Source organism: Diadema antillarum, unplaced genomic scaffold (assembly GCF_040938485.1).
Source record: "Diadema antillarum isolate AM-2024a unplaced genomic scaffold, OU_Dant_1.0 scf00000120, whole genome shotgun sequence".
NCBI classification, from domain to species: Eukaryota; Metazoa; Echinodermata; class Echinoidea; order Diadematoida; family Diadematidae; genus Diadema; species Diadema antillarum.
In genome coordinates this window covers 536720-608808 of record NW_027271009.1, presented here as the reverse complement: position 1 = coordinate 608808, position 72089 = coordinate 536720, and the positions used below count along the sequence as shown (strand labels likewise).

The following is a 72089-nucleotide window of genomic DNA, read 5'->3' as shown; positions in this document are numbered from 1 at the left end:
TGATCCATGTGGACATTTTTAAACATGTGCACGTTGTGAATCCTCTAAAGTGGCACTCCGGACTTTTGGATGATCGAAGCGTCATATTGGAAATACGCGTCTCCCACTTGACAACCAGTCGTGGTGTTTAAAGCGACATGAAGTACTAGAGTACTTGAAGAAACCCTGCGCTTATGCATCTGTTTCCGTTGAATATATTTCCCGTTGGTAAAATATCATATCTATATATTATTTTCTGACTCTCATTCGGACTTTCCACGAAGAAGAGCCTGTCAAGATAGAAAGTGACTGTTGTTGTAGATTGTCCTTTTTTTTTGTGTGTGTGAAAAAGTGTGATCGCGATTTACACTTCATCGCATCGCTCAGACCACCAACATGGGGGGACACTGGAGGTGTGGTAGCCTCCCGAGGTTCTGGCAGAAAGCTGCCCACGAGGTAGCAGCGGCGATCTGTATAGTGGCTGTGGTAAGTGTACTCCTTAGGAACTATGATTCAAGGTGTTTATTGACAGACAGACAGACAGACAGACAGATAGACAGTAAGACAGAAATGTGTCTGTTACTGCCATGAAAGTATTGCAGGTTAATTATAACACATTATAATCAAAGCATGAATCTTTACAACTTCTGCTTACAGTTTTATATTTCATTTTAGACTAGCTTCGTCATCGCTGGTCATAGTATTACAAGAACTGTTCAAGAGTAACCACTTTTTTACAACCAAAAAGAAGAAAAAAAAGGAAAATATCCTTCAATTTTGATATATGTATGTATGTGTGTGTGTGTGTATGTGTGTGTGATCATGCTGCAGCCATTGTTTCATTCGTGCTTGCTGCTTTGATTTGTTAAAAAAAAATCATTTAGCCAACTTTTCAATTGTCACTTTCTCTGTTATTAGTGTGGTATACTGTTACAAGCGCGTAGCAAATGCAGCTGAATTAAAACTGCTGCTCACGTAATTTTTAAAAAGTCAGGACAATGTATTATATCAATAACAGTATAAAAAAAGAAAAAAGCACTACAGAAATAATGTATGGGTGAGAGTTTAGTTCTATACTTCAATGTGTTGAGAGGTAAGGAAAACACGGGTTTTCACGAAGTTTGCTTTATTCAATTTTATTCAAGTTTATTCAATTGAACCGGAACAGTTTCAATTGATACACACTCCACACTGCACATATACATTTTGACATCAAAATTATGTTGAATTCAGTTTGTTGAGTTCAATTAGTTTGTTTCGTAAAACAAAACAACATATTGCGCTGTAAAGATTGATACATTTGATATTCTTTATCTGATTTTATCGATGAATTTCATCCGTTCAGTCTCGGTGAATTTGAAAAAGGGTTTGTAGTTGCACCCAAAACAACATCAGACATCCTTTCCTTTATGTTTATAGCAGTCAATTCTTTTTGGTTACAGCTTGTTTGTTCAATGCCTGCAGCATTTAGATATCGAGAAGGCTTTTACTGCTAACAAATGGCTAGATCGTAAACGTGACATTGCTTTATGTGCACTGCAAGAGCGCCTCAAACACACCAAACAGCCAAAACCATGCAAGCAACCACGTCATTGCCAGACTCATGCCTATCATGTTGCCTTATGTCTTTGTCACTTCGGTCAACACGCAAGTATCATCGCTACCTAGGTGTTTGGCACCGGCATGCATATATCAACTTTGGTATCATTCACGATTGTGTTACCTAAACTCATTTTTATGTGCAATTCATTCGTTTGCGCTCGGCTCAGTAAAAAAAAAAAACACATATGAAAGAAAACAAAAACAATGGGCGAATTTTTTTAAAAACAGAATTGCATTCATCGTTCACTGCAGAAACGAATGATATCAAAGTTTCAAATTCCGGATTATAAAGGAATTATATAACACCATCATAAAAGAATTTCTGTTTTCAGCATTCGTATTTCTATCCTCGAGCCAAGTTTATTGGCATGTCATTTTCAATGTTTGATTGTTATCAAGTTGATTTCATAGTTCACCATACCAACCCCCTCTTGACTCTATGACTGTATGCATGCTCTTAAAACTCATTAATCCACTAATCCATCGATCCATTAATCGTAAGATAAGAAATAATGAGAAACTTTGATGTTGTCCGGTAACGTGGAAACCGGGGGGATCTGTTGTATGTTTAGGTGGTCGGCGGAGACCGCTTTAGCTCGGTATTGTGGTCGTCGTTTTCGCGATGGTATTTTTCCATTTTTAGTTGTCTTTAGATAAGCAGAGAATTAAATTTAAAAAAAGGTAGAGCTTTTGATAACTGGCATGTTCATATGGCTTTAGGCGGGGCATGAAATTTAACAGTCAATTTCTCACCATATGCTTGGATAACCATTCGTGTAATTTTATGAACGACTCTAAAGAAGATTGCACAGGCTATAAGTGGGCAAGTTTGAACTTGCGCTTTTCTTCTTTCATTTTCTAGAATAAAGTGAACAAAACACTTTGAAATCTTTGAATAGTTTGTGGTAATTTCAGGAATTGTTGTTAGTAACTATCGCTGAAAGAGGTGTTACAAGTGTAGCGTTGTCACAACTTCATGATATTAAATGGGTTAGTCAAGTACCGGTTAGTGATTGGCTTAGCACAGTCACGTGATGGAGGCACATTGGTTATGTTCGCCCATGGGAGAACATTTTTGTAATGTTCTCCCAAGGGAAAACATTTTCATGTAACAAATGGACCCGCGCACTTCGTCTCGGGACTTATAACCTCCCTCAATAGCATTCAAAACCATTCGGATGGAACATTCGGTATGTTCCCTCCCCTGCCAGTCATCATCTATATAATGATGTTTCCAGTGAAGACTATAATACTCTTCAGGGTATTGACAAAATGTTTGAAGTCACATTGTCTGAACAGACCGGTGGAGGGGAGCAAAATAAAAAAGAAGGAAAAAAAGATGATTTCTGTTTTCTTTTTTTCAGTCATTTGATTTATCCATATCTGTGAAATGTTCATCTACCTAAGATCAATGACTACAAAACAAAGGCAACAACAACTTCTTTCCACATTTTCAGTCATTATATTTATCTACCCCTGCTATAGAATTTTCATCTACCTAAAATCAATGGCTGCAAAAACAAAAGCAACAACGACTTCTTTCCACCTTTTCAGTCATTCTATTTATCCACGCCTGTGAAATGTTCATCTACCTAAGATCGATGACTGCAAAAAGACAAATCAACAACCACTTCCTTCCACCACGCAATAGCTAACTCCATATACTCTTTTATACGTTCAGAGTGTGCGATGAAGGTCTAGTATGATTGATATATGCCTTTATCATGCTTCAGGTGTCTAATTCGATGTGTCACATTCGTAGTCAGGTGGCAAATTGTTCACTCGGTGTAATCATGATGTCAAGGGCAGTTGCAAATAGCTTATTCCGGTGGAATATTGTCCACGTTACAGAGTTTTACCGCCGAAATAATACCACCACCATCACTACCTCACTAATGATTCAAAGCCATTGAGCATCATACACACAGAAACATAATATTCCATATCAATTAACAAATCAATGAATATATAACGGGATATAACATGCTTACGCACATAAGAATATATCATGCAAACATACATAAGTTACATTTTTGACATAATATTATACCAGTACCGTACACATGCAACGCCACAGGATGCTTCTTGAGGAGCAAGAAATAATTGGGTTCCTCTTCCTTTTTAGATTAACTTCACATTAACTTAAATAATATATGAGAGGTATTTCTACTGCATTATCATCTAAGATCATGAATGAATGGATTTGTGTGTATGTGTGTGTGCGTGTGTGTGTATGTGTGTAAATTTGGTCATAGTTCAATCGCTTGTTAGATGTCATCGTATCAATTTGTCATTAAAACTCAAACAGGTCTCTCATCGATTAGTTTGATTTGTCAGTCGATATCTTTGTTCCTTCATTGGGAGGGGGGAGGGAGCGGGAATGCTTGATCGCATTCAAAACACCGGTTGGTTGGCAACAAAGTACGCACATAAAATCATGAATTAGACCACCTGACCGAGTTTGATCTGGCATACAAGGGATACTAGAGTTCTATTGATCTCAACATCCATAACCTCCTTAAGAGTGGACATGGTGTGCACATGGTCCGCGTGTAATGATTATTCCTTACGAATGGTGAGAGTGCGCACTACTACTGTAACTACTTTAAGTAATTGTTGTGATGATAATGATAACTGTATTTCATGGAGTTGAAAGAGAGAGAGAGAGTAACATTGGTAGCATTCACAATGTTTTTTATTAGAATTTCTTTTCTTATATACGTGTATAGTAATACTCTTGACCATTAAACAAAGATATTCATGTTATCTATGTTATTCTACTATTATCAATTATCATTACCGTTATTGTTACTGTTATCATCATTATAGTGGTATAGCAGCAGTAGTAGCAGTTGTATATAGTAGTAGTAGTAGTAGTAGTAGTAGTAGTAGAAGTAGTAGTAGTAGTAGTAGTAGTAGGAGGAGGAGGAGGAGGAGGAGGAGTAGCATAGAAGTACTACTACTACTACTAATACTACTACTTCTTTTTGATTTAGGGCATCTACGCCTCATGTTGAATATTCTGTGTCTCAATTTCCTCAAATCACTAGGACTACACTTTCCATCATCCTTTTTCTTTCCTTCGCTTTAACCATTGGCCCTCCTCTTCAGAATATCACTTTGGATCTAAAACAGAAATCGGCACATGGTTATCATTTTTCTATTACGGCTGTCAAGACTAAGTAAAAATATGTATAAATAACAATTATTTCACTCTTGATAACTCCGACAGCTTTTACCCATGAGTGAATGGACTCAGATTTGTCAGGTGCTTGTTGATGAAGAAACGTCACGTGAAAAATCACTAGGAAAAAAAAAGGAAAACAAATCACCTAATGTATACCATCATGCTTGATATCATTGTCAGTACGGGCTAGAAAATGGATCTACTGTATACTGAGGTAAAGATGAGTTCGGTGGACTCGTTTTACATTGCCACTGCCAACCAATAAAATGAAGACCTAAACAATGAGGATAATGCCTTGACTATCCGGGCACAAAGGCTGCTGGACTCGAGCCAGTGTTAAAAGTCAGACTTCTCTACGCCAGATACTACCCTTAAAGCGTTAAAAGCTTCTGTCCATATACTCTTTGAAATTGATGGATTATCATTTTCACATCCAAGCATTTTTTTTTTTACTGTGTATGTTTCTGTGTGTGTGTGTGTGTATGTGTGTTGTTTTAAATTGCAGCGACTCAAAACATCACAGTCACTGAAATTTTAATGACCAATACGCCTAGAATTATGGTTCGTCCTCTATCTAACAATGCCACATAATTTCATGACAGCAAATCGAGTTCACACAGTAGAACATCTGCCATTGAAAAGGGGAAACGAGTGAAAAAACAAACAAAACAAAATTCACTTGAATACTACTTCCCAGCGACGAGTTTTCTGTCAGGAGAACAATCCGAGTGATTTAGGCATCTAGAGTGATGCTCCCTGATTGACAAGAACTGAGCAGTTCGGCATCGGTTCTAATAGCTTCTAGCCTTGATCTGCATTTTAGAGGGCAACAAGGCACACTTTTCGCTCACCCGATGTGTAATTTTAACGAGTTTAATGTAAATTCACCTGTGTAAAAAATTCATCGTCCTCCCAGTACCCAATTTGCTGATTTTACAATGGATACCGGTGAGTAGGCGGCTGCTGAGAAAAGCTCACTTATTTTGATGGGCTGTTTGTTTGTCTGTCCCTCCGTCTCCCTCCGTTTCCCTTCTCTCTCTCTCTCTCTCTCTCTCTCTCTCTCTCTCTCTCTCTCTCTCTCTCTCTATATATATATATATATATATATACATATATATATATATATATAAAGTAACTATGTTACTACTATTTTTTTCTTTGGATCATATCTTATATATTGTTTGATGTATCGGAGATCTGTTAATATTATTTAAAGGGGAAATCCGGTCCAAACATAAGTTTGTCTGATAAGAAAGAATAAAATATTGCGATTTCAACAGTAAAATTTCGATCGAAACCTGATGAGAAATAAGGAAGTTATGACATTTAGAAATTTTGCTAATTTTTTAGGAAACAGTTCTTGAACTATCAATATGAATATGCAAATAGCAAAGTGAGCATGTCACCCCCTCACAACTTGCCATATAGTTTGTACATAAAATTTTGAAATTTCCCGTTTCTCATTCAAACGCATTTTTGCCCGAGGCTTAAATCCTATAGCACTATATAGTATATTATTCAACCAGGAATAACATCATGTTTCAGACTTCTATGACAGAAACATCGAATTTTCGTCATTTTTTGTACACGATCAATGGAAAATTGTGAAGTTATGACATGGTTACTCACTCATTTGCATATTCATATCCAGTGTACAAGAACTGATGTTTTGCAGAAATTACCCAAACTTCAAAATGCCATAACTTCCTAATTTTTCATCCGATTTCAGTCAAATTTTTACCGTTGAACTCGTGAGATTTTACTTTTTCATCAGATTGACTAATATTTGGATTGGATTTCCTCTTTAAAAATGTGTTGCTAACATCTTTACATTTTGTTTGCTGATATCGCATTAAGAATGTGAGCACAATGCTATTTGCGATTCTATATGCAAATACCATCAAAATAAAAACTGCGGCTCTACCTATAAGCAAATTCAACATAAGCTCATGTGTACATAGGTATCTATGCAAATGACCTTCTATTTTTCTCAGTTCGTCAGGCGCTTCGATCGTTTTCAAAACGGCACAATGCACGAGCTTGCCGACTTAGGCCTAACAATTCATAGAATTCATGTCCCAAACAAAGAACGAACTTACTCGTAGTCAGGTGACCAGAATGGTTCGTCAATTGACACTTCGGCAAGCATCCATTTTGTTGTTTTGTACTGAATGAATTAAAACACGTTTTCTATAAATATTTCAAAACCCCAGGCTTACTGTAACTGCATAAGGTGGATGAGCAAGCAAGCACCATTTTTGAGGATTTCATTAATACGTATTCTTTGTTTGAATTCCATAACGGCAAGCTTACAAAATGCATTATGCCGCTTTGAAAACGAGTGAAGTGCTTAACCAACTGAGAAAAAAACAGGAAGGTCATTTTGCACCAAAGTGCATATGAGCTAATTGTGAACTGGCTTACAGAAATTACTGCAACTTTTATGTGCCCCCATTTTTCAGTCGATTTCAACAAAAGAAGTGTCAAAATGTTTGGAGTTAAATTTTCTTTCACTTTCTTCTAAAAGTTGTCGGATATCACAACGCACCATATCTGAGCTAGGATCCAAAGACAAAGTGATTTGTTAATTTTTGTGAGGTGGGCGTATTATATACATAAGAAAAGATGACGAAGTAGAGTGGTAATGCATTTTGACAGTCCGACAGTGAATAGAGTCACCTTGTTTACTTTCAGAATGGTTATTGTCGACCCTGAGGAAGACGAATGTATTCGTCGAAAATTTGGTCTCAATAAATAGCACTGTTGGACTGTCAAAATACATTACCACTTTTCTTCGTCATCTTTTCTTTACTGATACCAACACCTGGACTACAAGTATCATATATATATATATATATATATATATATATATATATATATATACATATATATACATAATATATATACGTATAGTATTCATTTATCTATTAATTTCTTCATTCACTTACATAACTATCAATATGAATAGATAATCTGGTGAGAGATTTTTCATAAATCGACAGAGACTTAGAGAGAGAGAGAGAGAGAGAGAGAGAAGAGGAGAGAGAGATGGAAAAAGAGGAAGAGACAGCTGAAAGACCAACAGTAACACAGAGTGAAATGTTCAGAGTCATTAATTTTCAAGAGTAGGTGGGGATAAATTGATTGGCTTATTCTGTAAACATGAAAACCGCTGGCAAAATGACCTTGCACTCGTTGAGCGCTCGTCCTACCCAGTAAGTTGCAAAATCGATGGCAGAATTTAGCGGCAGCTCCTTTTGATTATATTCATTCCGACTAAAATGGGCCAAATATTATTACACGGATTCCAGACCACTTTCCGTCGAGGCTCTGCCACATTACAACTGGAGGCAATAATGTCATGGACGATGCTTCGGTATAAAATGCATTGAGCTTCCTAGTCATTATAGCCTCCAAGGGTAATTGTTTATCCGTCCATCTTTATCATCCATCCGTCTATCCGCCGCTTTCTAGCTAGATTTCCAACTGTCAACAAGTGGAGCTATTAAAACCGGATATTGTTCACAATTTACACAGCTTATGAGTCAATTTTATTTAGATGTAGGACAGTAGGAACAAACTTTATGCAGAGAAGCTCGTGCACATGTCGGTCGAACAAATATTAGATTGAAATCATGATTTGTTACTATCAACATGTTATTGCTGCATCCACCATACGTCAAAAAGGCACTGATTCTTATATTCAGGTCATTCATATATAGGTGAGAATAAACCCTGAAAATAAGGTTTATTTTGTTTGATTTGGTTTGAATTCTTACCAAAATAATGATATCATTAGTTGTAGCTCACTATAATGATGAAAAGTCAATCTTGTGGCTGTGTAATGATGTGCCAATTGAAAAGAAGACTCAGTAGCCATGCTGACACTAGTGTTATGGGGGGGGGGGAACTTTCATGCACAGATTTTGAGCTCTTGAAGCATTTCATCATTACTACTAATTACAGATTTTCAATGTTATCTTACATCAACTCAGTGGCGCAGTGTATGGTAACGTGTAACCAAGACTTTGCGGCCCAGTTTATTGAGACTTGAGACGTGCTACAGAAAATGCTCTTAGAGCACTGTGTCGATAGACGCAATCTGCAGTATGTCGTCTACTAGTTTATTCAGTAGGTTACTAATGAATCAATTATGCCTCTATTTCCAAACGATGGGATCGAGCTATTTCGTAATCTCCATCACCAAATCCTATCTATAAAGTTACCTGCTCCTGAACACCTGATCTTGCTGATACGCACTTAATGTTAATTGCCGAGATTGCGGTAGCGCGTCTCGTCTCCATGGTTACGTGTGTCAACTGAAGGCATGTTGAGAGCAGTTTCATACGCTCGCATGATGGACCGTGCGAGGAAATGATTCGAATGTCACATGAAATTTGGATTAGCTCTAAAAGTTCTGTCGGCATGCTGCCTCCGGGATTTAAGAGGTGACTTTCAGCTTTATGCCTCTCCTTTTTTAATGTTGCTTCAAGCGACAATGTTACTCTGGACAGAGTGAAAGTTTGTTCAATGCACTCCCTGTAAATGTTCAAACATGTTCATCCGTTTATGGATTAAAAAAAAAAAGCCGATGAAAAGCCATATAGTGAATCAATGGATTTGTAACAATGCTATAATGTACATGTATATCCATGATAAATAAGAGTATAAACAATCATATGTTTCTCTCTATATGTGTGTGATTTTTTTATATGTATGAAATGAAGTAATGTCAATCGAAAGAGGATAGAGAAAAAAATATATATATACATGTATGTCCATATTACATATCTACGTATACTTATGTATCATTAATCCACTCTCGATGTTTTGTATTTTACAATGTTAAACTAACCGTATTGCGTATCTTCATGTAGAATGATGTTTGCTATTTTTAATACTGCAAGGCGCCTTTGGAAAGCAGTTTTACAAAACTGAACAGGCCAACTCTGCAGGATAAGATGAATAAAACTAATTGAATAATATAAATGATAATGAAAATATTAACAACAATAACAATGATAATGTTAACAACAATAATAACAATGATGATGATGATAATAATAATAATGATAATAATTATAATAATAATAATAATAATAAATCAAATATTGTGTAGATAACTGGTGGCGGGAGAGGGAGCATGAATAAAATCTTCCACCCTTGTAACTTCATTTAAAATAGTATTTCAAACCCTGTGATCCAGAGTGTTATGTACTTTCCATATTACAGTTTTGGTATACTATGTAAGTTTAGGCAAATTTATTTGAATACTCGCACCTTCGACCTGAATTTTTCGCGGTAGTCATTTTTGCAGCATCACCAACCAACAAAGCAGGTGTAGATTTTGTGAATCATACACGCACTACCAAACTGCGCATTGATCCTCGACTCACAATAAATCGTTCTGTTTGCGTAGCAAATCATCGGCCTCGCAGAGTGAAGTGTTGTCAAGAATACAAACCTCTTCATCGATTGTACCAAAACTGTTTGTCATTTGTTTACAAGATTGTGTTCTCCGATATTATAAAACTGACAGCGTTTTCTGTCCATTGGTGAACACAATATTGTGGATGCAGAGATCGTGTTTATCCAATCTCTATTAGTCCATGTATTGCAATTAATTATAGTAAGACAATTCTTGACAAAAACAAACTAAAGAAACACTCTTAAATTCCCCTACACCAGTATTCTTCTTTCTACAGTAAAGAATCTTGGGCGCGTTTACAGCGGGCTTTGTTGTACTTACTTCATTGCTACTGGCTGGTAAATCATGTTTAAACTGGTGTACATAATACTATTATTATTTCCCTTAATAAGACCTCCTCGTCTCTTTTGAGAACCCGAATGTCGAGTTTTTCTAAATTGTTCAAATCATAATTACATCTATTGTTAACATGGCTAAAGCAACTGTTCATACGTCTGCAGCATTGGTTTGTTTGTTTTACTTATCTGTATTTGAGAAGAATATCCCTGGGTATTCTTGTCCTTTATTTTTGTTTTCTATATTTTGGTCCTATATCGCATACGTGATCCTTATCTCTATCATTACAATCTGTTCAAGACTGACCTACGTGTAACAAGCTTGCTTTTATGTAGGTTCCATCATATTTCTTTATCATTTAGAGCCAAACTTACAAAGATCGACCACCATGTTCTATATTATGTTTGTATCATGATTCATTGGCATCCAAGCCGGATATTGCGTCTCACTTTACTTTGTGAAATATGAAAGTATCTTTAAATTGAAATTGAATTGAAATGAACAGCAAACAACATTCCATCCAATCAACAAAAGGCAACAACATTTATCGTCGAAATGAATCCTACAGCTAAGAGTTTCACATATAATGGAAGCATATCTATCAGCTGTTCCCTGGAAATGGATCTGATTTGGGGTCAAAGAAGAGGTCTTTCATCTTGTGTAGTATATTCGAGGTCCGTGTACCAAGCACGTTTCAGAAATACGTGATAGCTCCCCCCCCCCCTTTTCCTTTTTTTTCTGTCTTTAAAAAAAAAAGATGAATGCATCGACACTTTTCTGCGTAAAATTAGTGTAAGCGCAAATGGCGGGTTGCCTGAAAGAGCAGCAATGGAGTTTACTTTATTGCTAACCCTTCGTATTTATTTCATATTTAATTTCAATTCACTACTGAACAGAATACATAAACAATGTAGCCTGTAACAAGTTGACGCGTGTTGTTGCTTTCATCTAAAGTAATGTATACACTGATATTACCATGAACAACAATTATACAAAAGCTGCCAAAAAGAAAACAACAAAAACTCAACAGTCATTAGCAATCACACAGTAACTGTGGAGTGAAGGCACTGTGAAATAGCTTTGCCGGTTTGATGTCAGTGATTAGACAGGGATGACTCTAACCATGGTGCTCCGTGCTCTAACGTACGCCGAACAGATTTGTGTTGACTAAAACGTGACGGGAACAACATCGTCGTTTAGTATTATCAACACTGCCTTTATTATTACATGTATAATAGTACATGTGGTAGTAGTAGTAGTAGTAGTAGTAGTAATAATAGTAGTAGTGGTAGTAGTAGCAGTAGTAGCAGTAGTAGTAGTGGTAGTAGCATTAATAGTAGTATAGTAGTTGTAGTAATAGTAGTAGTAGTAGTAGTAGTAGTAGTAGTAGTAGTAGTAGTAGTAGTAGTAGTAGTAGCAATAGTAGTAGTTGTTGTTTATAGCAGCAGCAGCAATACCAGTACAATGTAATATCACCATCATCAGTATCATTATCATTTATTTTTCCACCTTAACAGGTGCTGTCAACAGCTACGGATGCAAATCACAATTGTTCAGGTATGTGTTCACGTCATCTTTCCTCTAAAGTTTAGTTTGGATTAATGCTCGGAAATGCATACTGCATGTTGGTAGAAGAAACAATGATTGTGATTAATAATGATATATACTAATATATAAAAATGATATATACCGATAATGAAGATAATGAGATATAGAAAGATACTAATATAATAATAGTGATATATACTGATGATGAACGCAATGAGAATAATGCGACATTTGCAAAATGAATCAAAAATACTGATGACTATGGCATCATCAATTGACGCAAATTTTAGTAATGAGGGGAGAGATTGCGATCACTCCTTATAACGAATTTGATGACAACGGTCTTGCTTGACACCAAAGAGACGCGGGGGAAAAAAATCGGAACACTTTGGTTGTTAGCCTTATGACTTAATCGATTTTTAGTTAAAGAAGCCAGCTACATATCAACTATATAGGCAAAATTGTGTATGCATTGGGACGATTACAAGTTCCCGAACCCCCCTCTCCCATCTTTTTTTTAAACATTATTAATAGAGCAATTAACGTGGAGGACTTGGAGAATACATTCTGTCTCTCGCAAACTCAGACAATTGTCATACAGACGTAAGAGAAGTTTACGATTATCTGATTGATTGCGTTTGTTGCGACACGGATTGTCGCCCCTACACGGATTGTCGCCCCCGGCTCGGGGGCGACAATCCTTGACGGATTTGGCGGCACGGATTGTCGCCCGCCCTCGAAGCACATTTTGCTGGGTAATATCGTTCTGGACATAGTCATTAAAATACTAACACATAATTTACATAGCTACATGCCATGTAAAAAGTCGTGGTGAGGTTTCAAGGAAGTGTGTATGTGCGCGCGCACATGATAATTTAGTGTCCGTTTGTGCGTGAGTGTGTGTGTGTGTGTGTGTGTGATGGAAGAATGTTATTATTATGTCAGCTTTTTGCGTATGTGTTTTTTAGCTGCGCGTGGGTATAGGGATACCTAGTAAGCTGTTGCTGGCATAAACGTTGATATTGATTTTATCAGCAGCTTTGACTTTGATGAGTTTGTTTGGTGGATTTGTTTATGAATTCGGAGTGGTGCTTGCGTGCGGGCGGATGCTGCTTTTCTGCATACGGTCCGTTATGTCTTATTTATCAACATTGGGAAGTCGTTTCATCAGGAAGGAATGTGGTATCGGTTCGGGTGTGTGTATGTGGGGAGGGGGGTTACATTTCGTTATTGCAAAAGTTCGTTATTCTGAAGGCTCTTTAGTCCGAGGTTCTTTATTCGACGGTTCGTTATTCCGAATTTCATTTTTGGATCAACGAACCTCTAGGTACAGGGAATTGTACAGGGGATGCTGTAGACGATTACGTCCTTCGACGTTTTCTGTTTTCCACTCGCATGGGAACACAGAGACGCGTGGGAAGCCACACATCTCGTGTTGCCAAGCTGCAGCGCATTTACCTGAAGGAATGCTACAACACACTCGGAGCGGTGGAGAGGCAGAACCGCAAAGTCAAGTTACGAAATTTCTCCCACAAATGGTCATTTTAGGTGGCACCCATATACGCATGACATCGCTTGACCATTGGTGCTGAACATTTTTTCCTTGTACTATTTGAATGTATATTTTTCGAAACTCGGAAGGCAATTTATGGGTTGGGGATGAGGTGACAGCATTTTTTTTTCACTTTTTTGGCCGGGAAGGTGTGGGACAGCGATAAACTATTATATAAAATGAGAACGAGTTTGTATGTTCCTATAGTCTTACCCACTTTACGCTCCATGGATATTACATTTTTTTTTAAATTGTATTTGGGTGTGGTAGGGGTGTCCGAATGTCTTAATGTGGTTTTTTCTTTCTGGAAATGTAATAGGCATTGCTTTATTATAACAATCTCCTTAACATAACCCAGAAAGTCATGAATATCGCTGCACAATGACAGCGTAACCACAGTTTGTCTATTCCATGACTGTAAGTAATATTTTCTTACTCTGTTTAACTTATCGATCTAGATCGTATTCTATCTGTGGTATAATTATGTTATGTAGTCTTTACATTTATGATGTTTATCCATATTTGAGCTGCACAAATAAAATTCAAACTTCAAGTTCAAAATTTCATATATCTTTTATTACTGTAAAGCAAATTAAAGAAATGCGAAAACTTTTAACAATTTGTACGTAAGTTCAATTTCAGTTTTCGCCAGTGTACAATGTAAGACAGTCCAATATGGGATAAATTTGCTGTCATAATACATTGACTTGGCAGGGATCGTCATATTGTACATAATTATTTATAACAATCTATAACTATCCAAAAATATCCGCAACTCTCCGTAAATAGTCGCAACTCTCCGCAAGTGTTCCGAACTATTCGGCAGTTTATGCAAGTTGAAAGAACAAAATTACGTGCCAATTCGTAAGAATATCCGCAAGTGGACGCAAGTATTCGCATTCGGTCGTATCTCTCCGTATCGCCCGCATATTTTTTTCCGTATGTTTTGTAAAAATGCTCTGGTGACAGCAAGGGATCCGCGGGTGTCCGCAGAAAAAAATGACTTATTTCCGCGTCCGGCGCGCCGGACGCGGAGCATTATGTGACTGGGGCCTTGCGTAGACACACTAACGCTCACACACAACACACATACGTAGGGCCTACGTAGCCCACGAACACCAAACCCCTCAAATGCTCATGCAGGCACAAAACTGCGCCCACAAACACGCACCATCACATACCCTTTTATAAACACATACGCCACTATACACATACACACGTACGCATACAGGCACACGTATACACACAGACAAACAAACCACTACCACTATACAACCACCACACATGCACAGTTTCTACATATTGTATTATTATACTCCAAACACACACACACACACACACACACACACACACACAGACACACACACAAAACAATACGGAAACTCATACACAAGTCACTTATTGTACGCACCTACAAATCATACACAGCACATACCATGCAGCTCACAACAAATACACACACACACACACACACACACACACACACACGCATAACTTACCAGTCATACCCATCCCACCAAAGCTTAACACCGGAGCAACCACCCCGAAGCCCGGGGCGACAATCCTTGACGGGGCGACAATCCGTGTCGCAACAAATTTTTTGCCATCATGGATTGTCGCCATCGAGGTCAAAAACTGGGAACTGCACAAGCGTCACGGATTGTCGCCAGACGACAATCCGTGACGGGGACGACAATCCGTGACGCCAACTCCGTCACGGATTGTCGCCCCGAGCCGGGGGCGACAATCCGTGTAGGGCGACAATCCGTGTCGCAACAGCGATCCTTGGCGATGGTGAACTGCAGACAGACCCAAATGTAATCTCTTGACCAATCGCAGTGTTTATATACTCAACATATCACGTCATCATGGTCTACCCTGTTAACGTCATACAACGTCATAATGTAGGAATACTGCACAGAATCAAATGCCTTGAATTGATGACAACAGCTCCTTTAAAGACGTCGAAAAGCTCGTGAACGATTTTCGCGAAGTTTCCCTCCGTTATTCAGTAAATTATGTAGACTTTCTTATGTTTCCACGCGTCCATGGATGACGAAGCATTGTGTATTTAATCCAGCACTTGCAATGTATTTGTGTAATCCTGCCGTTGTTTCAATTTCATTGACATGATTTACGGGGAGCAGATTCGAGGAAGCGATTGTTCTGCCGGCCAGTTCGAATTCAATTAGTATGAAATATGTACAAGTTTCACACACACACACACACACACACACACACACACACACTATGGACCCCTTACCCCCCCCCCCATCAGACCTTATTATAAGATGTATTATGTATGCTGCCTTCCTGCTCTACGGATGTATAATGCTGCAGGGTCATTAAAAAAGATGATTCAATCAATGAAAGCTTGAAGTAAGATATGACCTAGTTATGCAGTGCATTCACCAGTGCATCATTTAATCATTAACGACATGGCCAGGAGACCATTTTTTTTAATACTGGTCGAGTCGTGCTGGACAAGGCCATTAACTTTAAAGAAAGGAATGCATTAGATGCAATGTGCATGCTTTGCAATGAAATCAATTTATCCTTAAGTGGATATCGGTGTCACTTATCATTTCTGACTAAGGTATAACCACATGCTGGCCGTTAAAAGATGTCAATTATGAGCTGATGACCGTCAACAGAATATACTTCCGTTGCTACAAGGATTAAGTTTGAAATACTTCACTGGAAACTGAAGAGACTATAGTTTTTTCATTAATTTTGAGGCAAGATTCCCGATCAATTAGGCAGGGTGAAAATTAATTTAAAAAAACACACACACACACACACACAAACCTGCACGGTATACAAAAATAGTGGAAGGGTAATGGCGCATTCTTTTCACCTGAGTAGATACAACCAATAGCTAAGTACCTTTCGATGATAATTGAAGACAGTTATTATGTACCCTAGGGAAAGACATCTATATTAAAATGAAAACATGACTGCTAAAACTTGGATCGTATACCCTTACCGAGGTTTGTTTTACTAGTACATGCGAGATCTTAGGTCTCTTTAAAAGAGAAATGTTAAAGGGGCATTCCGGACGATTTTCATAATTTCACATCATTTAATACATAAATCGACAGCCCCATGTATAGATTTGTTGAATTTATTGTGGTCCTTGAGCAGAGAAACCATTAAATTAAAAATCTTAAACAAATTACACTGAACAGTGTTGATGACATCACAGCCTCATATATTTCAGAAATGTAGCAGTGTAATTCCATTACAATACCGCTTGCTCAACGGTTCACCTGTGAAAAATTTATGCATGCCTTCTTCTTTTGTTCTGCTTCCTTGAGCCCCAGCTCATGCATTCCTTTGGTGAGGCTGCTATGTCATCATCCTCGTTCATTGCAATTTGTTATAGATTTTAAAAACATTCTCATTCCTCATCCCAATCACTAACAATTCTGAAACTCTGTACTCAGTTTAAGTAATTTATAGTTAGTCAAATGTAAAAGTCTGAAAATCATCCGGAGGTCCCCTTTAATGCGATTGCCCCAGTCAGGCGGATCTCGTGTATACTGTACTGGCTCATTACCGTATATGGGCACGATTCTGTAACTAATTTGGATCAAGCTGAAGTCTGACTTATTTGATAGTCACAAAGGAAACAATTAACTTCTGAGAAACAAACAACTGCTGGAACAGTCGGCTGTGAAGGACTACGCATGCAGTAGTGATGTTACAGAGCTGTCCAAACATTGGTGTAAAGGAGCACTACAGCTGCTGTTATAGTGGACTTGTATTGGGGATTTGAAGATTGAGAGCCAACGATAATGCACTAACCATCACAGCTCTTTTCGGTATTATTTTTTTTATGATAATAATAGTAGACATTTATAGAGCGCCTTCTCCACTGGATACAAAGCGCTATGAGATGTCATCCCTGGTCGCCATAGGAGATAAAATATATACAAAATACCAGGCACCGACAGTACAAGTCCAGTGCACACATAAGGACATCAAAATAGATAAGTCTTCAAGATTTGTTTGAAATGAGCAAGTGTTGGTGATGATTTGAGAAGAGGAGGGAGCTTATTCCTCAGCTTAGGAGCAGACGAAGAGAAAGCTGCATCGCCAGCTAGTTTTTTCGTGTGTGGTTGAGTAAAGGTAACGGATGATGAGTGCGCCTAGAGTGAGAGCGTATATAGCATCATAGTCATAAGAATTGCTTGTTTGTTTGTTTGTTTGTTTGTTTTTACTCCTTTTGCCTGTTCGTACGTTTTGAAGATCCATTCATTCATTCATTCATTTTCCATTTTCCTGTATATCCATCAACAACAGCAACAACCACAACCACAACAACAACAACTACTACTTCTACTACTACTACTACTACCACCACTACTACTACTACTACTACTACCACTACTACTACTACTACTACTGCCACTACTACTACTACTACTACTACTACTACACCACCACTACTACTACTACTACTACTACTACAATAACTACTACTACTGCCACTACTACTACTACTACTACCACTACTACTACTACTACTACTACTACTTCTACTACTACTACTACCACTACTACTACTACTATTACTACTACTACTACTACCACTACTACTACAATAACTGCTACTACTACCACTACTACTACTTCCATTACTACTACTACCACTACTACTACTACCACCACTACTACTACTACTACTACTACTACTACTACTACTACTACTACTACTACTACTACTACTTCTACTACTACTACTACTACTATTACTACTGCTATATACTAGGTGTTTCAAAAAACATTTCCCACTTTTGATCATTAATAGTTCACAAACTATTCATCCGATAAAACTGTCATTGATGTGAGTAATAGCTGGATAGTGTACAATTTGGTTGAAGGTAATTTGCACGTGAAAGCATCAATCAGTTTCATTAAATCTAAGATTGATTTTGAAGTAAGGTTTCAGATTTTGGTCAAATTTTAACCCTCTGCACAAAAATTGAACTTCGCACAGGAACCAATGATGTGTACGTGAGTGTGTGCTGACAATGGCCCTGAACAATGGACATGCCTGAACCACCTGTTGACTAGGCGTCAGTCTGGCGCTCCCTGGCACATGAATGCTTAATCAATAATTCATGTGGATTGCCCTGGGCACTGCTAGTCTGAATTCATGCACGGTAAAGTGCTTGCAAACACCACATTTCATTCCAGCTGGCAATCATTTTCAAATTTTGCTTCACATATCACTAAATTTGGGATATAAATAAGCATAAATGATCTAACGTTCCTCATTTTAATACAACTGTTTACTAATAATATTAAATACAGTAGTCTGACAAATTTTTCGCTTTTTCGATAAAAAGAGATCATTTTTGTTAAAGAGTTCAGCAGCATTTATCACTGGGGCGATTTGTTTCACAGTAGATTTATTTGAGGCTCCATATACACAACATTAGTGTATACTCTTGACTAATTGATTTTCTTTACTTCCTGTCACCACGTTTACGATAGAACAGAAGGTATTCATTGCAATTTTGTTTTTCAGAAGTAGGGAGAGCACTGTCGCGACTCAACGACAGTATCGACAGGCGTTTGACTTTACACAGATACTGCCAGAGGCTGAATAAAGACTAGTTGTGATGGTGGAATTTCTCATGAATAAATAATGAAGCATTCAAACCCTGGCCATTGTTCAGGACCATTGTCAGGGTGTTAACCACACACTCCCATACACACCCATTGACCCCTGTGCAAAGTGAAATTTTGTACAGAGGGTTGAAAATAGAGCAAAGTCTGGAACCTAACTGTGAAATTAATCATGGATTTCATGAAACTTATTATGCTTTCATATTTAAACCACCTTCAACTAAATTGTACACTATTCAGCTATCACTCATATCAATGACAGTGTTATTTGATATATAGTTTTTGAATTATTAAGAATCAAAAGTGGGAAATGTTTTTTGAAACACCTAGTACTATAACTACTACAGCAACAACAAATACTATACCATAAAACGACAGCAAGATGTTGGAACACGTTAACAACCACCTCGTAAGCCAGCTGATTAAAATGCATTCAAACTTTAATACAAGCGTTCTGTGCTGTCTCATACAGAATGGTCACTACGTCAGATATTTCGGCAAAAAAAAAATACATGATACACGCGATAATGAATAATTCAAAAGGTGCAAGGTTGCGGAATTAACAACATGCAACATGCTTCGGATGTATTCAGAGGCAATTCTTCGTAATGTAATGATAGAAACTACATGGTGACAGACATTGCCAGGACACCGGCGCACATGGACAATGTGGTTGCTCTGATGCATATCATGCATTCAGATGAAGGCGGTCAATCAATGCATAGAATATTGAAATAAATATGAGTGCTGCATATAAGCTACGAATTTCGATTTAGAATGTGGAAGGGGGGGTTAGGACTGTGTGAACCCCATCTGCGCAGTTCCAATTTTTATAGGTTATTTATCAATCTTTTATCATTCTATTTTCTACAGCAATGTATCATAATGGGCGTTGGTAAATAGGGCAACGTGTATATATATATAATAATAATATTATGGTAAGAGAGACAGAGAGAGAGGCTGAGGACTATAACACGGAAGCAAATTTAATACTTATCATTTTACTGTTATCATATGTCATATTTATATCAGACATAAGCTATTCCTCATGTTTATTTGATTTGATTTGATTTGATTTGATTTGATTTATTTATGCATACAATCAGATACAAATTGAATACAAATTTCGAAAGCACAAAAGCAAACAATAACAAATGCAGTAATTAATAATGATAACATAACATTACACAAATAGATAAACATACGCAATTGTATTGTGCAGAAAAGATGTACAAAATATGCAAAGAGATATAAAATATTTTCCAGTAAATAACATAAATAATTGAATGCAGGAGACCACCATCGTGAGCAATTATGCTTGAGATGAATAGGGCCGATACCTTATGTTTATGGAAATCCAGTCCAAATATAAGTTGGTCTGATAAAAAAATATATATATATATTTCGAGTTCAACGGTAAAATTTTGATAAAAATCGGGTGAAAAATAAGGAAATTATGACATTTTGAAGTTTCGCTAAGTTTTCAGGAAACAGTTCTTGAACGGTCAATATGAATATGCAAATGGAAAAGTGAGCATGTCATACCCTCACAACTTGCCATATAGTTTGCACATTTAGAAATTTCCCGTTTTTCATTCAAACTCCATTAGGTCCGAGGCTCATATCCAATTGATCACTATTCTTAAGTTATTCAATCAAGAATAACATCATTTTTCAGACTTCAGTGACAGAAACATTGAATTTTCTTATTTTTTTTTTGTACAGGATCAATGCAAATTGTGAGGTTATGACATGGTTAGCTCACTCACTTGCATATTCATATCCACCGTACAAGAACTGTTTTGCAGAAGTTAGCAAAACTTCAATATATGTCATAACTTCCTTATTTTTCATCCGATTTCAGACAATTTTTTAACCGTTGTACTCGTTAGATTTTATTCCTTTTTTAACAGACTAACTTATATTTGGACCGGATTTCCCCTTTAACGATTTTCCTCAGATTTGATCCTCCTGAAAGGAAAGTTAGTCATCGATACAGACTGTGGACTGTGGTACATCGTGTGCGACGGAGGAGATAATGACACGGACCCCGCATCGTGCCTGAACAGCACGGCCCCCTGTAATATTACGATCGGTGACCTTGGACACCACTTTGGCTTTACGAGTGAGAGAAATCGTTTAGTCCCCAGAAAAAAACATAAGCGTAGCCATTTTTGTTGTTGCCATCAATTCTAAGAGTGTTTATTCATCTTAATCGTTATTTTGATACGAGGTTATACTACAAGTTATTATCACTTGTTTTTTATAATTATCATTACCATTATCATGATCGTGACTGTCCGTACTCTAAGCAAGTTCATTATTATTGTCGTCATTTTACTGATAATTAGATGTAGCAGAGCCAAAGCTCAAACACGTAAAGAATCCCGCTTCATTTTTTTTTTTGCAACACTAGAGCTAGTTGAAGACCTAAGCCCCTCTTCGACTCTGTGCAGATCTCGGGTGTTTTTTATCATTATTTTCGATTTAGGTTTTTGATGTTTGTTTGTTGTTTTTGTTGCAGCTGTTCTTGTGACGAATTACGAGAACACACATAACTCTTTTTTTTTTCTTTCAAAAGAGGCATTCTAACATATATCAAATGATATCTATAATTAGGCTTCCAATGTCACGATTGTTAGCTTGTCTGTTTGATCGTTTGGTAGTTATTGTTTGTTTGTTGTTGTTGTTGTTGTTGTTGTTGTTGTTGTTGTTGTTGTTGTTGTTGTTGTTGTTTTGAAGAGAGAAGAAGGGGGAAACTCTCCAGATTACTGTGATCTTTAATGCTCTCTCCTGCCTTTTGTTTTCTAATTTTGTCAACCCGCTCTCTTTCCTCCCCCTCCCGTCTGTCTGTCTGTGTCCCTTTCTCTCTTCTTTGTTCAAAAGTAAGGCCTTTCAATAATTACTTCCACTGCTAATGATCTGACAAGTTTAAAGTCGACCATTGTTTATTTGTTTTCCTTTGTTCTTTCTTTTGTTTTGTTTTGTAAATTTTGCTGATTTCTTGTATTTTGTCGAAGTTGTTTAAGCGCTTTGAGTTGAGCCTGTATAGAAAAGGCGCTATATGAATATTGGTTATTGCTATTTGTTTTGATCATCTGTTCATCTAAATGTAAGCAGACAACGCCTGGAACTTGTCTTACCCGTGGCCGAAGACATACCAGCCGAGTGGCGTGGACTCTTCCTACGTCACAGCAACTCCTGGGGTGAAAACAGCCATGAGCGACACGGGCGATTCCAACAATGCGACTCCGACCAACCATCAGTTCACCGAAGATGAAACGTACCCGAATACGCCGACGAGCGGCGAGGAAGCCACGGTTGTGACGGAGACCTTCGCAACCACGATGGCTATCATTGACGAGAGCACCACGGAACTTGGAAAAGGCGACAAGGTCGAAGGCCTAGACGAGGTGTACGACTGCCGCGCGAGATACAACGAAACAACGGAGAAGGTATATCACTCCTCCAAGTTTATTATAGTCTCCGTATATTAATACAGTAATCGTAAACATTCTTTTGAAGGAAACGTGAATGAACTATAGTAATTAAAAGCAATAGGGCTAAGAGAGGAAGCTCTCATAGATATCATGTTATGGGACCCAATACGCTAATATGACTCAATTTCATGAAAAAGAATGGAGATAAGACTCCCCAAAGATCGTATGTATACGTCAACTGAAGAAGAAAATCAGGTACATTGAATTAGAGTGAATACATTGCTATTTCTGACAAGGTATTTTGATGTACTTCATGATTTATCTATACATCGTATGGATACAACGTATTGCAACTATGGTATAGTGCGATTCCATTCTGATACTAAAGTTTGACAGTTTCCTGCAAGGTTGTAATGCCCAACCAATCATCTTGTCACTCCATCGGTTTCTAATTTCCTGAAAATATGGTCCAATGAAACACTTGCTTAGATCTACGGGTCCTCAAATCCTCTAATCTCTTTGATGATTTTTGAGCAGTTTAAGGCTTTTACTACGAACTTATTGAATTCAATCAATTCTTATTGAATTTATTGACTTCTTCTTCAGCTCGATGCATTCATGGAATTAGAAGGTTATTCTTTTTAATCTTTTACAATTACTTTTGATATTTTTCAGTTTGTCGTGCTCCGTGGCGATGTATTCTTTGAGGACTTCGATGACGATTTCAACAGAACTTGGCTCTATGGAGTGGCATCGTTCCTCGTCGACGGGTCGGTCTATTTCGGCCGCAGGCTGGACGTCGAGATCAAGGGACGTAATGCACTCCGCATCGAGAGCGTACTTGGTCACATCGTCGTCAACACGACGATCCACGTAGACGTGGTGAACGGAACACGGCCGAAGTCGTCATCCGACTGGCACCTCGGTGGCTTCGGAAGTAAGAGAAGAAGACATGAGCCCCGTTTTATCAAAACATATGATCGATTGCAAATTTCCTTAACATACAGGCTGCCATAGACTTATGATAGAACTCAACTATATAATGAATTATTGCTCTTCATAAAAGGGGGCCCTGATCTACGCAGAATGATCTACTTGATCTATATAGAAAGTACACAGATGCATATTATATACTGTGAGCCAAAGTAGTGCGAAATTCAAAAATAATTTGATGTAACTCCTTTTGTTGATTTATGATAGCTGGTGAAACGCTAAATTCGTGACTATCAGTTTGATAGAATGTCAGACATCATATAGTCACATGAAAGACGGAAGCTTGGTAAACGTTCTCCGTTTTATTATATTGCTTATCCCTGAATAATACTAGTTGCTGTTTCTTTTTTCTGTTAAGCGATGACCAGAAGTGTCCAATCACGAATCACTCAGGTTACTGAGTTTTGTAAATTGCAAGTTTAAAAGTTATTGAACGTATTATTCTTTTTGTTGAGAATTGGGGGGGGGGGGGCATGAGTGAGTAATAAAATATATTCTGGTCTTTGAAATGTAGGCCAGATTAAGTATTCTTGAGGGGATTTTCCCCAGAAGGATACCTTAATTGGTCATGGGATGCCCAGGTGAGTTTACGAAAAGTAAACGGCAAAATGAATCTGGAAATGGTACGCGGTGGATACGTGGACATACATTGTAAAATTCAACTTTTTTATTTTATTTCACATTGTATATTGTGGTATCTTCACTTTTTACACACACACACACACACACACACACACACACACACACACACACACACATTATCTCTCTCTCTCTCTCTCTCTCTCTCTTGTTTTCTTTCTTCCACCTTGGCTTCCATCATCTGACTAAGATAAGGGAGGACCAGGGTTAGGTGCACCTTACACGAGTGACGGGGCGGGGCATGGTGGAGTGGGCGGGACCCCAAATTCGACCCCAAACCCCGAATACAGCCAGCCTTACCTGGTGAACGATACCAGGCATCTTGTCGGCGGAAGTGCAGGTGAGGACTAGCGTTTATTTCAGCTTCACGTTTCGTTCAGCTTATGTATATTTCCAATGGAATGGAACTAAGGAAGTAGTTTACAAAACTTTTTTTTTATAAACTGCAATACGTGTATGTACCAAATAACTTTCAAAATAAGTAGAGAATGCATAATCAATATCTAATATAATTGATATTAGTGTCAGTTGTTCAGTAAGTAGCAAAAATCGATATAACAATGCACATGAAAATTTTATCATCTTCAGCAACCGATGTTATGCAGTGCATAATGCAACGAGATTCCTTGCAATCAGCGGTTTTTCTTTTGAGTGTGTGTGTGTGTGTATGTGTGTGTTTTTCTTTCATTCTAAGTTTTGTCATCATCAGTTTGCCTTAAGTAATTGATAAATGAGATTTGATTTTGTGATAATCGATCTCATGCACCATCGTTTATAATCCCCAATAATTGACTCGAAATGAATGCGTTCTTGACGAATGGAAAAACAGATTTATTTCTATGCATATACAGTAAGTCTGTGGGTTTGTTTGTGTGTTAGATAGTATGTCGGTGTGTGTGTGTGTGTGTGTGTGTGTGTGTGTTTTGAGTGTATGTCGTGTGAGTGTGTTCATGTGTGCTTGTATATGTGGATATGAATATTACTTTGTGTGTCCGCCCTTGCTTGCATAATATAACATTGTGACATTATCAACAACCGATGGTGAACATTTCAGGCGGGGTTGTGTCTGACGAGGAGTCGGCCGAGAGAGCGGCTGGGGGTGGCGCCCTGGAGCTGATTGCATCGTCTGGTGTGATACACGTGGGTAAGAAATAAGAGGTGTCGAGCCCCAATGGTTCCGAGATGTCGCGTGATGATAAAAAAAAAACAACAGGCTAACAGACTGACTTGTTATGAAAGAAAGAAACTAAAATGAAAAACAAACAACAAATTGTTATCTTTCCCGTACCACGATAAGTATTCCAGGATATATAGGAAAGAGGTTCAGGTACTGACTTTGATTAAAAAAGGGGAAAATTAGATGCACAGAATAGAATCAGTTTTGATATGATGTCTTGAAGATAAGAAAGTACCAGAATTCAATATCGATCATAGCGACATTAATGTTACAGATATTCCATCATTGTTGTAGTGTTGTGAATGTAGATATAAATTATGATGTTCCCTCATCTGACATGTCTGAATGTCAAAAGGAAGGCCAGGCAAACGCAGTGATGATAATAGACCAGTTCGTAATGCCACTTTGCGCATGAACAGAAGAAGGTCATTTGTACCAATAGCCATTTTTGTTTGTAAATTCACTGAGATAAGCATCTGTGATGTGATGATTATTCATGTGCTTCTTATCTGAATAATGCTTGTAAGCTCATCCACCTGACAGCAAGCCTGGTATTTGGCAATATAAAAAGAAAAAGGTTGTTATTGCATTTAATGCAAAACGATTGTTTGATGCCAGCTAGAATGTCAACTAACTGACTATTCTGGTCACCCCGTCCAAACGCAAGTTCATGCTTTTATTCGTTTGGACACGAGTTTCATAAATTGTAAATCGAGCAAGCTTTTATGCATTATGCCGCTTTGAAAACGAGTGAAGTACCTAACCAATTTTTGAGAAAAAAAAGAAAAAAAAAAACAAGAAAGGTCATTGGTACCAATGTGTATGTGAGCTGATTACGAACTGGCTTACATTTGGCATTACGATTCTTTTCTTCCGATTACTGCGTACGTCAGGTGCACCGATCACTGCCCGAGGACAAGACGGTGGGCAAACGCCGAACATTACTCAGTGGTGTCGAGGTGGTGGCAGCGGCGGCCTGGTCCGATTCATAGCAGCTTATGTAAGTTTGGGACGTTTTTCACGTGTTTTACTCCCTGTTCTTGTCTTTTTCGTCTTGCTTTTATTACTGTTTTCAATCTTGGTTTGGTTTTCCGCTTTGGTCTTTGTCCTGACATTGGTGATGATCTTGATTTTGCCAAGGAGATTATCACTCCTTGATCTTCCTGTAAGAGACTTGTGAATATTTCTCTCGCAGTTCCACCGCACATGAATGTCAAATTGATGGTTTGATATTTTCCAGTTTAAGGTCGTGTAGGCCTATAGCCTTTGAATAGGAGACCTTCCCTTGACTAATTTTCTCTCCTTCCTGCCTGACCAAAAACAAACAAAACAAAACAAAATACGGCCATAAAGACAAGGAACACTTTCGTCTGTAAGTGTAGAAGTGGTGGTGTGAAAACAATGATATTCAAAACTTTTCAATAACCATACAAATCGCATTACTTTTTTCGTGTACCATTAATCGACTCTTCGTGAGTGTGCCTTTTTTCCGTTGTTGCACTTTTTGTGTGGATGTTTCTGTAAGCACGGTATAAAGTTTGATATTGATTCAGTAATTGATTATACATGTATGAACTCCAATGCTGCCACCACCACAACAACCAGTTTTAGCGACTGGGTGAAGGCAAGGGAAACATAAAAGGAGAAAAACAAAACAAAAGCAGTTGCAAAAAGTGTACAAATCCCAATTTTAGCAATCAGACGCATGTGAGGGGTAACAATGTACCATTTCACTTCCATCAGATTGAAGTGGTAGATCCTGGAGCGGTGGTAGTTGAGGGTGGAGACTCAGCTCTGGATAACTCCCAAGCCTTGTGCGGCGGTGGAGGGGCAGGGGGCGTGGTTCACCTGTCAGCGGGCGGGATCTGCGTGAGCAGCAACGACACGATCCGCCTCGGGGGCGGAGCTGGCAGCCAGATGGGTGACGACGGCGTGCTCACATACTACAGTACGTCGGCCTTATGCCAATATTGTAGGTCATTACCTTACATTACCATAGTTGCCCCGTTTTTAGTAATTTTTCATAATCTCATTGAGATTTATTCAAATTCTATCAACATCGTCGGAGGGTTGTTGTTGTGGGGTTGTGTGTTTGTGTGTGTGTGTGTGTGTGTGTGAAGATACCTATGTATCTCGCTTTTCTTTTGTCACGTCTTGGTTCCCCAATCTGGCACTGTCTGGTGGACCTCTAAAGAAGATCTTTCAGGTAAATTTAACACGGTCCCTTTCAATTTCTTAACCTTTCTGTACTAATGGTTCAAATGTGCACAAATTTCACACGTAAACCTATGGGCAGGTAATAAATCTGGGGGTACAAATGGTTAAAACGGTGCTGCGAAACACTTACATCATTACTACTAATTTTATCGGGATGATGCAAGCTGCTGTGCGAAATTTAGGTCTTCTTGTTTGATGAGAACGCGTGATATTTCTGGCACAGGTATACATTTCTGTTACAAAATATTGATATTCATATCTTTTTATCTTTGTATTCAAGGTTACTCAGCTCCATCGTGCCATGTACAATTTGCCATCCGCAACAGCAATGACGGTAACGGGCATTTGGGAAACGGCGGCGGGGGCGGCGGAGGCGGCGGAGGCGGCGGAGGCGGCGGGGACGGAGGGGACCAAAGTGATGTGGAAGCAGGCAGCGGTGGTGGCGAGTCATCGACAGAAGAAACTAATTCGCCTCGGAGCGAAGAGAGGGTTCAGCAAGAGGTGCAGAATGCGGTCGCAGATCTGCCGGTGAGGGGGCTTCCCATACTAATATTCAGATATGACAGTAGTCCGTTATAGTGTGAAATGTCACTCCACATTCAAGTTGATATGATCTGAGAGACTGAAAGTCTGTTAAATAAAGGAATAACATTTGATAGCACACGACACCTGGACGTGAACCATCAAAGTGATGTTGTCTTAAAATTTTCTCCTTTTTTCATGTTTTCAGGGGTGTAAGTCATAATGTTGATGTCAATGTGGTGATAATGGCATTGTCTCCCCAAATCTCATATTGAACGGCACACAAGTCATCATAACGAGCTTCAACTTGTACGGCGTTTTCAGTCTATTCATTCAAAATACAAACAATGCAATGTTTCAAACACTTGTACCATGAGTTATCATAAGTGACGCGATCCAGTTATTGTACTGTGAAAAGTACACAAACCAACGAACGATTGCAAGTAGAATGGTATTCTTCATTCCTCCTCAGCTCTCATCTGGAACAAGTAACACGTCAACGGCCGAAGAAGTGACACCAGCGGAAGCAGCGAATCAGGTGAGGCAATTTGAGAGCGCCCTCATAGACGTGGCGGCAGATCTTCTCGGCGATTTAGCAGACGACGAATCGTTTAGCACGACAGCTACTGTAGGAGATACAGGTTTGTCTTCACCTCCTTCCCTCCCGCCTTTCCCTTCTCCTTTTTCATTCGGGGTTTCTGTGTCCAATTCTCCTAATTGGTCCACTTATTCGATTTCTTCTTTATTTTTTTTTTGAAGGTTTAACCACCTTTTCATCTTTTTCATACTTTGTTCCAATGTGCACATTTGCTTTAAAAAGAAATAATTCAAACAATATTATGTAGTATATTTCCTATCATTTATTATCATCATGTCTATTCAGTGCTGTCTTTATGACGGTCTTGTGTCTCTGTTGTGTGTGAGTGTATGCACGCATGCTTGTCCAGTGTTATTTCATGGGTGGAGAGAGTGTGTGTAGGTGTGTGTGCGCGCGCGCGTGTGTGTCAGGGTCGACCATGGGGTCAACCTCTTTTGAGGGGACCTACCCTTTCCCCCATGGTCAAAAGTATCTAAACGATAATTATACTCATGTCCTACATGCTTACTTGCTATATGCCTGTCTTCACAATTTGCTCATACCTGTATAACATGTGGGATGTTTTTGCGACGTTTCATTGTTTCTTAGAAGTGAAAATAAACATCGTGCCAGCATCAGACTTTCGTGGGACTTCGTTCCCATCGCCGGGCGATAGTAGCGAGCTGGAAGCAGACACTTCCGGTACCAAGATCGTGATCCCTACCATAGATCTGACTGAAAATGCCACGGGTAAGACAGATACCACGCCTTCCCATAATGCTCTGTGTACATTATACAGAAATAAATGATATGTGATTGTGGCCGACATCCCCGCTTCTTATAGTATACTGCGAAATTTCAAAATTCTCATTTACTTTTGAATATTGTCAAATTGTCATGAAACATTCATCAACCACTTAACTTGAGTTCCATCTTCAAATCAATTTGAACACGGAATGGAGTTTTTTTAATATATCTATTTTCACAATTCTCGCATATCGCACAAAAAGTATATAAATACGAAAATTAACCAAACATAAATTAGATGAAACTTCACCGGAATGTACAAAGGTTTGTCTTGGTATAAACACATTGTGTATACATGAGAGTTGAGCTATGGCCATAATGCGAGAAATATATGATGGGGCTTGCGTAAAAGCAAGCTTGTACACCCGCAAGTCCCGTGATAAATCAAATTAGGGGAACAATGAATACATATATTTTTTAAACCATAGTATAACTGGGGGAACCGATTAAAACAAACAAAAAATCCGATCAAATATATGTTACTAAATGAAATCCAGTTTGTGATTCCAAAGAAATGCGCCCATATTGTTGCGATAAGTCTCATATTTTTGCCATAATTATGCTGCATCTATAATAGTCTGAGAGCTGGCTGCTGGTCAATTTACCCCATCAAGCCCAAAAGGTTTGACCCCTCAGAGTTGCTGGGGCCACCCTCCTCATTAAAAAAATGCCCGTCAGCCTGGTCCCTGAGGGCGGGTTCGGCCCCCAGGGACCCCCCGAAAAGGCCCTCCGGCGGGTGTAATTTACCCCATGGAGCCCATGGACCAAACTTGGCCTATATGAATGTCCTGTGGGTGTACATAATCAAAATATAAAAACTGACAAAATATCTGGTCGGGAAAGGGGTTGCCAGACCGCTTGTTTGCAGGCATAAAACCTTGTTTTTGGTCAAGGAGTCTGCGCCAAGACTACACTGTCCCATAGGCCCTGTACTGTAGCGTCTCCCAACAGGCTGACAGACAGTGCCAGTTAGTGCATGTAGTAGTCTTGGCGCAGACTCCTTTACGCCCAACAAGGGTTATTGCCTGAAAACTACCCATTATACCCTGGGACCCAGGGTAGTTTGCATGCATAAATTGACCACACACACACCCACCCCCCCCCCCCCCACACACACACACATACACACACACACACACACACACACACACGCACACACACACATACACACACAATTATGTTTACACATGACTCTATGTACAACTGTATATACCATAACACCAAACATGTTACAATTAATAGGTTTCTCATTAATGCAGCCATAATACCTTGCACATAATAAATGTCAAACCTATAAGATGTTCATACCTTTTGAATGTTTTACATGGATACTATCAATACACCTTTAAGGAACACTGAAGAAATTTGAAATTTGTGTGAAGTTGTATTAGGTTTTATTGGCCACACAGCCTACTCTTTCTGTATGATGTATTCACCTTATGAGACTCAAATAGAGCTTTTCAGAAAATGCTGAAAAACCTTTGTTGTGAGTACACTGGCGTAGCCAGGGGGGGGCGATGGGGGCGGTCGCCCCCCCTAAGATTTGGACCGGGGATTTGGGAGGCGGAAAAAAAAATGCGTGTATACTGTATGCATGCACATGAAGCGGGTCTCCTTTGCAACCTTTCATCAAATAAGATATTTTTTTGAATATTTCACTCAAATTGTGCACCAGATCGTTGAATTTCAATTCAAAATATGCAAAATCTCTCGTGCTTGGGAGGGGGAAACCCCCTCCCAAACCCTCCCCCTCTGTGCCTCTTTCCCTAGCTTAGTACACTTTTTAGATTTGCACAAAAATTATGAATAATTCTGAGTGCACAAGACTTATCACTTATATTCCGAAAACTCAAGGTTCCCTCATGTATAAGGGGAGTTTCCCCTTTTAATCGACCCTTTCCTCCCTCAGTCCCCCCCCCCCCCTCCCCATCAGTTGGTGTTTTTTTTTTTTGTGATTTCCCAAATGTTGATTCCATCAAATATGCGTATACGAGATATCTCAATTTCAACCTAAAAAAGGCAAAAGCTCCATCGGAAGGGAAGGGTGGAGATAACACTCGCCCACGCCTTCTCCCTGCTCGCCCGCCCCTCCCCCCCCCCCCTTCCGCCATGCATAGAAGTAGACTGTGGCTATACCCAGATCGCTTTATTTCAATTCTAAAAACGCAAAAGCTCCGCGAGCGGGAGGGGAAATCCCCCTTCCCCTAAGCTCTACCTCACTAGACTTTATACATACACACAGATGGTGCACATTCGGAATAAGAGCAAAATTCCGTGATTTTAACACTTCGATGAAAAAGTATTGCACCAAAAATTTGCACCAGATCGCTGAATTTCAGGTCTGAAAACGCAAAATCACGTTCGTGTGGGAGGGGATATGCCCCTATCATCTACACCCTCGTGTGCATGCTTTTTCTGTTTGATTGCTGAACAGACAGCGTTCATGATATTCAGTGTAAGAATTAATACAAGAAGATTATTTAAATGATACCATTTTATAGGCATATTGTTCAATAATAATCTACACTAAAATATACTGCAACCTTAAACAAGTGGGACTGTTTCAACTCGTTAAAACACGCAAAAACATGCATCAAATTGCACCATTTGCAACATCAAAATGCAAAAAGTTCTCCCACACCTTCCCCTCCCCCCTCGCTCGCTCCGCTCGTTCGGGTTCAGTCGCGTTCATGATATTCAGAGAAAAAAATTAATACAAGAAGTGTATTTAAATCATTCCATATTACAGGCTAATTGTTCAATGATAATCTATATCAAGATATACTGCAACCTTAAACAAGTGGGACTGTTTCAACTCGTTAAAACACGCAAAAACATGCATCAAATTGCACCATTTGCAACATCAAAATGCAAAAAGTTCTCCCACACCTTCCCCTCCCCCCTCGCTCGCTCCGCTCGTTCGGGTTCAGTCGCGTTCATGATATTCAGAGAAAAAAATTAATACAAGAAGTGTATTTAAATCATTCCATATTACAGGCTAATTGTTCAATGATAATCTACATCAAGATATACTGCAACCTTAAACAAGTGGGACTGTTTCAACTCGTTAAAACACGCAAAAACATGCATCAAATTGCACCATTTGCAACATCAAAATGCAAAAAGTTCTTACCGTGGGAGGGGGGACACCCCCTCCCACACCCTCCCCTCCCCCTTCGCTCGCTCCGCTCGCTCGGGTTCAGTCGCGTTCATGATATTCAGTGAAAAGAATTAATACTAGAAGTGTATTTAAATAATACCATTTTATAGGCAAATTGTTCAATAATAATCTACACCAAAATATACTGCTACCTTAAACAAGTGGGACTGTTTCACGTCGATAAAACGCGCAAAAACATGCATCAAACTGCACCATTTGCAACATCAAAATGCAAAAAGTTCTTACCGTGGGAAGGGGGACACCCCCCTCCCACACCCTCCCCTCCCCCGCGCTCGCTCCGTTCGCTCGGGTTCAGTCGCGTTCATGATATTCAGTGAAAAAATTAATACAAGAAGTGTATTTAAATCATGTCATATTACAGGCATATTGTTCAATGATAATCTACATCAAGATATACGGCAACCTTAAACAAGTGGGACTGTTTCAACTCGTTAAAACATGCAAAAACATGCATCAAATTGAACCATTTACAACATCAAAATGCAAAAAGTTCTTACCGTGGGAGGGGGGACACCCCCTCCCACACCCTCCCCTCCCCCTTCGCTCGCTCCGTTCGCTCGCGTTCAGTCGCGTTCATGATATTCAGTGAAAAACATTGATACTAGAAGTGTATTTAAATGATAACATTTTATAGGCAAATTGTTCAATAATAATCTACACTAAAATATACTGCTACCTTAAACAAGTGGGACTGTTTCACGTCGATAAAACGCGCAAAAACAAGCATCAAATTGCACTATTTGCAACATCAAAATGCAAAAAGTTCTCACCGTGGGAGGGGGGACACCCCCCTCCCACACCCTCCCCTCCCCCTCGCTCGCTCCGCTCGCTCGGGTTCAGTCGCGTTCATGATTCAGTGAAAAGAATTAATACAAGAAGTGTTTTCAAATTATACAATTTTACAGGCAAATTGTTCAATAATAATCGACATCAAAATAAACTGCTACCTTAAACAAGTGGGACTGTTTCACGTCGATAAAACGCGCAAAAACATGCATCAAATTGCACCATTTACAACATCAAAATGCAAAAAGTTCTTACCGTGGGAGGGGGGACACCCCCCTCCCACACCCTCCCCTCCCCCTCGCTCGCTCCGCTCGCTAGGGTTCAGTCGCGTTCATGATATTCATGAAAAAATTAATACAAGAAGTGTATTTAAATCATGCCATATTACAGGCAAATTGTTCAATGATAATCTACATCAAGATATACTGCAACCTTAAACAAGTGGGACTGTTTCAACTCGTTAAAACATGCAAAAACATGCATCAAATTGCACCATTTACAACATCAAAATGCAAAAAGTTCTTACCGTGGGAGGGGGGACACCCCCTCCCACACCCTCCCCTCCCCCTTCGCTCGCTCCGTTCGCTCGCGTTCAGTCGCGTTCATGATATTCAGTGAAAAGAATTGATACTAGAAGTGTATTTAAATGATACCATTTTATAGGCAAATTGTTCAATAATAATCTACACTAAAATATACTGCTACCTTAAACAAGTGGGACTGTTTCACGTAGATAAAACGCGCAAAAACAAGCATCAAATTGCACTATTTGCAACATCAAAATGCAAAAAGTTCTCACCGTGGGAGGGGGGACACCCTCCCCTCCCCCTCGCTCGCTCCGCTCGCTCGGGTTCAGTCGCGTTCATGATTCAGTGAAAAGAAATGATACAAGAAGTGTATTTGAATTATACAATTTTACAGGCAAATTGTTCAATAATAATCGACATCAAAATAAACTGCTACCTTAAACAAGTGGGACTGTTTCATGTCGATAAAACGCGCAAAAACATGCATCAAACTGCACCATTTACAACATCAAAATGCAAAAAGTTCTTACCGTGGGAGGGGGGACACCCCCCTCCCACACCCTCCCCCCCTCGCTCGCTCCGCTCGCTCGGGCTCGGTCGCTTCGCTCCCTCGCAGACTAACCGCCCCCCCTAAGATGAAATCCTGGCTACGCCGTTGTGTGAGTAAACTTCAGTTTAAGACCAACCACAACAGCGCTAAAGGCCAGTTGTATAACACAGTTAAGTAAACATTTTCATCAACCGTGCATTAAACATAACTCTAATAAAGTTTATGTCAACAAGTGGGATGTAGCTTGGATTACTTCTTTTTCTCCTGCTTGATATCCTCTTTTAGATACAAATAACAAGTCTCAATCCTAATATAAGATTCCTTTGAAAACCTCAAACTAATAACTTTTTGTGTTTTTGGCTGATAAAAACCACCCTTTGATGTATAAAATAGGCAAGGATTACAGCATCCATGCCAACATTTCCTTTATTTGACTCTAATAAATTCCAAATCAGAATAAACTGCATAACATAAGGAAGGAGCTTAATGGTTTTGGAAATGATATTGATCAATTTTCATACTCAGTAGTGCATGTCACCTCATAGTTTTGGACAAATATCTGCATATCTATAATACTAATGAACATGTAATTACGGTGTTCTATATACATGTATTTCTTCATTGGAACCTCAAATAACAAGCTTCACAATAGAATGCTAACTTTCTGTAATGGAAATAAACAGGCCAAGAGCATTTACTTTGATCTTGTGTTCTCTTCATCTCTTCAGCGCTTTTTTTTTTTGGTCATCTTCTTATTTCTGGAGATATACTTTATTTATAATAGTTCCCAGCCCCACACAAATGGTGTCACATACTGCAAACACTGCCAATGACCGTGACCAGTACACACCAAGTTGAAACATGATAGCTCTCTTTTTATATAGCATATAGGCTGAAAGTATTAACTTGGTCTTGTGGTCTCTTTATATCAGCAGTTTTGTCAACTCCTTATTTCTGGAGATACACTGTACTTCATCTTCAGTTCCCCAGCCCCACACAAACAAAACTCAACCTACGGTGTCACACACTGCAAAGAGCGCATCATAGTATATGATTGCCGTTAACCCGGGACATATACACACAACGTGAAACATAAAATTACCAGCTAAATGAAATGTTAGCTTAATTTCTTTTCTTTAACAATAGCATGCACGTTGAGAGCATTTACATGTTGTGTTCTCTTTTATATTAGAATTTTTGTCAACTCCTCATTGAGATACTTTGTCTATCCCCCTCCCCCCCCCCCCAAAAAAAAAAAGATAATACTTCCAGGGTGTCACATACCATATACAGTTACAATGCAGGTCCTAGTTCATATTTATGATTTAGTTGTCATTCAAAACCATGGCAATTACACATCAAACCATGCATCACACTCTATATATGGAAGACTAAAGCTTACATAAATTACGTATAATGTAGGCCTAGGCATTGCACATGTTTCAGTTGCAGTCTTATGTTTCCTGAACTGACCAGTATTTGGCATGAATTTATTTCATATAATATAAAACATAATTTCACATTTTAGTCTATCATACAGTATAATGCATGATTTGAGAAACTGAAGTCTACTCACAACAAAGGGTTTATTTCAGCATTTTCCAAATATATATATATGTATATATATATATTTGTCTTATATGGTGGATACATAATAAAGGGTAAGCAGGTTGTGTGGCCAGTAAAACAGAATACAATTTCACACAAATTTCAAAATCTCTTCAGTGTTCCTGCTTGAAGGTTCACTGATAGTATCGATGTAAAACATTCAAAAGTTATGAACATAATAATTATAGGTATGTACGTGCAAGGTATCATGGCTGTATGGAGAAACCACTGGTCATGTTTTGTGTTACGGTATTCTTAGTATACATAGAGTCATGTGTGAATGTGTGTGTGTGTGTGTGTGTGTGTGTGTGTGTGTGTGGGTGTGTGTGTGTGGGTGTGTGTGTGGGTGTGGGTGTGTGTGTGGTCAATTTGTGCATGCAAACTACCCTGGGTCCCAGGGTATAACGGGTAGTTTGCAGGCACAAACCCTTGTTGGGCGTAAAGGAGTCTGCGCCAAGACTACTACATGCACTAACTGGCACTGTCCGTCAGCCTGTTGGGAGACGCTACAGTACAGGGCCTATGGGACAGTGTAGTCTTGGCGCAGACTCCTTGACCAAAAACAAGGTTTTATGCCTGCAAACAAGCGGTCTGGCAACCCCTTTCCCGACCAGATATTTTGTCAGTTTTTATATTTTGATTATGTACACCCATAGGACATTCATATAAGCCAAGTTTGGTCCATGGGGTAAATTACACCCGCCGGAGGGCCTTTTCGGGGGGTCCCTGGGGGCCGAACCCGCCCTCAGGGACCAGGCTGACGGGCATTTTTTTAATGAGGAGGGTGGCCCCAGCAACTCTCAGGGGTCAAACCTTATGGGCTTGATGGGGTAAATTGACCAGCAGCCAGCTCTCAGACTATAAGGCCTGTTTTAACAGAGACTTTCAAACTCGAGTTACCGCGGCAGCGTCTCGATAATCTTTTTTACTCCTGCTTGTTAAAACGGTTATTGCTCGGACGTTTTCACGGTAATTTTTGCTTTTTGCTTGTGTAATCTCTGCTGTTTTATTGTTCGAGGCACAGAAGTTTGTTCTTCCAGACGTTGTCGCGACTCTGCTGTGGTAATCAAGTTCTGGTAAAGCAGGGCTTAAGATGTGGGAAGGATTTTAACGGCTTGCACCTCATCAGTATCAACAAAAAACAACAACAACAACATCATCAACAACAGAAAAACAACTACAACAACAATGAGAACAACAACACTATACCATAACAAATTGTTCACTGTTTGTTTTTTCCACTGACAGGGCATGTTGTGTCTGTCTTCATTCTCCACACATCTCCCCCACCCTTGGGTGGCAAGCTCGCTGCAAACACAAAGTAAGTCAAAGGCTTCCTCTTTCGTGTTGCAAATATAGTAAAAAAAACAAAAAATCTTCACTGAACGATGCATGCGCCGATGTTGTATATACGCCTATATACTATGCAGCAGTCTCGAAGCATCCAATCAGCTGCAAGCACTTTAGACATCACCATGCAATGCCATGGTAACTGCAACTGTATTGTAGGCCTATTCCTCATTATATTTTGAAGAAAAAAAAAAGTGTTTTGAATTGAACGAGCCCCTGGGATGCAAGCCTTGATATTCCTTTCAGCATCACTTTTTTTCATATATCACAACCGCCGCCAACAGCATAAAAATATCAAAACAGTTAGCAACTATTCAGTTAGCCTTTGCTATTAAAATTAGACCGAACGCTCTACAAATATTGATAGACATACAATTAGCTCATTCAAGGCTCAATGAGCCACAAGAGGCTCGTTTTCTGCACTCACAAAATATGGCTTCCCGCAAAGTACCCCTGCTGCATATACACTTTACTTCTAGGTTGATTCACATGTGATGATAATAATGATAATGATAATGATTATGATTATGATAAAAATGATAATGTTAATTACAAAAAATAACAATAACGATAAAGACACTAATAACAGTAACTACGCACATAATACGAGTTCGAGATGAAAAGAATTGAACAGGCAAAAATAGAATTACATTATTTTTTCTCTTTTTTTGCGTTTTTTATAAATGTAGATTATTTTGTTGTACTCTTTTTCTGGTTATTGAGTTATCTGTCTATTCAACCACCCCCCCCCCATTTTTATTCACCTATTTGTGCCTTACTCTGTGGAATTGGATGGGATCTGAAACAAAAGACAGGGCTATACAAATTTCGACACGGCGAACATGGAGCAAAGTTATCACAACAAGCTGTGGAACAGGTTTATGTGTGTAGTCTTCCTTGGATGCTAGAACACAGCCTGCATGTCATTTCAAGCAATTATACCTTAAAAGCATCCTGTCATTAATGAAGCGAAAAAGGCTGTAATGGTTCGAACATTTTAAGTGCAGCTTCACGCCGATGACATTCAGCACGATGCCGGTAATGAATTAATAAATTAATGGAAGTGGGAGAAAGGTGATTATGTTCTCCTCTGCGAAAACTGTTACACTATAACAATATCATTACACTTTTTGCCTCCAAAAATGTATTTTGTGTCAGTGTATATTAATTGCTTAGTTATAAAGCGTTTATCTATAGTTATCGATGTGACAATGGTCGATCTCTCTGTATGCATGTATACTTAATCGTCTTCTTTTCCCTTCACCATCTCACTCTTCTTCTTCAATTATCTCTTTCTTCTGGGATATTAGCACAAGCGTGAGCCATCAGCTCAATAGTCACGTGATCAGCGCCACTGTGTCGCTGGAGAACGACGGCGCCGTAAACTTCAACGAACCGGTCGTCATCGTTCTGAAAAATGGCGAGGTACGGGTTAGTTGTAGTGTCCTGATTGTTGTTTGCTTGTTTGTTTGGTTCTTTTTTTATCTGGTGCTATTCTCTCTTTTATTCGTTCCTTTTTTTCAGTGAGTGGCAACTATAACATCATCTCAGTGTCGACTTCGCTTGATTACAAGATGCCATATCGCTGTCATCCCAAGTCAAGCAAAGTGCCATCACCTGTACCTTAAAATACGATATATTGTATGTTCTGGTATACACATTCAGTTCAGTTCAGTTCAAATTTATTCGGGGTTTTTTTTTCACAATAAAATGATATATAAACATAACTTTCACTTTCTTCAGTGACAAAATGATGCATGTAAATTTATACAAAGAAAACAATTATTAAAAACATACAGTAAGGATACATTGCTATAGTTGGTGAAGTAATGAAAGAGAAATAAGTGTCGATATGTATTGTGTGAAAAACGGGGGATCCACTAAAAAGACATAGCTTGTATTATATCTACTCGTGATTATCTGCTCATTATATAATATTGTAAGTATCTATTCCTTATAGATAGACTTCAAGTACTCTTGATATGTTCTGATGACTACGTTGTTGATTTGTTATGATATTTGTATTTGTGCAAGCGGGGAAAAAAAAGAAACGATGTACTCTTAAATTTTGAATGTGTTAAAGTAATTCATTCATTCATTCATTCATTCATTCATTCATTCATTCATTCATTCATTCATTCATTCATTCATTCATTTAGCCAGTCATCAGTCAGTCAGTCTGTAGGTCAGTAAGTCAGTTAGTCAGTCATTCCGTAAATCGGTCAGTGGTGTACTTATACACCCACTCCATGCTTCCACGTGTTAGCAAATAGCAGGATACGTACAAAAACGGAGCACATTTCGTGATTTGAGTCTTTTAGACCAGGGAGGTGACCTGGTGACCACCTCCCTGTTTAGACGTGTAGTGCATGCAGACAGCATTAGGCCCTATGATGAGTGCGACTAAAGACAAACTTAGCGTGTTTTTTAATTTACAAACAGCATAAAAACAAACGGTTCTGGAAAGGATGACTAACAAACTCAAACTGTGTTGATGATTTTCAATGCCACTCAAATAATCAATTGATTTTGTTCGCTTTCATTCGAGACAACACAAAGAAGAAGAAAAGAAACAACATCGCACGTGAATATTTATGCAGCGGGAGGCAGACATATAGATGAATCCGACTTCAGAGCACTTTAACGTATGGCGGCCATAATGGCGGGGGGGGGGGGGCTTTCCAATGAGAACAAAAGCACTTTCAATGGGTTATGCAATGACCCAGGTGCTTTGCTATGTCGGCGCATAAATTATCTTTTGTTAGGAATACGTGAAGCCCCCAGCAAGGGTGGGATTTCACGGAGCACGCGAACGATTTGCGAAGGACGCGAATGGCAAAATCCAGCATTCGCATTTTGGTCTGCAAAAGATCGCCAAACGAACGTGAGGGTTCGGAAGCGTCGTCAATTGTTCGCGAATGTCGTTTTTACTTCGGCGAGAATTTCAAAACAGTTTGAAATTTTCTGCGAACCTTTTCCGCACACTTGGTCGTGATTTGCTCGTGAATTGTTCTCGAAAGTGTCTTTAAAGCCTCGTCATATGCGCAAGACCTTCGCAAGACACGCGCGATGTTCGCAAAATGTTCGTGAAACCCCAAACAGACTCCGAAACTTTGGAGAATGTCTCGCGTATGTTACGCGAAATCTGCGAAGTTTTTCCGATCATTTTACGACGTAATCGCAAACTGTTCGCGTACCTTTTGAGACATTCTCGCGAACGTTTAGCGCACGTTTGGGGGATGTATATACGTTTTCTACAAATAAAAATCGTAGCATACACCTAAACATCAAACAATTATAGTAACAAAAGAAATTAAAGACTAGCAAAGAGAAAGAAATATTTAATATACAAAAAAAAAATTGCAGAATACAGTTAAAATTAATCTAAAGTATGTACAATTTTATTTGAAGTGCAATTTTTATCATCAAAGTGCAATTTTTATGTACTTATACTTTAGGAAGATGCTTCCAAAATGTTTAATGAACTATTTTCAAATGAGTGATAATAGAAGATATGATATGAGAATCAAAGATAGATTTACATTGCCTTATGCCAGAACTATGCCATCATATACTTCTATATTTTTTAATGGACCCAAAATTTGGAATGCTATTCCGGTCGAAATAAGACAGAGTTCATCGCTGAATGTGTTTAAAAGAAAATTAAGATTGCATGTTTTAAATCAGTATGCCGAAATGGTGTGATAAACTTTTTTCTTGTAAAACATGTCAGTGTGTGTATGTGTGTGTGCGCGTATGTATGTGTGTATTAACTCATAAAGAAATGTATTCATTCAATACTTTAATATCTTATGAATGAAATAGTATTGGGACAGGACTTTTATATAAGGCATAGCCTTTCTGTCTGTCTCCGAACACTTTCAAATGTATTGTATTTTCGTACTGATGCTTATTGTGATCATTCTTTTCTTGTTATTATGGTGTTGTCAATTTTCTGTATTCTCCTGTTTGTTTGTTTTTTACAGAAAGTGTTGAATAAATCTGAATCTGAATCTGAAAGTATAGAGATTATGTGTTGGAGGAACTGCAAAAAAAGGAGATACGTCCTAGGAAAAAAAATGTAGGCAAGCACACAGTAGAAAAATGAGAGAAAAAGAAAGGAGAAATAGAGGAAAGAAAAAAATTCAACTCAAGACAGCTTCCACCTCTCCTTGGGTACATTTTCTCCCATGATTATTGAAAAATTTTCGTTGTTCGCATTTCCGTCGCGTGTTCTTCGTGTACGTAACATGCTGTACTTTAGCAATGATACACACGACATTCGCACATACGTCGTGGAAACCTCGCACAAATTGCGCAAGAATAGTTTTCGGCTTCATTGTCGGAAAACATTCGGAGAAAAACATTTCCGAATGTTGGATTTTGTCATTCGCGTCCTTCGCAAATCGTTCGCGTGCTCCGTGAAATCCCACCCTGAAATTACCATAAAAAAGTACCCAAACCGAATTGGTCTATAGAGTCACTCGCCGTCTATTTTGCTGGGTGTTAATGTGTTTGTAAAATATCATTACATTTTTATGTAGGCTGTATCACACATGCTTTAAAAGTAATCTTCTTACTATAGAAAGGTTTGTGAATATCTTTAAAAGAGCACGGGACAGGCCCTCTAATTGCACGGTTCGAGGTCACATTGGTTTATGATAGATGATACGATGGAACCCGAGTAGTATTACTCCCATCAATGTGCTTACCAAATTAGCATGTATACAGTGCATTTTCACAAATTTGATGGCGAAATTATTGCGAAACCTTGACATCGCGTTGTCGCTCTTCTCCCACATCTGTCGCTGGTGTCGAATTCCCGATGGTGATGTAAAACTTTGTTCCAAGGCTAAATTTGTAACGATGTTCCATCAGCCGAGTCTTGGTCACGTGGGAATACGCGGGCGACTGCTAATTTGGTACAATCTTTGATTATGTCGGTAATCCCATCATTCATATCATGAAAATAGTATCATTCTGGATGTTATCTGAATAAATGAAGGATTTGAGATCGAGAAGAAGATTAATTTGATTAGTCGAACCCCAAACCTCCGCGCCGCTGCTGGGTAAAAGGACCTCTTTTTTCGATATCGACTGACAATTACATTGTTCCATGCTGTTAGAGGCCATATTTTGCATCCACACTGCTTCTTATTCAATTCAATTCAATTCAAATTCTATTTCATTTTTCGAAAAGAACAGAGATATTTCACTTTCCTTGGTAACAGGGAATAAGGTTACGTGAATAAAACAAAGTAGTCCTTGACGGTCCATTTGAAAATGCAATTATAGCAATGTCTTTGGAGTATTCCTTATGATTTTGGATCGTTTGTAGACTACGGGCATGAAAGTTCACTGCTCTAACCTATATTGATTGATTTCACACACACACACACATAGACACACACACGTATACACACACAGCGTTAAGTGTTGTTTGGTATTGTTCTCATTGTTGGTTGTTACATTTGCTTTGTTTGTCACTGTCATACCCGTAAAAATACTAATGAAATGATGATAACGATGTGCATGATAAAAAAACCCCACAGAAATAGGATAAAAATAACATTTTCTATCCGTCTGTGTAATGTGTCTATGTCCTGTTTATTTGTAATTCCCCATTTTTTAGTAAAGATTTTGCTGTGATTATGAGACATGATATTTTGACGTACCGTAGCGTATAGCGTAATTTCTAAATGAGTGTTTTAATACGTACTTGCCTTAAATGGGGTGGTCTAAGAATACTCCTGTCAGATTATAGCTTCCTGCCCCATGCTGCTTACCGCCCTGCACCCTGGATTTCAAGATATGAAGACTATATAGAGTATTCGTGCACATACTTTCTTTAAAACGTTTTACTTAGGCCTATATGAAAACGCTTTACTTAGGCCTATATATGAAAACGTTTTTCTTATGAAAACGTTTGCAATAAAATGCTTATTTCATGTTTTGTAGGATACATGTTCTTTTCCCTCAGGAAGTTGGTGAACAACAAGGATCACTGTGTGTATTTTACGACTTCACGGCCGAAAAGTAAGTAACATCATTGTTTTCAACATAACTTTCTTGGTTCAGTTTCATTCACAATGGGCGTATAAATGCCCAACACATGCCATAGAGGAAATGATTTAGCTGATATACGACAAATATGGAAATCAATATGTGGCTAGTAGAAATATGTTTTGTCATTCATTTGTCTGTACAATGGTTTATAATCTTTTGCTTGCAACACTGGTGCCACAGTCGTAGCTGACACAAGAAGAAATAACATTAGTGTTTGCGACCTTACAGCTGAAAATTCAGAAATACAAAGAGAAGAAAAGTTTCTCATTGAACGTGATAACAGAGTGAAAATATGTGATTGAAGAAACAAATGTTCACGTGGAAAGAGAGCTAACATCATGGATGTCAATGAATGAAAATTCTGTATTCGACTCAAGCAACAATTGGATGTAATGAAAAGAATAGTCAGAATCAGGATTCATCTTCGACACAAATATGCCATACATTAGTCCGTAAGTACTGATCCCCGGTAAACATCAGAGCATAATTCTATTCATTAAGTCCCATGCACGCAACTTGAAATTGAAGAGAATTTCACTAAATGTTAAAGCCAGTTGTCAGCATTAGATCTGAAACTATTAAAGATCAACGACTATTACCATAAAGGGCCCAAATTATTCAGTGGCTCACAACACACAAAATGTGATGACTCGCGTGGATAAATATCGTGTTTTCTGTGATTGCTGTAATACGTATAAGTCTTTATCTCTGCCTGATTTTGCAGCTATAAAGTTATGTAACGCAACGTCACAAATCAACTGATTTTGTTTACTCGGAATTGCATGCCTTTCCCTCTTCCTTTCCTGACTTTTGTTTTGTTTTGTTTTGTTTTTTTAATTCAAAGTGAAACGGGGGCGTGGTCCCAAGAAGGTTGTGACGTCATCCATGTGAACAGTACGCACACGACGTGCGAATGCGATCACTTGACCAACTTCGCGCTTCTACTTCAAACCACCGATTTCGAGGTACGTCGGGTGCTCAAACTACTTACCATGACGATTTTAGTCGGCAGCTGTATGGGTAGTATATCACTTTCGAAAGCAGTGACTGATCTTGTGACTACTATTAGAGCATAAAATAGTTATGATGTGTTATCGCTTGAGCTCCATGTCACCTTCGTAGATTTTAGTGACACATTGAACGGTAATCCACATTAACCACGAAGTTTGCATACCATAATCAACAGTATGGTCAATGTAATAAGAACACTTCATTAAAAACAAGTCTTATGATTATGATACTAGATGACGATATAGATAAGTAATTTTTGCTTGGGATAATAATATGTTGTAAGTATATGCATTACTTTGCAGATTGTAAGCCGATTGTGAATGTTGACGATTGGCAGATTAGACTGTTTCTCCTAGGAATTTATGTCATCATACTGTCATAGATACTGCATTTCAGTGAACCATAGTACTTAACATTGTTGTCTTTAGGCGATACAACTTAGTGTAAGTTTGTTACTTTGTGATCACATCGACTTGAAGCATAAATAAAAGCTCTTACTTTCAATGTATAGCATCCGTGACGGATATGTACAAGGAAATCTAGTAGTCGCTTTAATAGTCTAATGATAATCTCATTTGGTACGTTTCTCCTTTTGGCATGAAATAAAAAGAAAGACTCCGTTCGTTTTTATCTTCTTTTTAGTTTAATCCCTCCAACATTCAGATCCTTGTGTAATAAACACATGCCCATGCACACGTCAAAAATACTTGCCGCAATAGCAACATGCACCGCTCACCACAGTAGTCACTCTTAGAATGATGTTGGCTTTACGTTTTACAACAAACGAAGTAGATAGTAGGATTATACTTGAAATTCCGCATACCGTATTCATTCCGTGTTAGATTTCCGAGAAGGATGAGCGCATTCTTCAAATCATCTCTCAAATTGGCATCGGTCTGTCGCTAGTGGCGCTGTTCATTGGCTTTTTCACCATTGCTGCAACTTACAAGTAAGGAAGTTGTGAATAACAAATTATACCACAATATACTGTCGATACGAATGTCGACCCTTGTGACAGATACTGTTGTCTTTCTGCGTAGAAATTGTTTGGATTTGTTTGTTTCTTTGTTTCAGAGGAGGAATAGCTCATCCCTACCAATCCCTCTCCTAAATATGATTTCAAAATATCTTAATGGTTCATCATAGTTTGAAGTTAGTGATTATGTGCCTACAGGAGTTGTTTGTGTGTTTGTTCATTTCCATCTGAGAGATGGCTGGATAGCTCATATTCAGCTACGTTAAGCTGGTCTTCCATGGGGTCCAGTTGGATGTGAGGTGGGACCACTTCACCGGGTTAAACACCCTGCTCTTTGCGATGAATGAATGAAGCGGGATCTTTTACGTGCATGAGTTGTTACTCTCTCATACACGGGACCTCCATTTTATGTCCTATCCGAGGGACAGAGTGTTTTGCCTCTTGCTAGAAGGGACGGTATGCTTACACACAACACTGCTCAGTCCAGACTCGGGTTCGAACCCGGGCCGCGTGATCGTGAGGCAGACGCGCTACCGACTGAGCCAACTCACCGCCACATCCCAAATCCCCCATCCCCCAAAAAGTCACTTTTACATTCTAATGTACGAGTTGATGTCCTTTCTGCCGGCAATTAACGCTGTTTCGCGTAAGAAATGAAGCCGCAATATAATGATGATGCGGTGAGGGTAAGGTTCGACAGTTGCAAATGATATGCATCTGCGTCGTCACTGCATTCAGATGTTGCTGTATCCCCCCCCCAAAAAAAAAGATGATATTAATAGTATAATACATAATGTGTGTTGTTGTATGGTGATGAATAATGTTATTTTCAATTCTTCTTATTTGTTTTGTGTTTTTTTTTTGTTGCTTTTTCTTGCCCTTTCATTATCTCGCCGACCGCTCCACAATTCAGGAGTCTTCATAATCGCGAGGCCGCCGTCATCCACTTGAATCTGATTGCCGCCATGTTTATAGGTCACGTGATTTTTGTTGCCGGCGTGAGTGATGTCGGTCATCAGGTAAGGAGACTTGTCAAGCGTCAGACAAAGTTGTTACTGATGTTGTTGCTCAGAGAACCCCTGGGAGACATAGGATTATATCACCAATGCGATATTATCAATACGTTGCAAAACTAAAACTAAGTGAAATGTCATAAAAAAAGAGGAATGTGTTAGGATCAGGAATCAAGTCGTATTGTCTCATTAAAAAAAAGACTAAACGCGATAAAGAGGGGAAGGGCGTAAGATACATCAATTCCAAACAAAGTTGCATTATGCGAGAGACTGTTTCGTGGAAAGTTATACCCACTAGTATACGAGTTCATGTATGTGTATCTACCTACGTATGTGGTTGTGTGTGTGAGAATGAGAGTACGTGTGAGAATTCTAAAGAAACGTGTTACTCTGTCAGGAAAGTTTTAGTGCAATGATATTATGAGAAAATCCAGCAAGATTTTATTACACTGTATAATAACACAGTGAAAATGATCAATGTTCACTCAAGAATGTTATAGATATATTTTAATCATGTCCCTCTTACGTAAACAATGTCCCAATACAATACGCAATGCTGTCACAAAGAACACACAATAACACCAAAGTAACAATTGTTAAACAATAATACTCAGGGATCACAGCTGCATGTATATGTATTGAAGTTGGCTTTTCCTTTAGCAATGGACACAATCTTTCGATACGATTCCATCACTCCTGTCTCTGTTTATGCCGATGCAGACACGATGTCGAGCAGTAGCCATTCTGATCCACTTCTTTTACCTCGCAACCTTCTTCTGGATGCTCATGGAAGGGGTGTACATTTACTTCCGCGCCACGAGCGTCTTCAAAAGCAACAAACGTCAGCTGATAATCTACCATGCACTCGCATGGGGTAAGTATCCAGTGCGCATGAGCACAACTCATCATAATCAATCATGGTTATTTTTAACTGCCATGAAAAACGGTTGTCGTTTAGGTGAACCTGACTTAAAAGGCAGCGTTTAAAATAATACAATGAAAAATGCCTTACAGTACTTCTACAGTATTGTCATCTAAACTCTACAACCACAACGTCCCTTTAACCATTATCACCTTCGGACTGCTATAACGATAATTTCATTTTACCATTATTACTACTCCATTAATATAGCTATTGCTTTACGACACTCTTTATCTGGCTTTCACAACTACCATCCATACTCCTACGACTGCTACTACACAGATTGTAATACCACCATTCCACCTTTGCTAGTGTCAACTACCACCAGTCCACCACCACTAGTCTAACTGCTTCCCCTCGCGGACGTCTGATACTCTGTATGTTGCCATTACAACTACTTGAGCTTATATGGTACTATTTTGTGCTCCGACTTTTTAGTTACAGTGGATCTTATACTTCTACCACTATCTGTCTGTATCCTTTAGGTAAGCAAGAAAAAAAGTGTTCCTTATGTGATAAAGAATAACTGTATTCATCACATCCGTTCTCTGGCGGGTCTCTGATTAGTAAACTCTGTCACTCCTATCAGCCACCTGTTCATATACAGTGCTGCCTGTGGTTTGAGATGGCGGTCCTGAGAACGATGAAGAAGGTTAAAGTAATGATTCTATATTCTCTGCAATCAATTTTATGATGACTCGAAAAAAGAGGGAAACCGCGAAAATTAGTACAACACCATTTCATAATGCTGTACATCTCCAAATCATAAAGAAAAATAACGGGTGTAGGAGAGAGAACAAACAATGAGCATGAAATACATGTGAGAAGTTCGATCACGCACTGTTAATATCTTCCGTCTATTTTTGATGTAAAAATATTTCTTCACATTAAATTTCATATGGATGTTTGTATCGCAGGGTTTCCAGTCCTTATCGTCATGATCACAGCTGTGACAAACATTAATTTCTATGGGACATCTTATGCCTGCTGGTTGTCGAGAGAACGGGGTGCCATATGGGCCTTCGCTGGACCCGTGGTCGTCGTCATAGTGGTAACACCATAATCTTCTCATTGTTTGTTGATTGGAGCAATAAATAAACAAATGAATAAATGAATACATGCATACATGAGTAAATACATAAATACATAAATACATAAAGAAAGAAAGAAAGAAAGAAAGAAAGAAATGAATAAATAAATAAATAAATATATATATATATATATATATATAAATATACATGCATACATAAAGAAAGAATATTTAGAGAAAGAAAAAAAAGAAAGAGACAAGAGCAACGCTAAATTATAAGATTGCGTTTTAATCAATTATTTTTGTTTTCTCTAATCTGTCTCTTGATAAGATGCTCATTGTTCTCCTTCTTTTGGCACATACCGAATGAGTCGTCACTACTGAGAAAACTGCAAAAAGACTGGTTTTGTTATCATTCTCAAAAACTAAAGACGAAAGGTAATAATGATTGAACTACCTAACATTCATGGTCTCGCCGTGATATAATAGTAGATCAAAATAATCACAAAGATATTCATATTAAGAATAAATAAGTGTCAAGTGGAGAAAATTGCAGACACATAGGCCCGAATTCACGAAGGTGGTACAAATGAAACCATGGTTTAAATTATGGACAAAAACCATGGAGCGCCAAGTGTCGCATGGAATATTTCGTTACGAAATCAGTCATTTCGTCGATGAAATGATTATTTTGTAACGAAATGACAACATTTTGTAGCTAAATGAACATTTCGTCCACGAAATTATGATTTCGTTAACGAAACGGTCATTTTGACGACGAAATGGTTTTTATCCATGGTTTAAACCATGGTTTCATTTGTACCACTTTCGTGAATTCGGGCCATTTAGTGCACGGAGAGTACATAATCATTTCCCTGACCAAGAAACTTCCCTCCATTTAGATGTTAATCGGAAGATCAATATCCCTTTTTTTAATTAAGAAGCAGTACAGATGCTCAGTGTATGCCGTTGCAGAAGAAACTTTTGACGCAATCACTTGGCAATTGATTCGTCTGTGATACCTCAATTTATGTCACCACACCACTCGTTGTCGTCTTTTTCTTATTCAGTTCAATTTAATCTGGTTTGTCAAAAATACTGCCACAGTAGCCGACATGCTGAATTTACAAGTTAAAAACATGTACAGCATAGAAAGAAAAACAAAAAAGTTCCAGTATAATTAAATATTAAGAACGGAGGTAATACAACTTTGACAAATACATTGAGCAATATTTATATCATGATTAGATCCGAGTACATGTACCCGTAAATCAAATAATCAATAAAAGAATATTATTGTTAGATACTGTGTGAGGTTTATCCTACCGAATCAAAAACATTATACCTTTAATGGAAAAAAATAAATCTGTGGAAGATTTTGTTTTTTTTCACTTCCACCTTCCACAAATCGTTTCCTCTCTAGGCAAACGTGATCATACTCGTCATAGTCCTGCAGAAGTTCCTCTCCATCAAATCTATGAGCGACAAATCAAAGTTTGAGCAAGTGAAGTAAGTCACGTCAAATCAATATAAGTTTTATATAGTGTACATGGATGTATGTACGTATAAATACATTTATTAATTTCATAGATACACATCATATATACAAACGCATGTCTCAAGTATATAAATAAATGTGAATATATCCATATGTATATAATAGTGACAATGATACTGCTGCTGCTGATAATAATAATGATAATGATAATGATAATAATGATAATAATAATGATGATGATAATAATGATGATAATTATAATAATAGTACTGATAAAGATGATGATAATAATAATGGGAAGTCAATACTGTCTTGTACTACCAGAAGTGAAGACGAAATGGTACATAATTGAAATATAGCAAGAGTATAGCCGCCTGCCTACAGGTAGTGTTTGTAAGACAAAACTTTGTAGTGAAAGTGGTATTTAGTAATTGTAGCGAGGACAGGATTACAGACATGCACACATTTTCAACTGTTCAAACGGGGTTTTTATTTTGCTCTGCTTTGCTTTGTTTTGTTTTGGGTTTTTGATACAGAAAATCCACTCGCGCAGTTGTGGTTTTGCTCCCCTTGCTGGGAATCACGTGGATGCTGGGTTTCCTAGCAACAAGCTCCTCCACCATCTTTTTTCAGTACGCATTCGCTATTCTCAATTCCCTCCAGGTATGTCATTCCAAGGAGCTTCCTTGGTCATTCCCTCGCTCCAAGTATATCATGTATTTAACTCTGTGAGTACCATCGGCAACTTGTTTTTACGCAATGCTCGGGGGAGTCTGAGATGGCGGGACCCTGAAAGTGTTATTGCGTTTCGGAGAGAGTTAATTATTGAGATTTCACCGTCGTCTACATTCGTGAACCAGAAATGAACTGATTGTTGTAATCGCGGGAAGATCTGTAAAGCGTATAGTTGTAGAATCAACAATTATCAACGCTAATTCGTATGGCAGGACTGTTCACGACAAACACTGATCATGACAAAGATCTTTGTAACCGATCCACACTCAAATGCACATGATATGATAATAATAATAATGATAATGATAGTGGTCTCTTATTAAGCGCTAAAGTCCATCAATAATGATGCTCATGGCGCTCTTAATATATAAAATAGCAAATGAAATACAAACAAAAACAAGATGCTTACTATACATAACGAAATCAATCTCAGAACATGAGATAAACCCTTCATGTACAAATTATACAGTAACTTATACAGTGTATAAAACGACTCAAATTATAACAATCACGTTCATTTACGATTGGGAATTAAACAGATGTGTTTTAAGGAGTTGCTTAAAGGAATTGGTTGAGGAAGCCTGACGAAGTCTGTTGATATTATAGCAAAAGCTTTCTTAAAAGACTTGCCTGACAAAGTGGGCTACATATTTTATCTATTTATTTATTTATTTATTTATTTATTTATTTATTTATTTATTTATTTCTAATCTTTTTTCAGGGTAGTCCATTCACCAATAAATAGTGGTCTTCCATGGAGCCCTGAATAATATTGATGAACATACATTAAATAGCAAAACGTATATACAGAAGATGACATATACAGTGTAGATACACATCAGCATACTGTACATTGCAAAGTAACATAAAAAAGTACATGCCACAGCAAGAGTTCACCAGAATGCCGAAATAATAATTAAAACGCTATTATACAGGAATGATAAAGCCCAGAATGAATATCGTGTGTTACTTACAAATAGCAACTTTGCTTAAACAATCTCTTAAATGAATATATATAAGAAGCTGATCTAATTGAATGATCTATATAGCAAGTTCCATTCAAGTACAGAGGATACGATTGGGCTGCACTTGTGACAATCAGAGCGAAATCTTGGCACACGTAGATTTCCACTGTCTGTTAGCCTTGTATGATGTTCATGTACATCACTAGGCTTAACTAAGTGCACCTGAAGGTACGAAGGTGCTAAGTTATGGACGCATTTATATATCATCATAACGCAGCTGAAATCAAAACGTTTGTCTAGTGTCATCCATTTAAGACTTTTGAATAAATCAGACGACGGTGTGTCAAATGTTTTGTCCAAAATTATTCGTGCTGCCCTCTTTTGAATTTTTTTATAGCTTAGTCGCATGGGATTGAAATCTGTTTGACCAAACAACAGAACAGTAATCAAATTGTGGTAACACTAGACTATTATAAAGTAATTTTAGGGATTGTTGGGGCAAAAAGGCCTTCGCTCTCTTTATCATGCAGACACTTTTTTGGGTACGTTTACATACATTTTCGATTTGTTTAAACCATTTCAGTTCTTCATCTATTAAAACGCCTAAACATTTAGTGAACTGAACTCTTTTTAATCCGACTACCATCTAATGAAATACTGAATTTTTCAATTTTCCCGAGATTAGCACGGGAGCCGATAATCATGACAGAAGTTTTGTCAGTGTTAAGGACGAGACGATTTTTCTTAATCCACCCCATTACTTTGTTTAGTGCAACAGTTATCTTTTCTTCTAAAACTGTTGCGTCATTAGCACTGACAGTGAGGGTCGTATCGTCAGCGTACATATCTATAACACCTTCTGAAGTACACTCGGGTAGACTGTTGACATAAATTGAAAATAAAAGGGGACCAAGAATTGACCCTTGAGGTACACCCAATTTAATAGTTGAAGGGTGGGACTTGGCTCCTTTGAATTGCGTCACTTGCTGTCTGTCACTTAAATAGGATTTGAACCAATCTGAACCAATCTACAGTCGTCTTGCTACACCCTATACACTTTAATTTATGTAAAAGTAGGTGATGATCTACAGTGTCAAATGCCTTCCGAAGATCTATGAAGGCAACTCCAGAAATTTGATTATTATCTATATTCAAAGACCACTGATTCGCAAGTTTTGCAAGAGCAGTTGATGTGGAATGAAATGGTCTAAAACCAGATTGATTAGGGTGTAGTAGATCATTCACATTCATGAATTCGCTCAGTTGTTGATGTACGGTCCTTTCGATAATTTTACTCACTGATGGTAAGATTGAGATGGGGCGGTAGTTATTCAACGAAGAAATATCTCCTCCTTTAAATATTGGTACTACCCGAGCCTTTTTCCATTTACGTGGAACAACTCCCGTAGACAGGGATTTGTTAATGATATCGCAAAGAGATTCTGCAATAACATTCTTTGTCATCTTCAAAAGTTTGCAGCCGATGTGATCTTCTCCGGTTGCTTTATCTATGCCAAGAAGCGCGATCTGTCTCAATACAAAATATCTCGTTATCATACTTAAGTTAAATTGAGAATGAGATGGAACAAAGCCTTTGTCCTCATCTAGTATCACTCGAGAAGTATTCCTCTGCAGATCTTTTGTAATTTTAGTAGCATTAGATATGAAAAAATTGTTGAATGCTTCAGCAATACTTGCGTTGTCCGATACTTCTGCATCATCAATCTTTATAGTATTGGGAGAAATGGGTGATGATTTAGGCGTAAGTTCCCTCAAGCTCTTCCACATTTTCTTACTGTTGTTACGATTTTGTAAAATTTGGTCAGTGTTATACTGCTTTTTTCTTATTCTCATGAGATGAGTAACTTTGTTTTTTAGATATTTATAGGTATTCCAAAGATCATCACTGTTGTTAGTTTTAGCAGCTTTGAGAACTTTATCACGTTCCGTCATGAGCTTAACAACCTCATCAGATATCCATGGACATGCATGTTTTCTTAACCGCTTTTTGCGCAAAGGTATATGCTTGTTGATAACATTATTGAAAAGAGTCAACCACATATCCCACGCATCATCAACGTCGTCTATATTTTTTATGACCTGCCACGGAGCACTTCTCAAATCACTATAAAATTCCTCCTCATTAAGATTTTTGAATGAGCAAAATTCCGCACATTCAGATTTTTGATGGATCTTTGCACTGAAATAGCATATACCAAATAATGATCACTAATGCTAGTCTCAAATATTCCCCATTCACTGTAAAGTTCTTTGTCTGACACAAATATCAAATCAATTAAAGTAGAAGTAGTATTTGTAACTCTTGTGGCAGTATCAATTAACTGACTTAGTCCGTACATATTTGTATAAAACATAACTTTTTCGGCATTCACATCATGTTGGTGTGGCATATAATTACAATTGGAATCATATGACGATCATGCATTAGGTTCACCGTTTTTATTTTTAAATCCTGAAAATTCGAGTGTTTGTTCGTTTATTCGTTTCCTCAAAATGGTATATGAAAAGCAAAACGTAGTGAAAGTAACTAGTTTGAAAATTACTGATATCGCAAGCATGTTTATCTTTCCTCATGTTCCTGATGGAGGTGAGTCTCATGATTTCTTCCTCGTGTTGAATTTTACTTTTTGCTACTGGTACTGTTTTCAACAATCAACAGGGTGTATTCATCTGCGCGTTCCACTGCTTTTGGAATGATGACGTCATGAAGATAGTGAAGCTGAAGTACAAACGATCCAAGGAACATTTCGATGCCATCACAAGCCAGTCGGTAAATCTCTACGTCCAAAGATAGACCCTCTTCTGGCGATCAAGAATACACTGATGCTGCCATTTATCGGCAATGCATAACCAAATCGAATTCAAAATCATCCATATGCAAGCAGAAACTGAAATTTAGGCGGTTTTTTTTTTTCTTTTTTTTTTGATAATTAGTTCGATTGTCCCTGGTAAAACAACAGATTATCATACAGGAAATCGACTGCTGTCTCTCCACTCGTCCAATAATGAACCACGTACTGTCTCTCTATACGCATTTAGGTGGAGGAGGGTAACAGAAAAGCAAAATGGGCAAAATCAGATATGAAGAGAGCAGTTAATTGGTGATAGAAAGCCCATCACGTCAAAACACGCAACCAGTTACAAGCATGTCTTGATTTCCTGCAGTTTATTTAAAACGATTTGCAGATTAAAAGCCTCGACACACCGAGCACAGTTACGGCAATGGTCCAGGGTTTTCTTGTCTTGTATTTGTTTTTGTTTTTGTTTTAGTTTTGATTGTGTCAAAATTAAGAGCAACAAAATCACCAGTTGAAGATTTATTTAGTAGTAAAATTATTAAAGGGGAAGTGATACTGTAACAGAACCAGATATGGTTCCTTTTGTCTCACCATAGCAAAAAGTCGGACCGTTGCCGTTACCGTGTTCGGTGTACCGAACACGGTACTACCGATTAACCTGTCTTGAATTTGAATTTTATTTGTGCATAAAAAATCAATAAATTGAACTTTAAATGTGTAAATCAATAAGGTATAAAATAATATAAAACCTCGTGTGTGACTGTACTTCTACATCATTATACAGACCACTATTCCGAACTAACTCAGTGCACTGTACGTTCTATTGACATGATTAACACAATCACAACACAATTCCTCTTGTATTATTTCATCAACACACTATGTGATATGATTGTTGCCATATTTATTTTTAACGCAGGGCTCAAGTTTTGCGCGTCCGGGCTCGTCGAACTCAAAAGTAGGACCAGGTGAGTGACGACAGAAATTTTTGTGCTTACTGTGTATTCTGCGAGCTCCCGATTATATTCTTCATCTTTAGCTCCTTTTGTCTCGATCCCTCTCTCTATAGCTCTATATATTTTGTCAGTTTTTTTGTCTCTCTTAAATCATATGTTTATATATCAGTATACATTTACATATAAGTTCATGAACGTGTATGCATCTACGTACGTGCCCCTCTCCTGTTACTCACTCTCAAAATACAGTCTCTACAATACTATCCGTCTCACTTTACTAGTAATTCCTTCGCTATTATCACGTACCATTATAGTTTCCTATTCGGCACTGTTCGTGTTGTCAATATCATCGTCGGTGATTGAAATTTTCCTCGCGTTATATTCCTTCATTCGGGATTCATTGATCATTGATATTGCTGCTGGTGGAGGCTTTAAATGGTTCCTAAACTTTATGTGAGTGTATGCGTGTGTGTGTGCGGGGGGGGGGGGGGGTGCTTGTGTGTGAAATCTAATTCGTGACAGTTCCACATGTCGCGCGCAACTTCAATATTTGCCCGCAGTATTTATTTCAAATATGATACTGGGAAAAATTATTCCGAAGACAACAGTGTTTTTTAGTCGTCTTGGTACTCAGTGACAGAAAAAGAATTATGTTTATAAAATGATAGAATAAAAAAAAAAAAACACTTGGGCATAAATATATAATAAAATGAGAACACCTTATTTGGATATAGCAAACACTACACAATTGTGTGTATATTATGGTGAAATTATGAATGGTAGATAGCAGAATGATATAGAGTTCAGAGTTACGTTATTCTATCTGAAATAATAACATCAATAATAATAACAAGTAATAATAACAATAACGGAGTAATTATGATGATGATAATGATATTAGTGATTTCAGAATGTTATGGAAAGATATCCATACATTATTTTTCACACTATGTCGTGGTGCTCAAAGAGGTCTTTGAACAAATGATTTATGCTGACCATTCTCTATCGTCATCCCCAATACAGCTCCACGACGGGAAGCCTTTAGCGAGTCTTCACCCTCCACCATCGCCACGATGTCTTCGTGATCGGCGTCGGATCAAAGGAGGAACGAACTCGAGTGCGACAAGAAATGCAAGACAAACGAAGTGCATGTGACTCTTGCGAAAGAATGTGTGGTTCATATTATAGGATGAGAGTTACATACAAACTTACGGGAAATACTAGCCACACTACGGCTGTAGAAAAAAAAAAATCAAGAGCGCATTACAGACCATATCATTATCATTATCATGTCGCTGTGCGCCCTACTAGAAGAATACACACGAGGTAGGTTTACTACAGGATTACAATGCTGACATCATATTTCATAATAATGAAAACGAACAGGGGCGGTGTGATAAGCCTAAAAAATAACTGAAAATGGCAATCACAGCATACAGTTTTTCCTCTAATGATAAAAAGAAATTGAATCCAAATCGCTTGTAGCTAACCTCTTACAGGATTACTTGCTAAGTTTCGAGTAAAAATTTTCCCCAAGAACAAATATCTATGAATGTCTAAACAAACCCACATAGAGGTAAAAACGCAGTAGTAATAAGTATATTACGTAAAAGGTAGGTCAGCAGCAGACTCGATCTCTTTTCAAATATACAGGGTTGTGCGTAACTATTGTGGTGGGCCATCAATGTGAAAAGATTATTGGTAATATAAAAGATACTGGACATTCGCTCAGACGGTAAACAATGAAGTATTTAACAATGTGTTTATTCTACAGAATTACGTTCCTTAAGTACATTTCATCGGTACAACTGTATCCAATTTGCTTTGCGTTCCGTGCATGTACAGCAACATAAAATTCTATAAACCTCTCATTATAAAGTATCATTCTGAAATACCTGAAAGTTCTGAAGCTACTGCAATATGAATACATATGCAATTCTCACCACCATCGATCTTTCATTCTTAACTAGTGTACGCAACAAAGATTAATGAAAATGCTTTGATTTTGATTTACTAGTATATGCCCATAATCGTGGTTTGAGGGCAGATAAAACATGCAATATATACTATATAAAATATGCAGTGCGTATTGACTTTTGCATAATTTGTTGTTACTATACTTTTGTACTTGGTTTGTAAATAAAGAACTACAGTTTATGTTTCTTGGTTTATCATTCAGCAACTATAATACGCGAACCTTTGCAACTTTTTGCCAGATTTTCGTCATTTCAGTGCAAAATATGCTTTTTAATTTGTTTATAATAAAACAAAAAGCTAATTTAGTGATGATGTATGTCTGACGATGGGATACTTGGAAGGCGATGATCGCAACCGCTTTTTTTTTCTTTTTTTTTTCAAAATGGTGGCGAGTAACGTGACTATATGATCATGATGAGTGTTTCGTGAAAATCTTGAACTCTGAACATGAAATCTTGAACATTAAACATTCCATTGACCTTTTCATTCGCCTCTGATATCAATTAAGCAGCCCAAATTTCCTTTAGTTGATTTTACTCTAGCTATTGAGACCAACTTAAGTTGCATCCTCCGCAGGAAAAGGACAGGCATCGCATTAAAGAAAATGAATGGTTTGATATACCAGTCCACCATATTCGAGGGTTATTCCCGTTTACATGTCAATCAGGTCTATCGAGTCATGACAGTATTTGGCAGTTGAATAGTTTTGATAATGATACTTGTCTTTTGATGATAGTACTTGGATTATTTCGTCATCATTATGCAACTAATATCGTGTCATTCATTTCGTGTCTTTTACATGCATTATCATCATTGAGTGGAAGTAGCAGTATCAGTAGAACACAAAATTAGTGAACATTTGAGGAAAATCGGACAATCCATTCAAAAGTTATGATTTTTTTTTTAAATATCGGTGTTCGTCACCCCTGAATAAGAAGACTACTAGACTAGACTACTTTTTTTCATGAAAAGTACATACAGCAGTATTTCATCGATATGTTACTGAATAAATGTTAAGGGTAATATCATTCCCCCTGATTTCTGAAGAAAAGAGGTAAGTCAAGTGCTCTTTCTTTATGCTAGAAAAGAGAAAACATGTTGAATTTTCTTTATTTTTTGAAGCGAAGTATGTAGTCTCCTCGTCCAGTGATGACGGCACCGACACTTTAAAATTCATAACTTTTAATGGATTGTCCGATTTTCCTCAAACTTTCACTGATGCATTTTGTCTACTAAGCCTCATTCATATTTTGGCTTGGTTTCGTCACATGTATTTTTCGGACGTGGTGGTGCGGGAATTTTCCCATTATTACGATTCATGTATTTGATGCGACTTCAGGTACATTTTGAAAGTCTGAATGAAGACGAAGGTAATGCCCGTTTGCATAGTTTGGGAAAGATTTTTGAATTCCTTGGACTGTATTATCACTTTTTATGCCTCCGCCACGAAGTGGTGCCGGAGACATTATGTTTTCGGGTTGTCCGTCCGTCCGTACGTCCGTACGTCCGTCCGCTTTCGTTTACGCGATAACTTGAGTAATATTTACTGGAATCTTACCAAACTTGGTCCAAGTATAAAGTATGATGGGGCAATTATTTAATTAGATTTTGGGTGAAATCGACTGAAGGTCAAAGGTCAAAGGTCAAGGTCAAATCATGAAATTGTATCCATTTGCGCGATAACTCAAGACTGGATGGAGCAAATTTCACCAAACTTTATTGGAGGATGATGTATGATGGGACAATTACTTGATTAGTTTTTCAGTGAAATTGGACAGAGGTCAAAGGTCAAAGATCAAGGTCAAATCCTAAAATTTATCTGTTTACGTGATAACTCAAAACTGGATGAAGCAGCTTTCACCAAACTTGGTCCAAGGATGATGTATGATGGGACAACTAGTTGAGTAGATTTTAGTGATATTGGCAAGAGGTCAAAGGTCAAAAGGTCAAGGTCAAATGCTACAAATGTTGCAACTTCCCCCATATCTATGCAATGCCCAAAGGTATTTTCTTGACACTTGGTGTGGACATGTACTACTGCGTAAAGATTCTCCAGAGAGAATTTCATGTCATAAGGTCAAAGGTCAAAAGGTCAAAGGTTAGGTGAAAGAAAATGTTGCAATATCACTTTTCTCACAAATTGTTCAATGAATCTTCGTGGAACTTGGTACATACGCATGTACTGACTGGCAGGGATTATCTAGGGAATTTAGGGGTCATGGGTCAATAGTCAGGGGTCAGAGGTCAAGGTCAACTCCTAACAATTTTACTATTTCCCTCATATACTAGTCTATCAATGCTTGCATTATTAGTTTCAAAACTTAATACATGCATTACCTAATTGAGATTCTCCGGGAAATTTCCAGCCAGAAGGTCAAAGGTCGAAGGTTAAGGGTCAAAGGCCAGGTTTCAATGCCCCCCCCCCCCAAAAAAAAAAAAATAAATAAATCTATTTCGTACCATCATTACACTCTTTCTTCATACCTTGGAAATTACTCAATGCATAAACTTATAAAAAGGTCCGTCAGAATTCAAGTGAAAATTCTCATTTCCCCAAATATGTGTACCTGCACTCTTCGAAAATTATAGCAAACCCAGTTCAAGACATTTCTGACAAACCTGTCATTTCAATATTTTGCCAGTTATGTGAAACTGTCATAGATCACACATTGTGAAGACATTGTAGTATACGCCTATTGGGAAAATCATGCATTATGGCGGAGGCATCAGTCGCCATAGCGACATTTCTAGTTTCCTTTCTCTTTTTTTTTGTGCTGCTGGTTTTCACTTTTTTGTTGCTGATCTGAAACTTTCTTTTTGCTGCTTTTCATGCAGTGATTGGAAGGGAAGAAGTACATATACATGTATGGGATAAAAAAAAAACAAACGTCTAAAAGCAATCTTGTTGAAATTCAGAGACATGCATGTATGTATATAATATGTAAGAAAATTGTGCCTGGTATGTGTAGTAGGTAAATCATCTCACACAGCTTTTGACAGTATATGGATATTATCATAGAATAAATGGAATCATGTATTTCACTAGTTTTGTTATTTCATTATTATGTATTTATTATGTGTATAGACCTATGAATATCTACACTGTATATCTGTATATATATATATATATATATATAATATTCACATAGTGTTATGGTCAAGTTGACTGTGGGTGGCACATTGAAGATCCTCATCAAATGAATCCATATCACTTTTGGATTGCGTAACTGTATGGATAGATTGATTCCACTAACACTGGCTGTTCAGTCTAATCAACACTCCCGTGTCCTTTTCTAAGGATCAATGCAACTGTTATATCAACGCTCTGATCATAACGGAGCCTTCAATGAATGAAAAACTGGGTCTAATCTTATGCCATGAATCACACATTACTTAATACTCGTAGAGAGTTGGTCAAGTTGTAAATTTGAAAAAAAAAATGGAATTAATAAGTTCAATAAATCTGTCAAGGATGAGTATTCTTGCAAGATGTATTGAAAGTATTAATTTCATTAAATGCCATACTCTTCTATGTCAAAAAGATAACGTAGTCTGTTGCAACTGATTCATTAATTTGAATAAACCTAAGTTTATCATAACTGTATACCATTTAGACAAACAATGAAATACTGAAATAAATAACAAAAGCACACTGCAATGAGTACAATGAGAAGACACAATTAAACCAGTGAAGAGCATTCTGTCAAAAGTTTTTTTTTATTCATACAGCTTGGTATCTGTTGTAAACAATCATTGCATGTTGATACAATATAAAACTCTGTCCATGAACTTGTGCCTGTATTTTGAGTTGAGTCTTACCACTTTTTAACCCATGCCAACGACAAATAAGCACATATTTGACACAGTGTGATTCCTGGCATGGTTATTGTCTTGAACACTTTTTGGAACATTTTCCAATTTCTTCAATATTATAGTGGAGCAAGTAAGTGCTACATCCCACAGAAGAAAAACTTCGTTGTCACAACTTTCAATGGGATGAATTCAAAGCCCCAAAATTTGAATTGAGATGAAAATTTTGCATTTTGAAGTTGCAGCAGTCCTTTCAGAACTGGCAGATAATTTAGTTGCAAACCCTCACTACACATCAGCATTGTTGAAGACAGGCATTTATGTATACACAGGCTTCTAAACGATGTCATGTTATGTTGATTGTATTTTTATACAAGTTACACAGCTGAACCCAGTTTGAAAAAAAAAAAAGATTTACATCTTTCAAAGCACATTTTCTCTTCTTTTTTTTTAAACATGGTCCATTATGAAAACATGTTGAGCAACTTGAAAGTCATTCAACTCCATGAAAATGTGGCAAGATTGTATTCTTTAAATGGACTTTCAATTACACTGTATACCAATATACCGTTTCAGTGAAGTGCCTCTCAGCAATTTGGTTATGATCTTCTCTTTGTCATAATGCTGACACAGACATCTTAAGTGAACATGGACAAAAATGAACATGCAATATCTCTGCAATATCAAAACACTGCACTTTGTTTGAGAAACTTGTATAGAATCTGTATTTGACATGTAATAGCATTGACTAATATGAACATTAGGCCTATGCAAGCTTGAAGGTTTTTTTGACATACAAATGCATACATGTTGATCTGTGTTGATTCATGATACCATCAACATTATTTTTGCAGTGAAATGAATATTTAGAAACAATCCATATATTTTTTTAAATCCAATTTGTACTCTTTTCTTTTTCTATTTTTCTTTAGATCACTTGGATATGCCCACAAAAAAGCCTTCCAAACCAAGATTCAGGTTGTGATCTCATCTGTCAATCATTGCTAAAGTACAGATATGTTTTACAAAAGACATTGGAATGCACCTTCCCCTCGACCCAGCATAACTTGCATGTTTCTGTGCTATTAATGTGACTAACAAAAGACATGGCAAGGGAACATGCAAGTTATGCTCAGTCTTGGGGAGGGTGCATCCCAACGTATTTTGCCAATCATAATAGTACTTAACATTGATTGACATAAAACCTTTAAAATTAGAATCAGACTCCACATTGCTCCATGACAATGATACTTGATAAAAAAAAACAAGCGCAAAAGGAGACAAATGTAAGAATAACATTGAGAATGGCTCAACAAAAAACAATAAACTTGTAGCTTAGAAATAAGCAATTACAATGACCAATTATAAAGACCAATCTTCACTAATGTTTTATATTTGACCCAACCGTTATCTGTCGTCATCTGTGAGCAGGAATTCTTGTATTTCTTCCTTCATTTGTGACCTAGAAACATGAAGAAAAATAGCAAAAATAAGAAAAGGACTTACACTCTGTTTCACATCAAAGTCCTGACATTTTCATTTGCTGATTATCAGTTATTATTGTAGGGAAACATCCTTCACCAAAGACTCATTACTTTTGATAATGTTGCATTAAAAAAAAAAAATCTTCAACAAGGGTGTGAATGCATCATAACATAACTGTAAATATCGAAGTGACATTTACTAACGGAACACCAAACAGGACACGAATGGAAATTGAAGAAAAAAAGACAACAACACTCTCAAATAAATAGAAGCAACTTGTATAAGAGCACACCTGCACTGAACCCCAGTTTGTTTTTAATTTGTATTTCCATTCAGAGGCTGCACAGCCCTTTCAGTAAAACACTCATTTTCAAACAGGTCCATATCAGAAATACAATGATGTACAAGATAAAACAACGCTATTCAAATTACACAAAATAACCATCAACAAGAAAACAGAACAAATACAAAATACTAGACGTAATACTATACATTTATACATGTTGACAGCAAAAGTATCCAGGAAAAAAATCATCCTGGGTTATGACAACCGCAAAAAGCACACATTTCAAGACAAAACCTAAACAAATCATATCTTATCATACTCTCTCTAAAAATACACATTTTATCAGTAGCAAAGATAACCTATATTATATAGAGCATTTCAAAAGAACATTGTGGAGTTTGCATGCATATTCGCTTGGCAAGATATTCAGGCACAATATAATGAATACATTTAAGCAAACCTTCATTCTTTTCCATCTGCTTTGTAAAGGCTCAATTTCTGATTGATTGCATAATTCATTGCTTGGTACAGACATATCAATATTTCCAATAATTCCAACTATCTTTTTTCTGTGAAATCAACAGCACATTCAGAACATTTTAAAAATCTATCTTTTTCTATTTTCATGAAAAGTCAAGCAAATGATAGAAGAGACATTGTTCTACAACACCTAAAAAGTCAAAATAGTACACAATCAAGGCAAATCTGTGGGAGGTGGCCAAATACACAGTAGTAGCAGGTTTAAATACCAATGTGGAAACATTATATTCCATGGGTAAACATGTCTTCAAAAAGTTGCTCTGACCATATAACAAGGATGCTTTTATTTTCAAGAAATAGAAAGTAATCTATAAAAGATACAACATTCGGCAATATATATGTATGGTAAACATGGTGCACATTCAAAGACAACCTCAAGGGAGATGCAAACATTCACCCCTATCCTCATGGCCCATAAACATAAATTTTACTTAAATACAATGTACATACTCTATAGCTCTAAGCATTCATGTCGTTAAGAAGTCATTCCAGCCATATACCAAAGACACTTTTGTCTTCATGAAAAGTAATGGAAATGATGGAGGTGACATTGCTTTGCTTTAGAATATCTATATAATGAAAAGGGTACACATTCAAAGGCAACCTTGTGGGAAGTGCCTAAAGTTGCCCGATCCCCCCCCCCCTCACACACACACGCGCATAAATGGCAATACATGTATCTATGTAGAAATCAAGAATATAATTATTGTAGAACTTATAATTGAATGCATTTCTATGTTCCATGGTTACAAGCCTTCAAAAAGTTGTACAAGCCATACTGCAAAGACCGCCTTTATAAGTTGTCATGGAAATGACTTTAAGGAGAGACAATGCTCTACAATATCTGCATACAGTAGCCAAAAGGGTGCACATTCAATGGCAACCCCTTCAGGTAGTACCCAAACTGAAGAAATAAAATGAAATTGACAGTTCACTATTGTCTACTCTCAACAAAATTACAGCCTGAAGCAAAGGTGACAGGCAATGGCTCAACCGCTGAATGAATCGACAAAGGGCAATAAGATGCTCGAACAAGACTTGTCACCACAAGAGATAACGTAACAACAAAGGGTGGTGACAATGAGGTCACAAATCCCAAGCAATCGTGTTGGGTTAACGCCGGGCGAAGCCAAATTAGAAAGTATCAAGAACTTGAAGTCATTATGATTGACCATGCAAACAATGAGGTACATGCATGACATATTCCAGTCATGCATGTACCCTGAATGCTTTGGAGGTTACTACAAGATATTGGCCAGAGATGAAGCACATGCAGCCATGGCAGACTTCAAAGAGAAATGAAATGCTGTTCTGGGATAAAAAAAGATCTCCAAATTCGAAACAAAGGAAAACAAGACAGAATTTGACTGCCACATAACAGAGTGGATGGAAAATGCTACTCTTCACCAGTTGACCACTGATCCACGTAGAAAGGACAGTGTCGTCAACAATGATGAAGCATTTAGGGGGTCATCAAAGACCAAACAGAGCACTTCACAATGATCCAGATCAAATTAAATATGCTCTGCCAGATTGATAGAGGTAAAGCTGAAAGCCAAACTGGCAAAGAACTGAACTCATGCATGGAAAAAAAAAATTACTGGTTCACGTGGAGATGTGTCCAGTGCAGAGCTAGATTATCAATGTGACAAGGAAGCTTTTTGCGGGAAGCCACGTGTCCCTCGAGGACTTGCTTTTCCACAAGTAATCTTTAGTGTGAGAACATTTCACTCAATTTCATTATGACGCACACTAACATTGGACAGAACATTGCTTGTACATGGACAAATTTCCTGCATATGGTGTGCAGCCAACATGAAATTGACCACTTTCATCAGATGGGGGTTTCAATGACAAGGTGAGCCAGTAGTCATCTAAATTGAAGAATCAAAGTATTTTCACAGAAAATACCATCAAGGCAAGAGGGACCCTGGGTTGTAGGAGCTGATCAATGTCCATTGGGAAGTGCGTACTTTGTGAGGTCAAGCAACGGGACAAGGCAGACCCTAGAACCAACCATCCAGGAGTGGTGCCTACATGTACTTGACACGCATAATGACTGATGGATGGGTGGCCTACAATCAGGTGCATACCTGGTACCTTGAATAATAGTGTTTTCTTGATAGACAATGTCATTGTTCACTAGGGTAACTTCGTTGACTCCATCAGTCACAACATTCACACAAATCAAAGTGAAGGGCTATGGATGCATCCTCTCAACTCTTTAGAGACTATCACAAGAAATTGGCAGGAGATGAAGCACCTACAGCCATGGCAGACATCACCACCAAACAGGAAAATAAGACAGAATTTGGCCGTCACATAACAGAGTGGATTATAAATGCTACTCCTCACCAGTTGACGGCAGCTCCATACAGAAAGGACAGCAACATGCACAATGATGGGAACATTGGGGAGTCATCAAAGACCAGAAGCAGCAGAACTTCATAACGGTCAAAATCAGCGCAAGGGGGTTGCCATTATGAACGCTAGAAGGGCTGAGCCTGGAACATCCAAGGCTGAAAAGATGATTCATCATCTCAACCAAAAAGCAGTTCATCAACTCCAGCATCTCTTCAGAAATGCCCTTGCAATCTCTAGACACTGCAGGCCTACTATCCCTTTCATCCTGATAGATATGAGCCTCTTCAGAGTGATCTTGATGGAGAAGAAGCTGAGATTGATGGTTATGAGTGTCACACATAAACAAAGAATGACTGGAAACCAAGGTGTACCAGAAGGAAGAAGAGGTGTGTGAAAGAAAGTTTGTTTGAAAGGGGTATACAAAGACAGAATTTATGCTTATCTTGGGTGAAGTTATAAAGAGGAGATGGAGTGAAGAGTTTATCAGCTAAGAGTTAAGGCTTGGGAGCTGTTGAGAGCTAGCTATCCCATTATAACTGTTTTGAACAGAGAGAGAGAGAGAATAATCAATAGAAAAGATAAAATAGAGAGCCAACCAGTCCACAAACAGTCTCCAGACATATTAGCCTATTGTATTAGTCAGTTATAATGCCTTAACCCTATCGCACCTCTCTGCCAGGTGAGACATTCTCAATGTCCATCCTTGTAAATGTGTTTGAGTAATTTGTCATAATATAACCTTCTTAACCATGATTTCTGCCTGATGAGTGTTATATCTCCCTTACTCTCGGCCTCAGTTGGAAATAAACTTCATATATAACAGGACTTTATTTTTATTACTTTATTACTTTCACAGAATAAGGGGGATATTCTGCTCAGTTTTGACAAATACAAGTTGCCGTTACAACACATGCACTGACTAAGGGTACGTTCATCACCCCATATCACCCTCAGACAAACTGGTTAGAAAGAGTGAACAGAAACAGGAAGTCTACGCTTCAGGCATCATTAAGGTGTCCAGGGATCATCTTGCATGGCACATACATCGAGCAGAATTCAGCTTCATGTTGAACACCTTTACACGACACTGTAGGTGTGGAGCCAGCACTCCTTATGATTGGCAGGAGGTTGAATACACCACTATCAAACAAGCTCAAAATCGAAAATATCACCGATTTCTTATCATTTTCTTTAAATTTCCGGCACTTTAGATATAACTTTCTCTGATGAATCATATAATGGATATATCACGTTTTGCAATGATACTCTTCATGTTTATCTACAGTGTATTCACAAAAGCACACACATAGAGCCTATGTGCTTACACACAAACACAGATTATTACACGATATGTTTGCATACTGTCTAGCCCATAATTACTGTTTGTCCCATTTCACCCCAACCAATGTCCCACTTACGATCCTGCTGAAATTCACACTTACATGCATTTTTATACCAATGTAATGAAGTTTCATCTGCAAGAATTTGAAAATCAAAACCACATAAATTCATTAATTGAAGATTAGGATAACTATACCATTAGAAATACAGATCCTATGCACTAGTTTGTGTAAGATCGATGAAATGTATGCTCAGGAAGCGTAAAAAGGCGGGTTATAATTGCAAATTCATATCAATAGGTGCTCATTCTACATCATGTGGTAGGACTGTTAGGCCTGTCTTTTTGTATCCATCTAGGGTACTGATATGAAAACTTGTTAACTTACTTCAAGTGATTAAGCACATCAGTTATCTTTTTTAAATAATCTTATATAAAACAGAGAAATCACAGGATTGAGGTTTGTCAAGGAAATAGACATCTGAAGGTCCAAATTTAATCTACTCACTTTATGATGCTTATCTTTCATTATCAATGCATTTGTTCGTTGTTGTTTTTCTTTTACCTCAAGAAGAAATTTCCAAGATGACAAAAAAGGAGATGGAGGAGTTGCTACTGAAAATGGCTGAAAATGACCAGACCTCAGTCATCTCATGACCTGCTATGGTGCACAAGTGGCAACTGTCACGAGATGCCTTCTGATGCAGAACATCTTTGTTGTGGTACCAGGACAGGGAAGGAATGCCTAAGCAGACATGGGGTAGGAGAATTCTGTGTTCTCAGTGCCACAAAAAAACTCAAAAACTCAAAACTGGTGAAAGACGACCAGGCCTTGTCTTTGACCTGCTGCACAACCCTCCACCAGAAGAGCAGCCGTCATCTCATGATGTGCCATGGTGCACATGCGGCAATTGTCACGAGATACCTTCTGATGCAGAACGTCTTTGTTGTGGTACCAGGTCAAGGGAGGAACGCCTCAGCAGACATGGGGTAAGAGACTTCTGTGTTCTCAGTGTCATTATTCACAGTACATGGAGATCTTCATCATAACGCCTACATTTACATGAAGTGAAAATGGAGGTCCAATTGATATTATCAAAATACAATATTAACATTAATGCAGCTATAATTGCATTGCTATTAAAGATCAACAGGACTGTCCAAAAAGGAATAATATGCTTTTAAGACACATCTGAACTTAATTATTAACAATCTTTAGGTAACTTATGACATCACCATTACTGATTAGTTTTTATGTTAGCTAAAGGTGAAAATCCAAAAGAATTATTTAGTTTTTGATTTTTTGTAATAAAAATGAGTCTCAACATTGAACTCATGAGATGTTTTATGTTGACAATTTTTTGATATACAAAGAATAGAAAACTAGAACAATGAATGTATGATTCAATGAAAGATATCCTTTTCATGGATTCACTCAGAGAAATTTGAATTTTTTGTCGCAGATTTTCATCCTGCTGATAGATGAGGCGGTGCTTAATATGATGCAGCGTGCAATGTGGAAGGATGCATTTAACATCGAGGCTGAGCCACAAGAACCAGGTGATGAAGAGAAGAGCATACGATACGCTGCCTACAGAAGTTTTATCTTCTGGCAACACGGACGTTTGGGACAGGGTTGCAGGAGGATAATCCCTAGCTGCTGAGTCACAGCAATACATGACAAGTAGATTTTCTTCCTGCTAATAGATGAGGCGGTACTTATGATTCAGCGTGCAATGTGGAAAGATGCATTTAACATCGAGGATGAGCCACAAGAACCAAGTGATGAAGAGAAGAGCATGCGACACGCTGCCTACAGAAGCTTTATCTTCTGGCGACACGGACGTTTGGGACAGGGTAACATGAGGATTATCCCTAGCTGCTGCGTCACAGCAATAGTTGACAAGTACCCAAGTCCTAAGAGAAACTACACTGGATATGTTCCGGACAGATGGGTGTAACATGACATACTTGGGATATTCTTGAAAGCACCAACTATGAGGGCCTGAGGAAAGAGAGTGCTGCCTGACAGAAGAAATGGCAATTCAAGTTGGCATTCAACATGAATAGGGAGCAAGCTGCATCCATTGATGGAGACAGCACTTTCTAGACACCCTGGAGAAGCCATGCATGCTGTAGTTTTCATGTTTGGAGGCTGCACTACCAGATGGGAAGCAAACTCTCAGTTTGCATTTCACTGGTACAAATGTAATTTGGGGATGGTGCATTACACCCATGCACTGTGATGGATACAATCTAGATCCAAGGGAAGGGACATTGGTCTGCATGTCCACAGTGTGACTGTCACATGGGCAGAACAATTCATAATGCCTGTTACAGTAAAGGTATATGGATTTTCATTTCCATTTTCTGTAGCGTGTCTTCCTGAAGAATCCCAAGAACTAGTAGACCTGGCATTGCCAGTTACTGTTACATTTCAAGCAGCCAAAAATGCTGGCTTCTGTGTGGTACGTTCAAGAAATGCATAGACTGTTTCCAAGGTGCTCCATCCTGTTGAACCTGGTATCCAATTGTAAAATGTCTCCAAATGTCTAGTAAGTTTTGAAGAACTTAAAAGTTGTCCTTGTGAATAGACATAACAATTTACCTAGAAGTGATATTGTAAGAAGATATGACTTCCCCTAAGACAAAGTCACAGTCGCACACATCAGGGTCTGGATTGCCTTTGAACATGCAAAAGATCTAAGGGTTCCCCCCACCCCCATTCTCTCAGAGTCAAAGCTTACCCCTACAAAAATAAGACAAAAGAATTACAAGCTTTTAATTTCTTCGTTAAAACTACCAGTGCTGCACTTCAATATTTAGTGAAATTTGATGGATTCAGCAAGGAATTTATGAGGGATTAGTATCTTTTTTAATCACATCAATCATATCAACTGTTGGTTTAACCTGATGTCAAGAAGGCATCTAAACATAATTTTAAGTAGGGAAGTAGCATCTCTGGGTCCTAAGGGTGTGTGGGAGCCTGCTAAGACAGGAGCTATTCTCTCCACAGCATATCAATCCTCTGTCTCCAGTCAGAACTGCTTGATAAGGGCCAAGAGATGCATCTCTTCCACCTTCACGACTAACACAAGATTGTCTGAAGAATCTCTTCCCCTCAATCAGGAAATACGAATCCAGTAGCAACAGCGCTTGAGTTCAAACAAGCTCTGAAAATAATCACAGTTGCACAGTATCTCTGCCTTTCCGTAGGCAACTACCAACAAGATGATTGTATTTAAGTATCTGCCAGAATTTCTCAGTTAACCAACAAAACATTCTGACATGGACGAGCAGCCTTCTGAATCAACTGACATTCCACTGCAAAAACTTTCTCAATCAAATCTATACCAGTACTGCTTCCATCACATTGCAGGCTACTGCATTAACAAGGTAATCAAGAAGAAGGGATGCTCAGAATGCATCACTGCTGTGGAGGTGTTTCAATACAGATGCTGATGGCTTTTAATAGAAAAATCTAAAACCTGGACCGGTATTCAAATCCATATGTACATTACGCATTTTGTTCAGATTTTTACTTGGCTAAGCACAAACTAAAATTGTATTTAAACATCAAGATAAAATCTTGCTTAAATATTTTCTCTCTGTTCATTTTGGTTGAACAGTCGACCAATTTCAAGGAAGACAGGGACTGTGAAGCTCACAAAATGCCCTCCTAAAGGTTGCAACGCTCTTGTGCAGAGAATTGATACACATCTATGCAATCAACACAACCTTTCAAGAGGATCTGCAGAGATGAAGAGCCACATAGCAGCAGCAGCAGCCTCCCCAACTAAATCTGGAGGTTCAATTTTCAAGCATTTGTTATTCATGTCACAAGAAAGTCAGCTGTTACATGTACTAAAACTGTTGCAATCACTACCGTAATCATAGTACATTATTTCTTTCTTTTAGCCTGCAGCCACCTTCCAATGAATTGGAATGACTTATTTGATTGAATTATAGCATAGTTTCCCAGCATTTCATGCCCTTCAATCAGAAACTATGTACTAGTACTGCTTTCTTGCCAACAGAATCCATTTTGAGAGAAGGTTCTGTTTATTTTCTATTTATTATCTAATCAAGACAAAAAAGAAATAACGAGTCCTTACAAGGAAATTATCAAGTGAGTGAAAGATTAGTTATCATAATGAAAACATATAATATATATATGTATATATATTGTAGCGAAATCGATCAATTCCGCTGTATGGCTTGTATACAATAAGCTGGGTATTGATTTTTCACTATCTATTGTATTAAGATGTAATCGATTTTGTTGGTAGTAACGTTGCTATAGGCAAGGTCCAAAAGTCACGGTTTTGGTCAGTTTTACGGTTATTACGTAAGATAAGGGCATTAGGGGGGTAAGATGATTTAAGATTCAGAGAGAGGTAATAGATACCAGTAATTTGACACCAAATTTGTAGGGTTTTGATTAGAATCGCTCCCCCAAATTGGTGTTTCAGTGGTGGAAATATTGACTGACTACGCTAACAATTATTGAGTAAAAATATAATCCGACAATTAAGATTTGGTTTCGATGTCGAGTTAGGACGGATAAGGTAGGCACGTCTAGTACGTGTTGAGTTGGATCGAGCTGTCGGAGCTCGAGCTGTGTACAAACAGTTTTGGTAAAGGCGATGGTCAG

At 38.1% G+C, this 72089-nt stretch overlaps 1 protein-coding gene across 1 annotated transcript; it reads left to right on the top strand.

The window, feature by feature from the left end:
- Nucleotides 1–20154: 20154 nt before the first annotated feature.
- LOC139720066 (uncharacterized) lies at nucleotides 20155–56719 on the top strand. The gene is made up of 24 exons (XM_071631438.1): nucleotides 20155–20164; nucleotides 21230–21394; nucleotides 22390–22724; nucleotides 23379–23646; nucleotides 24532–24681; nucleotides 25396–25485; nucleotides 26412–26518; nucleotides 27262–27466; nucleotides 28016–28263; nucleotides 28730–28898; nucleotides 29444–29584; nucleotides 37542–37614; nucleotides 38954–39068; nucleotides 43624–43679; nucleotides 44554–44674; nucleotides 45563–45669; nucleotides 46610–46715; nucleotides 47430–47583; nucleotides 48549–48682; nucleotides 50085–50170; nucleotides 50696–50822; nucleotides 54540–54650; nucleotides 55598–55646; nucleotides 56658–56719. Exons 1-24 carry the CDS (start codon nucleotides 20155–20157, stop codon nucleotides 56717–56719), a joined length of 3189 nt encoding a protein of 1062 aa, XP_071487539.1.
- The last annotated feature ends 15370 nt before the right edge of the window (nucleotides 56720–72089 follow it).

Coding starts and splice junctions, on each gene's coding strand:
- LOC139720066 (XM_071631438.1), top strand. Junction 23,647..24,531: donor GCACCTCGGTGGCTTCGGAA/GTAAGAGAAGAA, acceptor CATCTGACTAAG/ATAAGGGAGGACCAGGGTTA. Junction 26,519..27,261: donor TCCGATTCATAGCAGCTTAT/GTAAGTTTGGGA, acceptor CACTTCCATCAG/ATTGAAGTGGTAGATCCTGG.